Source organism: Acanthochromis polyacanthus, chromosome 3 (assembly GCF_021347895.1).
Source record: "Acanthochromis polyacanthus isolate Apoly-LR-REF ecotype Palm Island chromosome 3, KAUST_Apoly_ChrSc, whole genome shotgun sequence".
Lineage (NCBI taxonomy): Eukaryota > Metazoa > Chordata > Actinopteri > Pomacentridae > Acanthochromis > Acanthochromis polyacanthus.
In genome coordinates this window covers 16,560,278-16,632,366 of record NC_067115.1, presented here as the reverse complement: position 1 = coordinate 16,632,366, position 72,089 = coordinate 16,560,278, and the positions used below count along the sequence as shown (strand labels likewise).

Genomic DNA, 72,089 nt, shown 5'->3' with positions numbered 1-72,089 from the left:
ATGGCACCATAGGATGCGGCCATTTAATATGGATGTGCCCACAAACAAAATGACCTTGCACTGAGTGTGCTTGTGTGTATTGTGCATGTGTACGTTATGTACGGATACCGAATTGTATGACCTAAATATGTAGCAGGCGGAGGGAATTGATGGGACTCAGAAATACCCCCACAATTGAATCAGTTGTTCCTTGTATCATTTCTGACAGATAAGTCCTGATAAGTTCACCACAGTCAATTTGAAGTAGGATCGCAATCATGTGATCGTCAGCATGCAGCCGACGTAGCGTGCAGTTGTCATAGTTGCAGTGACACCGTGCCACTATCTCACAATGATACAGAAATCTTTAACAAATGCATGGATTCAGACTATAAGCTGCATCACTACCAAAATCTAATCACTTCGTCCTTGTGCCATTTCTGATCTACCCAGAAAATTTCAGCCACATCTGTCAGTCCATTTTGGACAGACAAACCAACTCCGCCGAGGCGCCACCTCCTTGGTGGAGCAAAAATGGATTAATGTGTGCAGATGCTTAAATACATCTTAAAACAAACATCGTAATGCAGTCAGAAGAGTGGCATTCATACTCCCGGTTTATAATGCAGAAAGGGGAGGACTACCATAGGTTTGCCAGGCATTTTATGGGAGTGAGAGGTTTCAACTCTCTTGCAGGTGAGAGCATTTTGTCAAAAAATAAACTCTGGATCCTGAGATCTATTGCAACCTATTCTGACTCACCGGTTGTAAGTTGCAAATAAAAGCTACCATTTATTTTAGTCTGCATTCTTGCCCCTTCTGCAGTCTCTGTGTGTTACCGTTTTCTTTGCTGGAAAGCAACAACAACCACCTACATGCAGCAACTGACCACACTGAAAATTTCAAGTTTTGTAGAGATTTGCTGTGCTGCATTACTAGGTACAAGGTAATGGAATACATCAGAAAAAAATCTGCATTGTTTCTCAGTTTCTGTGCTTTAACTGTACCATACTGTACTTTCCCTGTCAAATGAGGTGTTTCTGTTTTGCTGGTGAATTCCCCTGAAGAGGAAACAGGTGTATTGTCTGCGTAATGTTTTTAAAATGAACACAATGACTAAGACCAGTGCCTGATGAGCTTCATGAGCAAGAGAAGTATTAAACTCATTACGTTCTGTTGTGATTCATCTTTATTGCAGGTTAACTTTTGTAACTATTTAGAAACTAGCAACATCAGAGAACGGGACATCTACCAGTAGCAATGCTACAGCGTTTTCATAATCTTTTAATACAGAAATACTTTATTTTTGACTAGCAATCTGATTTGATTAAAATACTGAGTAAGCACTGCTACAAATTATGAATGAAAACTTCATCTTATAATAGAAATATATCACAAATAAAGCTCATAGTTGAAGCTGGCTGAGGTGACCCTGAACCATCTCTGCTGCTATAAGCCTAGACTGCTGAAGGACTTCCCATGATGCACTGGGCCCTTCTCTTCTACTTTCATCTTTTTGTCTCTCTATGGATTTATATACAATCATTATATGCCATTAAATTTGTCTTCTCTCTTCAGTAGCTTCCTTTTTTCTCTCTGCAGGTTTCTGATCTGCGTTTACTGGCCTTACCAATCTCTGAAGCGTTTATTGTTCTTTTATGTAGTGTTTGTCTGATTTATGTCTGCTGTCCTTCTCTTTCTCCAATTTACTCTCACCTCAACTTTGCAATGTCTCTCTGAGTAAACTCAAAATCAATTTGAAGCTGTATAATGACTTAGATGGATGTCCTGCCTTGTGTTCGTAAAATTAGCCAAAATAGGTTTTTAAATAAGCATGGTCAGCATTCCTCAGTGTGAGTTTGACTTTCCTGACAACCATTTTTTTTGTTTGTTTGGAGTGTCAAAACAACATTTGCATTTGTTTAAAAGTTGCTCATGGTTTTAAGAAAAGGGGTCGTGTAGAAAAGTTTGAGGTAGACACTAGAAGGCTTCTTGTCTTTGGAGAGATCAACTCAACAAAAAATAAATTTCCAGGATAGAAAGTCACTGAATTTTTTCATACAGGCTCATAGTGGATTGACGGGATCAACAAGTTCAGGATCTACCAGGTGTTAAACAAAACTGTGGATTCAGCACTAACACAGCATAGATTAGGAAGGTCGTCCAAACATTCCTGTGGACAATGCTTTACATGCCAAAGGGAACAGTTTCCTGCTGGCCAGTGTGCTCTTCCTGTCCTCACTGCAACTGACACTGAGCTTCCTTTACAGCAGGAAACCCATTTTTATCAGGAGGTTGAAGGCTGGATGGTGAAAAATGCAGATGTTTTTGGATCCTGGGAAGGGATTTGCACCTATTTTTCATTTTTTATTGCCAGATATTCTCACTTTGAAGTCGTCCAGTGGAAACACCAATCTGCTATTTACCCATTTCAAGCCATTCTTAGAAATTTAGGGCTACCCAGACAATTCCATGTTTTCCATGAAAACTCAGACTTTTATTCATGTGCTAACATAATTGCACAATGGTTTTCTAATCACCAATTAGCCTTTTAACACAATTAGCTAACACAATGTAGCATTAGAACACAGGAGTGATGGTTGCTGGAAATGTTCCTCTGTACCTATATGTCGATATTCCAGTAAAAATCAGCCATTTCCAGCACATTTCCAATGTCTCAACTGTATTTCTGATTAATTTAATGTTACCTTCATTGAAAAAAAAAATCTTTTTCTTTCAGAGCTAAGGACATTTCACAGTGATCCCAAACTTTTGAACTGTTGTGTATGTTTGAGTAAGCATGTGATGAAGTGTAAACTAACTCACAAATCAAGGCCAGAGTCTACTTGACCTTCAAATGTCAAAAAAGCTTCTGTTAGGAATTTCCAAAAAAAAAAAACACCAAGTCAACATTCGGAGGGCAGCAGCATTTATCTGTCGACAAAAAAATCCACAAGTAGTTCTTAGCAGTGAGAATTCCCCCAAGGAAAACCAGAGATACTGAGCTGTGCACCATCTTTTACACTGTGAGAGCTGGTCATTTTTCCACGCATATAGGGCGTATGGTAGGAGGGGTATGTTGGCACCACTATACTCTTCTAAATCTATTGCTCAGATCATAATGTCAGGTTATCATATTTCACCGCCAGAGCTTACTTCACAGTGGACATGTGCCATAGGTTATCATTAGGTTCTGTTTCCCAGAGAAAACGCCCAGACATGTTCAAACTTTGCCCTATTTTTTGAGACAGATTTCATGCATATTATACCTTTATGCCTTGTTATGTTTCTGATACACCTCTTTAAAAGTCACATTGCTTTAAGTTTACACCATTTCATACCTTTTCATATAATTTTCTACAAAGCACGTAATTTGTCTTCACACCAACAATGCATGTTTTACTTAATGATCTTCCAGCTGCATGTGTGTCCTCCACAGACACACACACACACACACACACACACACACACACACACAATCAAAACATCAGTGATTCCAAAAACCTTCATCGTTATGGAGCTCATACATGTCTTGGCTCTATTCTTCAGTTTTAATAGCATTTTCCATAATTAAATAATCTTTTACTTTTAGTATATTGCACCCAGAAAATATTACATTACACATGCCGTATTCAAGACCTCTCAGTGGTAAAGGGGTGTTTAACGGGAACTGATTTGCTCATATTTTGACCGAAACTGTGCAACAAAACTTCTGTCACTGACGTCACACGTGTGAGGTTTCTGTGTGTGCAGAGAAAAAAAACAATGTGTGAATAGGAAATTAAGTAAGCAATACGTGGGCTTGTTGCACCATGTACCCAGTGTTTGTATCATACTGGATTTCTTCTCAGGAATTTTGGTCACATTTACTTCTTTGGTAGTAGAAAGACAAACATGACAAACAGGAAGGACTGTATGGGTTTCATTGGAAGTGTCACTTTCTTGTCATAAACTCAGTCAAAGTAGACCATTGAAACAACTTCAGTATTCTAACAGCATGGGTCTGAGAGTGAGTGAGTGTGTGGGTTGTCTGTCTCTGTGTACCATACCATGCACCATTTTACATATTCATGTTTTTTTTTGGGGCAAATCTGAGTTGGTAGAGGCCAATGATGATTTGAGATGGATGACCATGATGTCCTGAACTATCTTTTTGTAGTTGTTTTGTTGCTAAATTGCACTTTTTTTTACCTTCTGAGTTGACTTACATGTCTGTGTTTGGTAATAGCCATAGATATTTTATTAATCATTTCCATAGTTAGATCACCAGCAGCTCTCTTTTTTTGGGCACCAATTCATCCTCTGCCTCATTTGTTGATTTACATAAAGTTCAGGTCATGTATTCCACCTGTGCAGCGAACAAGCAAAACTATCATTTTCTAATTAGCACCTCAAAAGCCCTCTGACGTCTCACAATAATAACAATAACAATAATAATAATACATTTCATTTGTATAGCGCTTTTCAGAACACTCAAAGAGATTTTGCTTCCCTCTGCCTCCAGGTTGTGTGCTAAGCTAACTGTCTCTCTGCTCTATGCAACTATTCATCTGTGTCAACATTCACTGGAATTGATTTTTGCAATTAACTCTTGGCAATGAAATAAATTAGGACGGTTCACAAAATGTCAGTATTCGGTTCTGTTTCATTTATATTGCACCAATTCAAACATAAGTCAGTTCAAAGCACTTCAAGCAGTGATGTAAAGATCTTATAATATATTATTAACGAGAAACCCATTTAAAAGAAAAGATTAAAGATTCCCATTAAAAACTGACCATTTGAGGAATTGGTAAAATAGTAAAAAAAAAAAGAAAGAAAAAAAAGAAAAGGACAGGAAATTCAGGCTTTGTTAAAGGTTAGACACCGTTTGACACAGCATCCATCATGGGCCTACTCTTTGACGTCAGTAAAGTGATTTTGATTCAAATGCTGGTCTTTGTATGTCGTTACATTTTGCCTGTGACCGTTGCCATGGGTGCTGAAACCTCAGCACCCCTGCACATACATGCCAATTCTGCCCATACTATATATATATATATAAAGCTTTATATATCAAATACTTTCTGAGATAACATTATAACATTTTCTTTTAAATTGCTCATCTGTGTTTTTCACATAGATGTTTTATGTTTGAATAATTACTAACATAGCCTCAAATTCCAATGTGCAAAAAACAGCTGAAACTGTGTCAAGGGGCATTTCAAAAATAACATACTCAGAAAGTTCTTAGTACACCAAACTAAAAATGTTACTAACTACAGAACATCCATCGTTTACATATGCATATAAAAAAAGTTTCAAGCAATTTTGATTTCGTAAGCAGAAGGCCTTTAATAATCTGAGATGGAACAACCCCTGTGATTTTTTTAAGCTATCCTTTTGTTGCATTTCTTTCAGCTACTGATTTAAGTCACATGTCTTATCACACGGTGAACACCCTCCCTGTCAAACTGTCTGGATCCTGGGGGGAAGGAAGCAGACATAGTGTGGGGTAACACTCTCGACTCCCTGTTTACCCACCAACATCCTGGACAAACAGGCCTGCCTCAGAGTCAGACAACAGTGAGTAATCTTGTCCAATCTGTTCCTCCGTTCCTCAGGCTTCTGCTTCCTTCCAGTAGGCCGCAACCCGGAGCCAAGAGCTCAACTCGCGTCATGCAGAGACAACGGACGGGAGGGCGGGGAGCCGTGTGCACACGCATCCCACCTGGCTGTTAAACTAGGTGTGATCTGTGAGGATGATGATGATGATAATGGGGACCCGTGTCAGTAAGCATGATATACAGCCGCAAATGGAAGCCATCTGGGGAAAAGTGTAGATGAGAGTTTACGCTGGCAGAGTCGGCTGAGGCTCTAGTTCGCCTCCAGTTTCACATGAATTTAATATATATATATTTATATATATATATATATATATATATATATATATATATATATATATATATATATATATATATATATAATTCATGCTGACACCTGAACTGTTTATACTGGATTTTAATCGCAGGCTGTAAATGAATGTGTACTGAGCGTAAGAGTGGCCGATAATAACACAGTGGTGATACTGTGGCAGCTAACAGGTGTGATCAGACTGTCATTTTCTCCTGAAAGGATGTTGATATTTTAAAATATAAATCTGTCTACTTTGGAAAGTGAGAGGAAAAACTGTACACAAAAAGGTAAAATCTGAGAAAACACAAGTTTGAAAGTGAAACATTCGGTGGAAAGCACCTGCTAACCCTTATTCCTCCATCCACTGACTCACTTTTCTGGTTTGGGTTGCTGTGGCAGAGGGAATGTTCAACTCACTGTTGAGCTTTGTTGGCTCAGCTGATGCAAAGAAAGAACTGTGACTGAGGTTTCCAGTAACTTAATAATTACCGCAACCTTAACGCTACAGTTCCCCATTTTGTGAAATAAGCATATGTGCACCGGATACAAAACAATGATCTCACTGTCATGTCGGTTGCTACATGTCAGGCTACAGCCAGCAGCTTGGTAGCTTGTCTTAGGCCATGTAAGCTTCATGAATATGGCAAGCTATATTTTTTAAAGCTTGCTACCAGGTGGGGATCGGTCGATAGTCTGTTTATACGAGTGTCCAAGACATACGATCACAGATCTGCAGAAACAGCCACATAGTCAATCAGCAATCAATGGCCTATGGTGCACTGATCCCCTCCAGGTTTCTCCATCATTGCCCACATGAATGCTGAAGCCTCCCAAGAGAACTATGGAGCCCCCAGGCTGAGTCCCTCTCAGAAGGCCACCAGAGGCTTCAAGAAGGCTGCTGAATTGCTGTTATGTGCCAAACAGTCACAGCCTTCCCTTTGGCAACCAGTAGTCGCAGAAATGTGACCCTCTCCTTCAGGAGCACTTCAACACAGTGCTGTTCATCCAGAGGCTTGTGAATGTTTCCACACCCGTCCAATAACTCTCACTGAGGTGGAGTCCAGTCCCTTTCGAGGTGATTTGTTCCAGAACCTTGCAATGCAACATCTGCCTGCTGCCCAGCTGGCATCGCACATGACGTCTGCAGCTATTCCTGTGGGTTGTAGGTCCACTATGTTTCCTCTGAAGGGTAGTTCAGCTTAGCCTTAGAGATGAGGTGAGGAGCTCAGGTATCCAGAGGGAGCTCAGAGTAGTTTCTCTTCCTTCACATGAAAGGAAGCGAGCTGAGGTGTCGTAGGTATCTGGTTAGGATGCCTCCTCTGTGCCTTCCTTTGAGATTTTCTGGCATATCCAACTAGGAGGAGACCCAGAAGTAGATCCTGAACTCGCTGGGAGAATTGCGAATCTAATCCAGCCAGAAGTCACCTTCCCCAGGAGGAACTGTAAAACATTCTTGAGGAGAGAAACATTTGGTACGGCCTGCTTACCTTGCTGCCACTGCAACCTGGCCCAAAGTCAGCAGAAGAAAAAGAATAGAAAAACAAAAAGAAAAACATTGTCAGACAATCCGTCCTTCTCATTCTCTTGAACACGTGGCCTCACGCAATACATTTTGGGCCATAACTCTAGAATTCATAATCTAATTATGACAAACTGTCGCTTAAATGTCTAATAGAACAAAATGATGAAGTGATGGCATTTTAAACCTACACTTTAAAGTAAAACATCTCTGCGACAACATAACATTTTGCAAAAACATCTTTCTGGCCATTAGTCAACACCATGACTTAAGAAGTTGTGTTTTGTGATAACACCTGACCTCGGCCATCGGCCTGGTAAATATATCTTGTTATGGGAACATTTTTAAGAGACACTCTGTCATCTCAGGAATTATTAACAGCTTAAAAACACTTTTCGAATGTTGCATTGAGCTTGTCCTTCTTTTGTTTGAGGATGATATCATGTATATTTCCAGAAAATATTCAGTGACCAAGAAGACACCCTCAGCACATTCTCTCCATGTTGCAGTCCAAACCGTATGTCTGAATGAAAGTGTGATCTTACAGGAACATTGTTAAAATGATTGAGCTAGTCTGAATTGACACTGCATAGAAAGCAATTAGGCAAACTTTTCTTTTAAAGAAGATAAAGTTATTCCACAGAATTATATCACTAAGCTGTTGTGGGACTTCAGGAAACAGTGAGAGAAAAGCAAACGTTTCCAGATAGAGATTGAAATATGTGCTCAGTTGAGTTTCACATGAGGTATTTACTTTCATACCTTGCAGGCAGGAACGATGATGCCTTCAAAACAAAACAGGGAGTGTTGTTCTGAGGCAAGGCTGAGATCTCTGACTCAGCTGGAACAACTCTACGCCATAAACGTGACTCCTAGAAATCACCCTTTTATTCCCTCCATGAGTTTCCCAGTGGCCTCTTTAGTGTGTTTCAGTTTCTGCTGACCTTTGGTCTCAGTTTGTCATACTCCTGCCATTTACAGTAGCGTAGTAAACATACTGATACTGTGCGTTTAGAACATGTATTCTTATGCAGTTTTAAGTGTACATTACAAGAAAAGATCTCCACCTTGTTGAAGTTTTAGTCTCTCAGATCAGTCTGAGTCAACACGTCTCTCACAGGAAGGTCTGATTCATGATGTAACATGTGACACAGCAGGGGAGCGTCTCTCCAACACCTGGTCACACCCCTTAAGTTGTGTACGTTCATACTTTTACTGTGAGTCACCTGTGTTTGTGTTTGTGTTTTTTTACGGTAAACTTGATTTGCCATGTGTCTGCACGAGCTTTTGTGGAAAGGATCATGTGACTCAGTTTCGACATTTAGGCTGAATTAAATGGGCTTTTTTTTCAAAGCGTGATGATTGTTTCATAGTATGTAGAGGCTCTCCAACTTGTAACTGCTATAAAATATGTTATTTTTTTCTGTCAATCAATCTGTCAGCAACTTGACATATATCACAGATTTTTAGTTTGATCTTTTCACTGTTTTTATCTCTTAATTCTTTACTTCTTCAGCTTGTTTCTTACTGACAAAGTTAACTCCCCATTAGCGTTACATGAAACGGGATATTTAATGCTGGTTAACGGTTCTGAACTGAAATTTCATACCAACAACGCTTTGAATGGATCCAATGATGTAAGTTGTCAACAAAGCCAGTGAGTTTAAAGTGCCCATTGTCGTATCATCTTTGTGTTTAAATAGTCAAGAACCTTTGTTGTTTCTGCCTGTTCTTGACTTAACTGTTCACATTCAGTTCAGTTTCTTTCGCTCTGAAGAACCCTTTATCAGAACCACATTCTATTTGTTTTAAAAATGCAACCCTTGATATTTTTCAACTACTTCCTAAACATGGCACAGTCACCAAAGAGGCTGCTTCATAGTACCCTGACTAAAATAGATGTCAGAAATTCTTGCGGTGTGTTTCTGTCGCATTGAATGTGGCAGAACTGCAGCGGAGAATTTTTAGAACATGTTCGACAGCATCAGTGTCACTGACTCATATTTCTAAGGCTGTAATTCACTCCCTGATTTACAAAATTATCCCAAGAGTCTCTCATTTTGGCCTTTCAATGTCGCAGATATGGCTGACTAAATATGGAGTTGTTTTTCCAGGTATGACTTTCAAAAAATAGCATATAGGTTAAAGGGTTTGGGCTAAATGATATGTAGTTTGAGGAAATTTTCAAAACTTTTTTTGGGTTCAGGTAACCCATTATCACAAATTAATAAAATGCCTGAATGGGATTTGCAATCTGTCCAGTCCTTTTGTTGTTGGATTCTTTTGCTTTACTTACGTTTCTTTACTTTTTAAATGGAAAAAAAAATGTACGAAACCAACAAAACCCCAGAAAGGACAACACATGAGGCAAAAACAGGGGAAATATAGATCCCAGGATGACAGATGCGTTTTTTTAGATCAACTTCTTCTCTCTAGATCCAGAATAACAAAGCTCTCATGTAGTGACGTCTATGATAACTCAGAAGCATGACTCTGTTCAAACAATAGCATCCGACCAAAGCACACAGTCACTGTGTGTCAGGTACACACCCTCGGATTCTGATGCCATTCTGGCTCAGCACTCCGAGGGACCAGCCTTCTCCCTCAGGCCCTCTGATGACTCAAGCCCACATACAGTTGTCTCCAGCTGGGGAGATGATTTTGCTATCTCAGCCTCCCCTTGGAGAAGCTAAGTTAAGGCCAGAGTCAACACCACCAGGGCTTTGCAACCTCCCACGAGCCTCTGGATGGCCTTTAAGGAAAATCTAGATCCCGTAGCTGCAGAGGAAGGGTGGGGTGTTATTTTGAGCTCCCTGCTTACGTATGGAGGTGTATCATTAAGTTGGCGGTGTGAGTTGGACAAAGACGTGGATAAGAGGCTGCTCTTAGAAACACATTTGCAGTGCTCTTTAAAGGGTGAATCATGTACCTCGAAATGTACCTGTGATTGATGGTCTGCATACATTTATGTGCATTAACGGGAATGTGAGTATCAGAGTGAAGCGTGCACGTGTGTCTCTACACATGCGGGCGTGATTTCTGCTTCCCTGTCAATAGAAAAATTGAACGAGTCTTCAAATGGATCTTGAATGACGCACATCACAACAGGTGCTGCTGGGTTCAGAAGGAGCCTCAGTGGCCTCGCAACATGTGATTGTTTACTAGTCAATATACTGGATTCTTCCACTCGTGCTTTTGACGGAACATAACAGAAAAACTTCTGTTGACGCAATACTAGTGAAAGCAAAATGAAAAAATAAAAGGAAAAAGTGCACAACTTTAAAAATGCACGTTTTAAAATGGAACTGTTTTATTTTCAATAGATAAAATTGCTACTTTCAGTGTGAATGTTACTGGTAAAGTTGGTTATATCATAATATGCTAACATGAAGCTAATTTATTATGCTTAAGTGAACGGTACTAATTTATATGTTAAGCCTAAAAAACAAATGAAAACTCCCTCAAAAAAACACAGACATCAAAAAGTTGTATTTTTACAAGTGACTATAAAGTTACAATATTTTTGTACTGAATTTAAACCCGCAAAAATATGATCAATTTTCCAGATATTTCCTGTTATCAAAAAAAAATAATGATAAAAATAAGAAAATGAAAATCATTACATTTTCCTCATTCTTGTTGAATTACATATAATATGTAGTAAAATGACTGAATGCAAGCCTTAATTTATATATTAACTGTAAAAAAAGAGTTTTTTCTTTATATACAGTATGTGCCCATAATATTGTACTGTTAAACTGTATTTAAATTAGCTAAAAAAATATTGTTAGTTTGCAGATAGATTACAGTTTTTGAACAATAAATTATACTTAGTTGTTTTTTCTGGTGCTCTTGTTGCCAGATTTAAAAAAAAAAAAAACGTTTTTATGTGACTTTTTAATGGCATTTGTGTAATTTCTCTTGCTATAGCAAACATAGACAAATGATTGCGGTTTGTGCTTGAAACCCTTATTAATGACTTAAAAAGAACTTTATGGAGTCACTGCAACCAAAATATGACTTGTAATTGTTCAAGTATTCCTGTTATGTAAAGTGCTGACATTCATTCATTGTGCAAGATGTGTCACACACAGAAACAAAAACACAATAGTTGCACAATTGCATACCATAGTAAATTGTTGCTAGAGTAACTTTGCAAGCATGTGTTGTAAACAAACAAACACCATGAAAGGTTTAAATCATCTCATGACACGACTTTACATACCTGAAAGCAAGCGATACGTGTAAAGAACAAAAGCTCTAAAACTGTCAATGACAACTCAATTTGAAACACAATGTATGAAATGTTACTGTGTACTTATAATTAGGTTTAAAATATGAGTTAAGTATTTAACTTTACTCTATGAGCTTGACTTCTATCTCTTACTATTGCTAATAAGTCGCACTCAAACCCCTCATTTTTGTGTCTCAAAGTTACATATTTAGATAGGAAACATGCTCAAATATTCAAGCCAAAAGTTGATGTTAAAGAAGAAAAACGTTAAAGAAAGCCACACCCAGCGAGTTGACAGGATTGGTTCTTTAGATTTGTGATGTATGAAACCCTGGAAATCTGATTGCATGTTTTTGAGACTGTCATTGCTGCAGTTTCAAGGTGAAAACACTCAACCGTAGATTTTTACTGGATTGGGACTCTACATATTAACCGATTTGTTGTCTTTTTTTCACTTTATCAGTTACTGAGTGACAAATTTGTCCCACTGATGCCATTTTTAGTTGGCACGGGAGCTGTTTCTAGGGGCAATTTATGTTTTTTGTTTATGTCACAGCTCTGGGCCTCTGTGCTCCTTTTCTCATTTTGGTGTAATTAACCTTGTCCTGGTTTTATATGTAAATTAGTATATGTCAGCTCCTCTCCTTGTGTGGTCTATTGTTTTGACTGCTCCTTCCCCGTCCTGTCTTCGGCCCTCCCTGGTTGGACCGGTGCTGCAGCTCCATTTAAACTGCACCGGCTCAGGACCTCAGCCAAACTGTCACTCAGGAGGCTGTGATTTAAAGCACAGCTCATCACTGTGTCTCCTCATTGCGTGTTTGGACCTCAGGTGGATTGGGCCAGCAAACCTTGACTGTCGTTGTGCTCTAACCTGTTTCGTTGTGTATGAGACAATAGTTTGTCACTGGAGGCGGGAACATGTTGTAAAGTTCTGTTATTGCTAAACAGACATTTCATCATGCTGCAGTTTCAACTACAAATGTTTAGTCACACTAGGTAAAAGGTAGATTATCCCAGCTGTCATTTTGGTTTTGGTCCATGAATATAATGTGAATTTTGAGTTGTTTTCTTGGCTAGACGGAACAGGGAACTCGTCTTAAAACTTCCAGCATCGTCACATGTGTACGTGGTTCACTTTCCTTTTCCCATAGTGAAGTGTGTTGTAGCGCGTAAAAACTTATGCCGGTCTACATGTTAAGGATTTCTGCAAATTGTGCAACAACAAGAGTGTAACGCTGTTGTTTCTTCAATCTCGTAGATGGTTTTTGTATGAACATAGAATAAGCAAGTTCTGGGAAACTGAAGTACAATCAGAAAGGAATGGACACAGTTTATATTAGATTTCAAAGGTTCAGACAAAAAAAAAGGCAAAAAGAAAGATTGCAGCAAGTGTATGTGATAAAAACAATTTTATTTTTCTTCCTTCTTCTTTTGAAGAATGAAGATCATTCACTCCACTGAGTTAATAGAGTTTATTACATTGAAAAAGAGCAGTGGTTGGAGTTGTTTTTTTGTTTTTTTTTGCACTTATGGCCATTAAAAGCTTCAAGGGGCATGTGCTGCTTTTTCTGACATCTTCAGGAATATTTCCAGGGCATGACAGCAGGACTGGTTGTGTTGCTGAATTAGAGAACGATGCAAGTAGCAGTTTAACAGCCAAACTGATTATCCTAATTAATCATTTCAAATTCTAAACAATTCCCACAGAGGATTTAGGGCAAACTAAATTCTTCCAGACAGTTTCTGCTTTACCCAAAAGAAACAAACAGCTGCAACAGTCAACTTAAGAAAGCATTCTCATAAAAAGGGCTGCAAATATTTTGACAGTGGAGAAAGTGCTAAGAGAAAGTTTTCTTGAAAGCGACAGTAAAAGTTCTTTGGAGTCTTTAAAGTCAACATGATGAATAGTTCAAAGATGTCAAACTGTGGTTGAAACCGCCAGTGGCTGCAGCCCTGCAGCCAAAAACACCGTCCAGCATCAGACATCATCCCCTCCTCTGTCTGCCTCACTTTGCTTGACTCAAAGTCATCAGTGACATCACTGTTGTGTACCTGACCGCCGGTCTGCATTTTATACTAACAAGCACAATGACAAGTCTAGTAAGGCATCAAAGCCCAGCCTCTGAATTTCATTCCAGAGGCATTTTGTCTGCGACTGTCTGCGCGTCAAAACATGTCATAGCTGAGTATCGACGTCAGGCAGCTCTGTGTGTTAGAGGACAGCCGGCTGTTGCAGTTTCACTCATACACTGTCTTCACAACACAGAGACATGAGCAACACTGAACTGAATAAAAGATTGATATCAAAAAATAAATTGTTTCTGTGCAGAACCACATTTGTATAGAATCCAGTGTCAGACACGATAGTGGACAATTATGCAGAATACAAGCCCAGCTCCTGAGGTTAAACATGTATTTACTTTTTCCAGTGAAAAGTAAAAAAGTGTTATATTATAGAAAATATCTGGGAAAATCACTGGGAAAAAAAGTGAAATTTTTAATATTGCCTGCTTGATTTCTATCAGCTAAAAATATCATTCTTTTACTAGCATTTCCCACTTCTTGAAAGAAAAATGATGTACATTAAGGTTTGAAAAATAGTTTATAAAATTCAACTGTTTTTCCCTGTTTTGTTAAATTACATATAATATCTAGAAAAATTACAGAAAAAAGTTTATATGTACCTGTTTGCTGTAAAAACAACAACCACCACAACGACAAAATTCCCTCTATATTGCCGACTTCAAAATTCTGTATTTTTGACAAATAGTTTGACTCTTTTTTTTTTACAGACATTTGCAGTTATTAACTCTGTATTTAACATATATTTTTCTGACATCTTACAGTGACTGACTGTCACAGGCAGAGTTTTTTTTTTAATGCCTTTTTCCCCAGCAAAGTACTGATAAATTTCATCCATCCGTTATCTATACACCACTAGAGTCGCGGGGGGCTGGAGTCTATCCCAGCTGACTTACAGTGAAGGTAGGGGACACCTGGACAGGTCACCAGTCTATCACAGGGCTACACAGAGAGACAAACAATCACACACACATTCACACCTACAGACACTTTAGAATCATCAGTTAACCTCAGCATGTTTTTGGACTGTGGGAGGAAGCCGGAGCACCAGGAGAAAACCCACATATGCAGGGAGAACATGCAAACTCCATGCAGAAACCACCGTTATCTTTTCTCACTGTTTCAAAGAGGATCAAATTTCTGCTTGTGCAAAAATCCCAACAGCAACCAACAATTTCCATGTAACGTACTTAGTTTCTCCTGTTCGTGGTGATGTTTAGTTGCCTACCGAACTACTGCTTTTCAGGTCAATTTGTTTCCATAAAATACACCAAAAATAAACACATCATCATGTGCCCCGATTCATTCATTCATATGTCAGGACACACTGAAACACACACAGCCCTGCAGGCAAACACACACATATGGAGAGAGACAGCAGCCTGTAGGCACAAACACACACATAGAAAGAAAACGAGAGAGCGAGACAGACGGAGGAAGGAAAAGAAAATGGAGAAACTGTGACAAGCCTGTAGGCATCAACACACATTCAGAAAGAGGGAGAAGGAGGCAGAAGAAGGGAGAAGCAACACGCACAAAGGAGGAGCTTTAATATATTATTAAGTGGTGACTCATGCTCTTTTGTCAAACCACTCACATGCATGTCCACCCGCACACAGGATGAAGGAGCAGGGTGACCCAGCACCCTAAATTGCCGTGATCTAACAGGATGTGACCCTCTCCACTGACACTGCACAGTCACTACTTGTATCAAAGAGGCAGTCCGCAGGGCTGTGAACCCTGTTTCACGTGTGCACTTCTTCTCTCTGAATAAGATGTTATGCGCTTTGCTTCTCTTTTTTTGTGATTTAAAGGGTTAATAGTGTTGACCTATCAGTGAGCTTCACTTCAGCCAGAGAGAACAAAATGTTGTTTCGCTCTGAGGTGTTGTTTGGATGGAGAAACATGCAGACAGACCCGCATCACCACTTCTTTCGTTAACATTATGTGTATAAGATTAATTTTAGAGGCATCATACGTGCATATAAGCTCAACGGAAACATACGAGTGGATGCACATTTGCTGAGGACGGTGTGAAATGATGTAAAGATGCATCTGCATAAGTTGAAAGTGTGAAATTTGAGTATAAATTTGTGCTTAGCCAGAAGCTTTACGAGTCTGCTTTATAACTATACAGAGATGGGAAGAAAAAAAGGAAAGGCACAGGTATAGAGGTACAGGGCCCTCATTTACAATACACCTGAATAAGAGGACAAAAGATGTAGGCACAGAAATAAGGAACACAGCTAACAATGAGCAACGCGTTCACAGTTGGTAGGTGGGTGTTTTTTGGCAGATTTTCAGATCAAACTGTCCAACTCCTGTGAACAATACAAGGTGGAAATTTGGTTGTCTTTTTATCTAAACACACCTCAAGAGCTCACCTTTGAAGGCAAATTCATGCTTTCTACATGTCCACAGGGATCCGTAAAGGCAAGTGTGATGTAAGTTTGATCAATAATTGAATTAATCACTGCTGAACTTTTGGAGGTGCTTTAATTCCACTGACGAAGCCCAAACACAGTGCTTGGTTGTAATTTCTCCAGATATCTTGTGTTATGACCACACACTTTGCTCAACACGCCTCGGAATTAGTCAGATTGACGCGGTGCTGAAGCCCAATCTGTAATTATCTGATATATCCAGTAAAATGCCACATCACGCCCTACACAAACGCTTACAGAAACCTTGTATGTATTTCTGTGTTTGACTGAGAGCCCATGAGATGTGCATGATTACTTTCGGGATCGGTTATGCGAAAACCATGAATTAGCCTTAACTGGTCACAACAAGAGCTGCACAGTGGCAGTACAGTCGCCTTGCAGCTAGAAGACCTCCGGCCTGGGCCTGGGATCTTTATGCATGTAGTTTACATGTTCTCCCTGTATGCGTGGGTTTTCTCCAGGTACCGCGGCTTCCTCCCACGGTCCAAAAACATGCGGAGGTTAACTGGTGATTCTTAAGTCCGTAGGTGTGAATGTGAGTGTGATGGCTTGTCTCTATGGACATACACCTGAGAGTAGATACAACATGATACCGTTCTGGGATTAGATTATCTCACAGTATTTTTGTTTTTGTGGTACAACTCGTCCTACCTGCTCAGTCAGTTCTAAAAGTTAAACAAACACATTTTTTCTTTATTTTTGTGACCAAATATTTCATATCAAAAAGTGTGCTGTACATTTTTTTGTATTATTGTGGCATGCAAATACTGACTTTTTATGACAGCTTAATTCATTATTTTTATTATTACTCTTTTATTTACACATTTGGACTCACCCATGATTACATATTCTGTTAATGCACTTGTCCAGGGTTGCAGGTTATACAAGAACGGCATGATGAGAAATAACAATGATAATTTCATGTTTTAAACTTTTAATATTCCTGAGATTTTGTCATCCAAACACAGCCTCAAATTTCAATGTGCAAGAAAACATGCTGAAAGTGAGTCTGTGCGCAATTTTTTGAAAAAAATATTTGCCGTATCAATCTGCAATTTCACAGACTACATTTTAAATATCCAAAATTTATGATAAAACTTTTCAGGCAAATCAAAGATGGCTGAACAGAAGGCCTCTGATGATTTAAGTTGAAATGAAATGAAAAAAAACCCTGTTCAAGCCCAGCGTTTGTGTGCCGCTACTATTAAATATTCTCTGAATTACAGCATACTCCTGTTAAATATGAGACTTCATCAGATTAAAGTCATCTAACATGCGGTAAGCTTTTACTGTATGATAATGATGGCAGATGGGCTGTCAGAATCTTCTGCAATTTACTCCTACGGTCTAGACAAAAGTAATATAAAAAGATGAGACAAAGGGAGGAGTGATAAGGAGAAGCCACTCCTGGAGGCTTCTTAGACACATCAAGTATTGTCACAAAGCCTTTATTAAGACTTGTGGTGATGACACTGCAGTGTTCCCAGAGTGATTCACCCCCTTCTCATTTCCTGTTGACCACAGTCAGGGAGCCACAAAGCGTCACATGGATCGGGGCGGCCGGAGAGCAGACCACCGCAGATCAGAGGCAGATGAAGGAGGCGAAAAACTTGACTCCTTCATCGTCATGAACGCAGTCTCCCCGGAGAGTTCTCATTAGCTGCGGCGTGTGATATGACAAGGTGTGAATGACGGAAAGTGTCAGGCGTCCCAGATCTGACACTGTCACAGTCTCACATCTAATTGGACTGGTGGCGGTTTTACTCATGTTATTGTTGTTGTTGTTGTTATTGTTGAGGGAGGCGAGGCTGGTTGGCGAACACTCAGAGACACAAGGAAGGATGAAACAACAAAGGAGTGTCTGTGATACTCTTTCACACAAATGCAAAACATCACCAGACGCACACAGTTATACTCGCGCACGTTTGAGCCCTCCAACGCACAATCTTTATAAGACATCCACGCTCAGCCCATTGTACAGCACCGCACACAAATAGTACAAAGGCACACAAACTCTGCAGTGCACAGATATGCCACACACTGGATTTGAATTCCACTCACACAGTTTCTCTCCCAAGCGGTGGTGGAGAGGGGGTGTAGCTGCTGATGACGTTGACGTAGAAATTATCCCTCTCGTGCTCCAGAATTATAGCCAATCCTAGAGGATTAAGGGCGCAGAAGAAAAAGAGTTAGTCATTATCCCTGCATGAGCGTCATCTCTATCATCATACCAGTCATCTGCTGTGCAGATATGTTAATTGAGGGGCTGGAGCTGTGACATAGGCAGACACCTTCACGATCAGCGGCTGTGGGAGATGACAAAGGCTGAAAACTTATAAAGTGCCACCACAGCAGGTGGAATTCCTGCAGCCTCCCGTGTCCTCCATGTGAAGCCAAATCCAGCACATGCAGTAAAAGCCCTGCAACAAACTGATGGCATGTAGAGATCCATGTGGGCAAAATTAAAGCATTTGTTCTGGAAAATTAGTTGCAATGAGAGGGACACTTAGGCTGCTTTCTGAAGACTTAACAGACAAAACTATGTGGACCCAGAGGTCAAGTGAGGAAATATCTCTGTATGTGACGTGGGTGAATTCACTCCCTCACATTTCAGTGCAGCAGAATGTGGTGCAGTTACAATGATTCATTACCACAAAGGGAAAGATCTCCTGCTCGACTTCGCTGCAGCTTGTACCTCAGTTTATTTGCATTTTCTCACAGCTGGAACACGACTACTGTGTACTGCATTTAAAGTCAAAGAGACTTCCATGCAAACAGCTCAAATGAAATGGGGGGGAAAAAAATCCACTTTTCATCAGACATCAGAAATTATTTGATCTTTTTCTGTGTTCTGGCATTAAATTGCAAATAATAGTATATTATCCACAACGTACAATTATCAAGGCGTGACTAACATTTAAATAATTTTCTGTTTGTGATGGAGCAGAAATGTGTGTCAAGAGAGTGAGCTGATGTTGATTAGTGGCAAAAAGGCTTATTTCTCCTGGAGAATAATGAAGGCTACTACTGAGCCTGTAATCTGTGCATAACCTCTTTCTCTCTGGAGAGAAGCTTTTGAAAGAAAACATGACCCAGATAAATTCATCAGGCCTTTTTCATTTTGAGCTTGGAGCTTTGACTTTATTAATCGGAAACCCTGCTTTAGAAATTAGACAGAGATGGACATTTACAAAGCAGAGAGGGTCAAATGAAACATGTCAAGTGTAGGATCCAGGAGTTCTGAAGCTTGTCTTATACTCAGGATATCTCAACCCTAAATCTCTATTTAAAAAAAACAAACTTTTTTTCTGTGCTATGGACAATGCATAAAAATCAACTTCAGCCATGATGACAGATCTAATCAATCACTGTAAGAATTGTAAATTTTACTGCAGAAACATGTTTTACTTTCATCAAAGTCCCCTTAAAACCTGAGCATATTCAAGACCTATAATTACAACCTCAACAATTACATTACTGAGCCTGAAATTGTGTGTTTTGAGATTAACCTTTATTAGATCATGCTTATATTAAATGCTTTATTTATCACATGGTCTGGGGTTCCGTGTTTTGCTAGATTTTGGTCCTGGGAGCCCAAAATAAGCAGCTGCAGTAAACACAAAGAAACACTGAGATACTGACAGTGAGACAAACTGATGGAGACGTGACTGGGCGGCTGGTGGGTCTTGTCATACATACCAACAACACTGGTGACTCATCATCCCCCTCTTCCTGGTTTATTCCCTCAGACACTACCACATTTTCCCAACTGTATTCCTTTTGTTTGAGAATTTGCACTTGGACCTGTTTCACAATTGCACACACATATAATTTGGTCTTTGCGTTGACTTATGTTAACCCAAAGCATACCTACTACTCATCTAACCCTACCTATTATCCTAATCCTAACCTTATCTAAACCTTACTGTCACCTCAAACCAAGTATCCACTCTAAAATCTAGTTATTACTGTGATGGAGACTTGGATTCGTGTTCCCATAACAGGAGTAATAGAAACTTGGATGCTGGCAGATGATGTCCTGACACTTTCCATGATGTGTTCCCATTTCAACACTGACATATTTGCTGGTGTAATCAGAGCACCGCGGACTCACTCAGTGTTCTGCAGATACAGAGCCACATTCACAAATGTGCTTTCATAAAGTAATACCAGGTGCACGACTGGTGAATCAGCCTTCTGCATAACCAGGTGTGAAGCGCCTACCTTTTTTTCCCCATAGAAAAAAAAGATTTTTCTGTTCAGTAGGTAAAGCTCTTTGGAGTTAAGTAAACAATACATGTAATTAAGGATCATTTCTAGCCCAAAGATGTAAAACATTCATGTAAAAATGTCAAGAAGAAGTCCAAAAGAGAGGCTTCATAGTACTGGACACAGTGTTTCTGACAAATGTGTACAACCTATCTAAATGATGGCAATTTCAGTTTGTGAAACAACACACATACATGCACATACATGCAGTATAATGTCTGTATCCATTCAGTGGGAAATAGAAATTATGTGACATGATAGGTCGTTTGCTTCCCAACAGGCTTGTGGTTGCACACATCACCTGCCAAGCCCTGAAAGTCTGAGTCAACAGCAGTAGTGTGGATGATTATCATCTGAGACATCCCCAGAGCAGCTGCTCCAACTGGCTCCATCCTCTCAGCCAGCCGTGCCCTTTCAGACAACAGGACTTTCGTCCACTTGTAAATCCTACCAGTATTAACAAGGAAACCACAAACACACGCACACACAGATAAAACCTTACATGTTTTTATTATGGGGTCATGAATCTTATGTGTTAGAGGATATCCCTACATTGAAAAGTGCAGACCTGGGCCAGACAGGACAGACATTTTGCATTTTTGCACTGACTTGATTCAAAACTAAAATGTCTCTGGTTAAAGAAATAAATGAAAGTTACATAAGTAATAAAAAAACACCAACACTCTCACTTGCATAAATAGGGGCTGCAGTCATCAGTAAAGGAGCTCATTAAAATGGTGGAACATCTACAAAATAGAATTCGCTTTTCTGTAAAGTTACCAGCATTGACAAATGATCATCATATAAAGCAGATACGCTAGTTTCTTATGCCTAACATCATTATTCACTTGAAACTTTGGAAGCCGAAACTTGATCTCTTTCAAGCTCTATTTTTGGTCTCCACCAATTCCTAAAGAGAAATATTTGTCTCTTTAGTTGTTCAATGATGTGCCGTGTTCACCAGCTAACACTGAAAACACTGAAAACTTTATCAATGACCCCATTCTGTTCCAGTGTTGCAGGTGTCTATGAAAGTGTGACCGTGAGTCAGGATTCACTATACCAGTAGCCTGAAACTGAAGCAACTAAATCAACCCTCAGTTTCTGGAATCGTTTTTGCTCTTGTAACATTTTTACTCACTGGGGACTAATTTTGCGCTGTGATCTAAATTTCTGCACCTCTATGGAAACGACACAACTGTGGTTAGAAGTAAAGAGAACTCAAAAATGTGTCTTTTCTTGCAGTATAAGAAAGTGATATTGCCATAAAACAAAAAATGGAATCAACATGTACAACATTTTTCTAAGGGTCCCCAAGTGTTACCAACACTGGGAAAAAAATATGTTGTTTTACTTACTAAACATATTTTACTTCATCTTACATTTGTCATTTATTTCCGTACTTATAGCCTATCTGCTCTGTGTAAACACAGCCTGCAGTTCAGTCCAGTTCAGCTGAATAGCATCTGAACTTTTGACATGTGACTGTTGGTTGCATCAGTAAAAGCTTTTTAGTTGGGCTAAGGAGGTCAGAATTGTTTTTTTTTTGTTTTTTTTTTTACACAATTTGCATATTTTTTCAACAAGACGTGGAATAATGTGATTTAATGAGATACCACAATTTTAAGCTGAGAGTTGGTTAATTTTCCCAAAAGAATGAGCATTCATACATACTGAGTTCAAGGACTATCTGAAAGTTGAAAATCCAACAAATTTTTTTTTTCAGTTTTTAGAGTTTCAGGCAAACGTGTGCTGTGATAAATAGTGTCATTTTGTCTCTTTTCTTTTCGTAGATTAAATGATTTTTGAACTCACCAGCAAGTTTTGTGGCTCACATGCAAGCAATTTGACTTGGTGTTTTAATGCAAAACACAAACCTTAACATACAGTTTCCAAAAAAACTTGCCAGTCATAGGCAGTAGGTGTTGCCTGTATTAGAAACCTGCCATGTCAACTCACCTAAAGACGACAACGATCAACCCCTGTCACGTTTACTCTAACTGTAACCTACACCTGTTAAACTGTTGCCTGGTCTTCTCATATGAAATATTCTTCCCCCAGCTCTGCTCACTGCCATGCTTCACTGTCACCAATTCATTTAGAGTGAAGGAAGAGTAATGTAGCAATGAGAGGAGAAGAGACACATTCAAGGAGAAGTGAAGCAAGGAGGATGGATCCCTGCGGCCTTCCTCCGAAAGCTGTCACCCCTCCAGAGGCTACAAACAGTGACAAGTCACACTGCATGACACAGAGCCAGAGACACTGAGAAGTGAAAGAGCAGGAAATCACACCAGAGTGACGGAGGGAAAAGAGGAAAGAAGGGACGAGGAGGAGGAGGAGAGCGAAATAAACTCCAAAACGCAAAGAGAAGTAGACAGTCAGTCGTTACATAATTGTAACATAAGCGACAAAAATACTCCCACCTAACCTTGAGTGTTCAACAAGGGCAGCCTGTCGGTGTGACATCGTGACCGAGTCAGGGTGTGTGTGTGTGTGTGTTTGAGTCACCTACATGTGTCAGTGGTGTTTTTTCTGTGTGGCAGTGAAAGTGTTTGTGCAGAGCAGCACAGTGGAAATGACACGTCAGTCCATCAGCAAAGTGCTACTTTGCAACAATCGCCACCACAGAGATGGTGCTCAGCAAAAAACAGAGAGAGCACTGGGGGAGTTTAGAGGAGGCAGACAAAGACCTGCCTGCTTTACCACACAGGGACGGGATTCATCACTGCTGCCCATCTGTCACACTGCGAGACAGACAGCGAGGTAAGGAGCGATAATTGTTAGTCACATGTAAACCTCCTGATTGTCTCTGTCAACATGCTGCTGCGTTTACATTTCTTTGCATTGAACATGATTCATGGAACGCACATGCACATCGGTGCAAATGTCACAGGAAGCAGCAGCAGCAGCAGGCTTTGACGTGATGGTTTACAATAATAAAGCTAAGACAGCGCTGTGAGTATATGACAAATACTGTACACGGAGTACCTGCAACTTTCCACCTCCTCCACACGATGTGTCACTTTCCTTACCTAAGCATCTATTCTGAAGCTGAGGCACCTCACAGTGAATTTATTGTCATTTCTAGTGAAATTTTCCGTCCACCAGCCTCAATTTAAAGCCAAACATTAACCATCATCACAGAGTCTGGCCAGAAAATGTGTTGTTCTAGAGAGTAACACATTTTGTAATTTAATTTGGAGGACTACACATTATCTCTGAGTGCAGGTGTTGACCGAGGGCCTCAATAATTTCAGAATTTATACTTTGATTTAGTGGTTTTTCGACAGTATTACACACTGAGTTTATATTTGCCTAATGTTTAAAAGCAACCTATTTTCCATATACTTTTAATAAACTGCTCCTAAAACTTGCACTTTCTTTGATACAGCAAACATTTCCAAAATAAAAGTTTCTAAAATTTGGTTGTCGACCCACTTTCAATAGGTTCTATTGTGCATTGCAATTTGGGGTGATGTTAGGACAACACTATCTCAGGAACAATAACCACACAAAAATAACTTTAAAGAACTTCTCACCAAGTATTTTATATTAAAAAGTATTTAGCTTTGCATTATCATGTCACACAACTACGTATGGTTCAGGAAATACCACTAGTTGAGTTTTGCATCATCACATTGTTAATGTGTGCTCAAAGATTGCAAATTTATGACTTCAATTTATTTTTTCGAAATTTCAACTCATACAAAATCAGACACGATTTGATCTACTTGTCGAATATTGTAGATCTGAATCAATGGCATAAGGGGCAGTGGTTGTGCAATGGGCAATTTTCTGGACTACTGATCAGAAGGTCAGACGTTCAAACCTTGATGTGAACACTGTCGGGCCCTTGAGCAAAGCCCCTAACCCATTGTCATTCAAGCACAGCCTCAAATTTGCAAAAAATGTGTGAAAAGAAAGTGTTGAAAGTGGATCGATATGCAATTTTTAAAGGAAGCTTGCAATGTATCAATCTAAAATTTCACAGACACCATTTAAAATAATGTTTCAAACAAATTAAGGATTGGCAGCTGTACATGCAGAACACCTTCAGTCTTCTGTGCAGAAATCCCATTAGGGTTATTCTCTATTTCAGACGAGAATAAGAGGGTTACAGCTATTCAGGTACAAGTCTTGGTGTTAATAAAGAAAGACCTGATGTCAGGAAGTGATGTATGATCATATCTGCTGGGTTATTAAATTGGTGACTGATCTGATTATCTCCGGCAGGCACAATCCCAGTTTAAATAAGGTTCAGAGAGTTTTTCAGTGATAACATGGAAGCAGCTGTCACATCTGGTTTTCCATGTACGCTCACAAGATCTGACAGTTTTTGAATTACCGGCTGAAATGTTGAAAAGGGGCTTCAGTGTATTGTTCCTTAAGACTGGCATAAAGTAAGGCTGGATCCAGTTTTTTTTTAAAAAGGCAGACTGGTTTATTTTCCAACAAAGGAGAAAATTAATCTATGGTTCTTTACTAATGGTGTAAAGTGGAAGTCTATCTTCTTTAGGGAGACAGGAAAGATTCTCATTTTGATTTATATACCCTAGAATAGTCGCCAGCCTTCCTTCAAAATGCAACAACAGCTTGTCTTACAAACACTCCACCTGTCTCTGCAGGCTTCTCCACCTGCTAAGCAGGAAATATATTTATGGGAGTGTAAATGTGTTACAGGGACCAGTTGTTGTGTTATTAAGCTGCTCCGCACGTACGCAAATCACTTTAATGGGCGCTCAAATTGCAAAAATATCACATTTCACTTTCAATACAGGATGTAGAGAAAAGGAGGAACAAAACAACTGCAGCATCACGTTAATGATACATTGTTAACATCCATCAGTCCCACATTGGCTAATAGGCTAGGCAAATGACAGTCACAATAAAAGCACATAGAGTCGAAACTTCTGTGATTTATGTTCGAATACAGTATCTTTATATGCCATTACACATGTACAATGAAAGGGTATGAAAACCTATTTCAAAGTGCAAAAAACAGCAAAATTAGTCAGAGGTATGGAATAACATAGATTAATTGATTAAATAAAATGCTTTTAAATTAAAAACCACAAATTAAAGGAGAAAAAAAAAGGAGTCCTACAGAATAAATGATCTGACTGGACTCTTGCGCTGCTGTTCAAACAGCCTCTTCATGTGTCAGAGCTCCCTATCCTCCTACCAAATTAGCTGCTTGGTTGCAACTGGCAAACAAGCCGCTAACGAGAAGCCCTCTGTGAAGCCTCTCAGATGCTTCCGTTTGTCTGTCTGACTCACAGGTCAAAACGTGCACATTTTCCATCCACATTTGTTTTTCGCCAAGAACTGAAAACAGGCCCACTGTTTGGAGGTGAGGGAGGGACCGGTGTGGCGGCTGGGTCTCCTCATCTCGACAGCATGACTAAACCCACAGCAGAGGAAGAGAAAAGGGCCTTCGCTGTGATTGGGCGCCCTGAGGCCTGGCCAGGGCGTGACGTCGACCAGCCTCCCAACCAGCCCTTCTCCCTGCAACTACAATTACCCTCAGTGTCTGTCACACTGCTATCACAGACACTCTGACACTCTCTCACACACCTGCCTCCTTATTTCAGCATTACAACACACCTCAGGTCTTCACTACTGGCCAGCAGCCTCCTCAGAGACGTGATGCATCATTTGTTGTGCTGTGAGCCCTCCCCTCCCTCATCCATCGGCAGTGAAGGACATTTGTGGGGAATTGCTTTCCTCCTCTGATAAGGCCGCTGTGATGTCAGAAGCTGGGTCGCCGCGGGGATGGTGACTCATGCTCATCACTGGAGGAGCCCCACACCCAGCCCCACCACCACCACCACCACCACCACGCTCAGCCCCACCGGCCTGCTTAGTCTTACCTCCTTCATGATCCCCCCGTGAACTCCCACTGCTGCTCTGTCGGTGCGGTAATTGGTTGCATGGGTTTGCTTCTCTGTGAGGGGGGGGACGGAGGGGGCTTGAGCAGCAACTACAACATGGAGATGAGGTCTAGAGTATGAGTCATGAAGGGAGTGAAAGTGGAACAGAGCTCCTCCTTTTCTGACGGCCTCTTCCTCTCTCTTATCCACAGGACTCGAGGTCTTGTGATGTTAAAGGAGAATGACGTGACCTTGACTCTTGTGTGAGCCAGTGGGTAGGGGGGTGGGGGGGGCATGTACTCTAAAAATAACACCTCTGTTTTTACTGGCAAATGAATGGTGCAGACTTTAGGCAGATCAGTGTTAGCTGATATTAGATGACAAAAAATGTAAAAATACCAGCATCTACATCTGGAAAATTTGCATCATGTTTACAGACTCACTCCACACCTGAATAAAGGAGCCTCATCCTTGATCTATCAGCAGCAGCAGCTCACCGATTTCACCTGGTGACTCACGTGTAATCAGTTCCTGACTGATGGCGAGTTTCCACCACAAAGTGCCACTAAAACAGCCATGTATGTCAGATGACGAAGTCGGTGAAAGCTGAAGTACCATTTGGATTTAAGTGCAGCAAAAACTGACTGAATCGTGATGCTTTTTTCCATCAAAGGGAGTTTAGTCTGAAAAGTTTTTTTTAAATCCTACAGTGAAATCAGACACAAACACATTCATCTACTGTATAGTCCTGCAGCACTCAGTTCAGAGGGCGTTTCTAGGATGGCAAAATCACAAATCCATGATTAATAGTCACCTGTAGCTATAAGCAGGCACTTTATTACAGTACAAGTGTGTTGATTGTTCTCCTAGAAAGATGATCTGTTTTTAAGTTGCTCTTAATTTTCCAGTACATCTCATTTAGTTAATTAGCAGTGGGCTCTCAGTTTCTGAGGAAGCAAGCATCAGTGTGACAGTGGTGATCATTGTGTTCTTGGAAAGGTTTGTGTGGGTTTTCTTTCTCTAATGAAAGATGAAATTCAGATTGGGATCACTGGGATTCCTCTGATGTTCAGAACAGTAGGTAAATTGCATAACAAAAAAGGCTTCATTGTTGTCATTTAGTCTGTACTGGCTTTCTTTTTTGTGTGTGCAAATTTATCTCCCAAAAATAGATACACGTGAATCCTAGTGATCAGAGTGTTTGTGGACTGAATGTTTTCATTGCAACTCTGATTGGAAAATCCAGACATACAGCCATGTTTGTCATAAAAAATATTTGAAGCCCTGATGTTTTGTCAGACTACCATTGACGGAGGCTCTGATGTGGTTGTCAGTTTTCTCAGGATGTTCAGTCATAAGATTTGCAGTGCTTTTGTGCAGCCTAGTGGTGCAACATAACATAGCTAAAGACAACTCCTCATATTGCTCAGGTAGAGGAGTCCGTCCTCAAGGCTTTTTATTTAGTCCTTGCCTGCTGTTACAGCTTGACTCGAAGGCCGCAACAAAACAGGGAGACGAACACACTGTGGTGACTAAAACTAATTTATTGTAACCAAAAAATCCCAAAATGTACACAACAAACACAAACCCCCAAAACCTGCAGCTGAAAGCACTGACAGGCAGCAGTTCCTGACTGAGAAAGCTGCAGCAGCAGTGAGGAAGGTTATATAGAGTTGAGCCACGTGAGCCCAGGTGTGGCTCATCAGCTGATGACCCTCAGCTCCAGAAAGACAGAAACACCTGTCCAGGTCACACTGTCGTTATGACAATTAACTCATCTTTTAAAATTCAGATTCATAAACTGCTATATATATTTATATTAAATTAGTGCCACTACATTAAATAGCTCAAAAGCACAGGACTAAGGGCCAGCTGGTAAAAACCAAGAGTAAGCACTTCTTCAAAAGGATGGTTACAAAAACAGTCAGACAAAGCAAGCACAGGGAGCACAAGCAAAGACCACAAGACAAATATCCAAAGAATGAGCTAGTGAGAAACAACAGAATGATTGAAAGCAGCGCTGTGAAGACACACGTCCGATATGCAATGGTGTTCCACCAGTGCACCAAGAAAAAAAGTGTATACATTAGCTTTAATTAAGAATGAATATTTAGCATGAGCCAGAGAAGAGAAAACAAATAAACATTACATACATATACAAACTGATGGATTAGAATACTACAGGATGGACTCGTGAAACAATAATTAGAGGAGACAAAACTTGAAAATGTGAGAATTAACTGGGGTTATAACTCCTAGCATTAAAACTGAAATTGAAATTTCATGCATTTTTTTTGAAGACTCTTAGTTTTTGAGCCTTTAGTCGCAACAACCAAAGAATGTTTGTGATAAATGAAATCAGTGTCTTTGAAGGCTTTAGAAATCCACGTTATCTCAGCGAAGTTCAGGTTCAGACTTTGACAAGATAACTTCAGTTTATTTCTTTTTGAGCTCTTCTGATATGGATATTTTTGCTACTGCATTCCTGTTCCCCCAGAACATAATGCTGCCACCTCCGTGCTTGACTGTGGGTATATTCTTCTATATATATATAATCCTGTGATTTGTTTCATCCACATCTAACAGGAACCCAGTCTTCCAAAAACAGTTTAACTTTTAACTCAAAAGTCTATAGAACTTTCTACTTAAAGGGTTGAGGATCATCAAGGTGTGTTGTGGCAGCATATCGATGATCCTTCATGAGTTAACAATGGATTTCACCTGCAGAAAAGCAACAATTCCTGTAATGTCTTCTGTGGGTGTTTTAAGACCCTCTTGGCCTATTTTTAGATGTTGGGCAACTTCTGTAAAGGTTCAGTATTGTTGCATGTAGCCGAAATTTGTCGATCATATCGCACACTGTGGATCTGTAAGACCGTTAGAAGTAGCTTTATATCTCGTCCCGGACTGACGTATTTCAGTCTCATTTTTCCTCATCTCTTTTGCCACAGTGTGCTTCTGATGAGACCTTTTCACCAACCTCAAGTGTCTATTTAAGGGATGATTTGATTGAACAGGGCTATAAGTAATCAGAGCTGTTCCAGCTGCAACCAGTTATCAATGCAGTTTGGTAGCTTTTTTTCAATTTAGTCACTAAGGGGGTGAATATTTGTTGCCCAGTGGGTATTAAATAGCATTTTTGCTACAATACAATACATGCAAGTATCCTCTGAAATGTGTATTTTCAGTTCATTTACTTTGCATTTGTCGTTCGTTAGATTTTGTCTCAAGCTCTGACCAGCTTTGTTTGAGATGCACTCATATAAAGAAGAAACCAGAAGGTGGTTGAACGCTTTTTCACAGCATCTCCAGGAAAACCGAGGTGACAACGACTGAAGTAATTACAGCACCTTTTATTAATAGCTGAGTTGTATGATGAATGAAAGTGGATACAACACTCAGTATCCAGTATCGTCATCAGTGTGCTAAAGCAGCAAAAGCTTCCCTGTCTGGACAGTAGGTTACTGCGGTGCAAGTAGCAGAAAATCTTAATGAGGCGGGAATGCGTCACAGTCATCACAGTGTTCTGGCTTAACGTTATGGTCAAAATGATGTGTCACCTTGACAAATCATATGTAGGTCACTACATTTGAAATGAACACAAATCAGGACTTGCAATGCCAGATTTATTTATCTGTAATTCAAAATCGACAGAAAAACATCAGACTGAAGCCACTGTCATCTGCCAAAGACTTCCAGCAAAGTAAAATGATACTAAATCCTCAGTAAAATTTGTGTAAAAATGCATCGACAGTTGAGCATCACTCCCAAATATGCTTATAATGATCGAGTTTGTAAAAATGATGGGACAAACTGCAAAGCTAAGGATGAATTTCAGTGAAATACAGCTCAACACACGAGCACCGCTATAATGAAGCAGCGGATGTGATATTTGTGTTAGTGGTGATGTAAGGACAGATGAAGCTGCAGAACGTCAGCATGCAGCTGATTTCCAGGGCTCTTGTGCCATCTAGGGGTTGGAAGTGTGCTGCATTACAATGGCTTGGTTTAGAAGAAATGATGTCACCCTGAGAGGTCTTGATTTAGTAAACTGCAGCAGCTGATTAGCAAACACCAGTCTGGGGTTTAATACATTTAAACAGAACGGCTTCAGATATTGCTGCTTTTTCTCTAATAAGATAAATATTAAGTCCTCTGAACATGAAGATGATTGTCTAGTCAGACATCATTTCCTTTTCCATCATATTTCCTTTCTGTGTAATAGATTAAATTGTCTAATTTAAGATGAATGCTGTAAATTCATTTCAGTGCATGAATTAGACAATAAATTCTAATTCTAGAAAACTGCTGTATTTTATGAGATGGTTATTTTTCATTATTTGAAATATATTAATTTTATTTATTGGTTCATTTAATTTTTTAAAAAACATTTCTTACAGTGTATTTGATTATACATCGTGCCTTTTGTCAGTGTGTCATCGGCGCTCATCCACTCTCACTTACACACAGCACAATGGCACATGCTGTTCCTTCTTTTTTATTTATTTATTTTTGGTTAAAGTAAAGGAAGGGGAAGAATATAAGAGTCATCTGAGGACAGGCTGATCAGCAGAAACTCCTGTTTTTATCCTCTAAGTGGCAGCATTTCACTGATTATCATGCTGGCAAAGGGCCTGCAGTTGCTGCGCTGACAACAACATGGCTTTTTTATAATGTTCAGCAGCTTTGGGGAGGACAGAAAGGACATTCTGTCCTTCAAAAACAGGACATGAACACAAGCCTTGTGCCTGACCTTTCTCTTTGTCCCACAATCAAGGCCAGCAGAGATCTTGGCTTTGCGATAGCAGCTCCAGAGCTCTGGAACAGCCTTCCTCTTTCAGTCAAATGTTCCTCCTCCACAGACAATTTCAAGAGATATCTGGTGATATGTGCGTTTTCAGTGGTCTTTAGTTGCCGTTAGTGGCCTAATTTTATTTTACGGTTCAATCTTACGAATTGTTCTTCTATTTGTCTTGTTTTTTTGTGCTACATATTTATTATTTATACAAATTTTGGCCCGTTTTCTGTTTTCAGGTTGTTTTCAAAGGTGCTACACAAACAAACTTGATTTAATTTTCATTAATGTATATGTACCGACTACTGCAACGAAAACCATGTGGTTGTGTGAGAAAAATGATATATACAGGCTCTCCTTGTGCTTTTGAGATTTACTGTGAAATGAGTTCATCTGAATGGCTGATACTGCTTGTAGATTTTACCATTCAGTTCCTTAAACCAATAAAAATGAACAGAGGCTGCAATTAAAGAAACCTAATTCACTATTAATGATAAGACGTCAGCCTCTCCTTTATTTTTTGTGTACACACATCAAAACTGTGTACCTCTTTCAGTATTTCCTTGTTTCAAATAAGTTTTTGGACTTCAGAAATGATTCAAAACACAGAGTTCAAATCAAACCCACATTATCCGTAGTTAGTGAGTTCTTCCTGACAGAGAGAGCGACATTTTCATTATCACGCTTCTCACTGCAACGTGACATTTCGTATGTTTTGTACATCTTGTCGAGCCTCTCAAGCATTTTTCCCGAGCTGTGATTTCTTAAGAATAATAATATATAAACTAAATGCTGATGATGTGGTTTGTTAAAGTGGAAAAAAAAAAATCTGCATCTTTCCCACAAGAGACTGATGATCACACATCATGTGGTCTAAACAGATTTACAGCAGGAGTAAACCATACACAAGGTAATGACTGCTGGGCATAGTGTGGCCTGTCGCGTGCACAATTCTGAAAAAATATGACTCCTGACAGTAGTAGCTGTCACAGTTTTCCAAATTCAGTTTTTCTGGATAATAATGATTGTAGCTACATTCATTTTTCTTTTGAAAATGACAACTGTGAACATTTATGAATTAAACTCCTGTTGGTGTTACTGAAAAAAAGCAAAAAATGTTTCCAAATGGTGCACATTTCACAGAAGGAATCTAACTTAAATATTGTCTAACACCAACACATTCAGTGTCACACTGGCTTTGGTAGCTACTCCTCAACATTTGTGGGTTCCTGATCCTCCTAGACTGAGGTATTCAGTTAAGTTCCATAAACAAAAGTAGATTGAAAATGATTTTTTAAGCTTAAAATGAGTGAAATTCAATATTTCATTTTAATTTAGTATTTCCCTCTCAAAGGTGGAAAAAGTAACAGAAATCTCAGCTGCCAGCCATCAAAAACAACTGAAAGAACAAAATCAGTTGACAGCTGAGCAAACTGCATCCACTGATGGAAACTGAACACAGGTATGATTTTTCTAAGTGCATGTGTTCTTTTGAGGACATTTTTTTTTAGGCAAGAATGAAATTTCAAACTAGGAATATAGATATTTATGAAACAGTCCAGTCAGTCATAATGCAGACTGTATCTGCTCCACAGTAAAATAATTTGCTTTTGGTTTTTGACCTGTTAAAATGTACAAATATTTATTCGATTCCTTTTTTTTTTTAGATTTCATGTTTGTCCATAAGCTGTGGACGGTTTAAGGAGAGTTATTTTTCCTTCTCATGTTGCTTTATTTGATTAATATTTAGCGTTACAGAAAATGATCTTGTTTTTTCTCATCTCCTGACTCCTCTGATTTTTCTTGTGACCCATCGGAGGGGTCCAGACCTCAAGCCTTGATGTATTATGTTTTGATGAGAAGATTCTTGTACTATGAATAAAATATATAAATTATGCAAAGACACTGCCGCGCTGACCTGTTTTTTTTTTTTTTTCCCTTTCTATTTTTGGACAGCTGGAATTATGTGAACAGGTGAGTCGTATAAAAGTGTAGCTTCAGTGTATTTTCAAACATACTTTAGTAGGATTTGTAGCAGCAACCACTGTTATCCCATCAGCGTGAGCCGTTGCTTTACAGCACATTGAAAGTGAAGGCATTTGATGATATGAACAGCCGAGTTCAGTCCTTCAGGTTTGAAAATCTTGGTGTTTTTATTGTAAGTATTGCATCTTCAACTTACACGGCTAGAATCATCATCATCAGAGTGCATGTTTTACAAAGGATGGCCACAGGTTCAGAACATCAGGAGGGCTCCCTACTGCATGTGGGACTGCTCGTTTTGGTTGGGCTTAACTTCACTTCATGGACCCGATTGTTCAAATCGTCCTCCTGAGAGACTAATGCCACAATGGAGCGCGGTTTACAAAAAAAAAAAGACTCTGGAGCTCCCGCTTCACCAGGCTGCTCCACTTCTGGCCGAGCTGCAAAAGTGTAAGTCGACCTTTACCACAGTCTAAACCTTAAACACGGAGGTAAAAATATAGCTTCGTGAACACCAGCTTATGAGGATATGCTAAATGAATTTGCAGCAGAGCCAGAAATGGTTCACAAGACCTCTAAATTAACTGATCCAGGGCCAGTCTGCAGTGAATTTACAGCTTTCGGTGCAACATTGCAGCTTCTTTTTTAGCATCAGCGCATCAACTCCTTATCGCACACTGGACAGACTTTTTTTTTGAGAAACATCCTCCAGAAGCCTGATATTTACTGAATAGCTGAGATCTGTGCAGACTAGTCCTGGACCTTTTTAAAGCTCTGCCTTAGTGAGAACATGGACAAAACACACACACTGTACACTCACAAGAGAGAGGAGAGACCTGGCTTCAGTAAAATCACTTCTTATAGTTGGTTTTAACCCATCCTGGTATACAAAATGTTGTACTGTTAGCAGATTAAAACACTACAAAGGTCTGATCCAGGTCTTAGCAAGGAGTGAAATTCATTTGTCATCAAACATGGGACTTTTCTCCTTTCCTGTCAGCAGTGCAGGTTCATAAAACCAACATATGAAGAAGAAAACAAAAAAAAAAAGGATAAGATGAAGGTTAATAACTTAAACGGGGGCAGAATAAATGTAAACTGTCCCTCAGTAAGTGAGAGAGCGATAAAGAGAGAGGACACTGAGGTGTTCTGAGGTGGTTTTGGCATTTTCCTTTTTTTTTTTAAATGTATTTTTTTATTTTTAAATAATCAAGCACCAAAAGCGGTGACTTTCTGATTCAGTGCCAAGTCCAACAACCTCTACAGAGCTCCATCAAGAAGCTCACATGTCAAACTCTACACCTTAATGACGTCCTTCAGAGGAAACCAAAGGATTTGTTCTTTTGTTCTTATTCTTTAAATCCTCAGTCGGAGGCCTTGTAAATGTAAGACACATTTTGTCCACTAAAACACAAGTCTAATAGAGACTACAATCCTCCTAATAGAGGAAAGTGGAGTTTTAGACCCCTTTTATTGTGTAGTAGCTGGCTCAATATTTGCCAGTAAAGTCTTGGCTATCAGTGAGTCTTGTGCAGGATTAACTCCCCTCAGCGCAGAACTGAAAACGAGATGGAGAAACTCGTAACAGCAGAATGGGCGCAAAGGTTTGGCGATTGTTTCCAGCCCATCTGGCGGTTTTAGATCCGAGTTAAGCGTTGTTGGGGAGTCGGCTCCGGACAAGGCTGGCGACTCTAAACAGGCGAGGCTCAGCACTAGGAGCAGCTTAGGGGCCAATTACATTTCAAGTGTCCATTGAATAAAACATCAGAAAAATGAAAACAAAAAAAATGGCTACATTTTCTTAACCCCGCCCTCCCGCCCCCCCAGTCCTCCCGCCCCCCCAGTCCTCCCCGACGAAAAATAATAAACCTTAAAATATACAATTCTTAAAATAAGGAATGAGGAATAAGCATCAAAAATAGAAGAGTAAAATAACAGAAGAAAATAAGTTAGCTTTTCCCCCCCCATTTGCTTGTGTTCCTTGAAGGATTAAGAAATAAATATTGAAAATGGCTGTTGTTTTTTTCCTCTTCTTTCAAGGATAGCTCAACATGACAGCGGAAAAGAAAAGAAAGAAAATAACAACGAGAACTGTGGTTTGAAGTGCAATTTCTTAATGCCAGTGGAGTTGGGATGGAGAACATTGACATCATACGACCCGTTTTCTTCTCTCCGCACTTCAAACTTTTTCCTCCGCGAATCACCTGACCATCAGTGGAATGCCATATGCAGCTTTTAAAACCTCCCATTCACGAGTAACAGAAACAGGAGGATAAAAATAAAAGTCTAATAAATAAACACAGAGCCAAACAAAATTCGCATTCTCCACCAAAAATCCTACTGGATCGCTATTTTTTTCCGTAAATGTAATGTGAAGCTGTTGTACTGTTTTTTATGTAGCTTAACTTTTGTCTTCCTTGGGCAACTTTTCAATGTTTCAGCCAGCACAGTAACGGTGCATTCACTGCCACTCTGAAGAAGATTAAAAAAATTTGAATTTGCACAATAAGCACAGGTCAAAACAGCAACAGAGGCAACAGTTCTATCCATGAGCTCTACCTTTTTTTAAACTCATTTTTAAAGTTTCATTTATTAAGCTATCTGTATGCACAAAAAAAATAAGAATTTGGACGGTCACACATGAGTCTTTAGGGGGAGGTGAAATAAAAATAAAAAAAACGGGAAGGAGTTCAAACTGACGAGACAAAAACAACTACAAGAGTTATTGCTTGTTACTGCTGGAAAGAGGATGGGCGTCTATTCCAAAGTTTGCTGCTGTTTGGACTTTTTCCTTGTTGCTGTAGTTTGTTTTGTGTGTTACTGTTTTCCTCTTGGTTTGTGCCATTTCTACGGACAGCTCTAAAGTAGGCAAGTGCAGGATAGCTTGTAGTAGCTGCTTGTTGAGGGCAAAGAAACCGAAACGAAACACACACACACACACACACACACACACACACGCACGCACGCACGCACACACAAAGTTACAATTTCCACTCTTTGAAAATGCACTGAGCACCCACATTCGACAGGAATGTTATTTTTTTTTGTCTGTTTTGTTTTTTTCCTCCATTTATGTGGCTGTTTTCCTCCGTGCTTGGTTGGAAACAATCACGGCAGACACGCTTTGTTTGCTTTAAAAGCTTAGTGGTGGTGGATCTGATCTGCTTCCCCCCGTTGGTTGGTATGTTTCACAATAGCACCAATTCAAGTGTCCGAGCTTCTCTGGTGTCGAGCAGAGGTAATGAAAAGAAAAAAGAAAGTGGATTAAATTCAGGGCTTGAGGGACGCTTTTTTGTTTTTTCAGGGCCAAGCTGTGTTGATACGGCAAAGTTGACCCACAGTGTTCATTAAAGTCCAGATTAGATGTGCTCCCGGTTTATCCAGGCCCGACAGCACAATGTCAACGGACACACAGGATCAGCTCAACACACACCCGCAGGAGGGAGAACCAAAGACTAACGCTCAATCGTTTCAATAATATATGAAATTAAGTGCATTCTGAGTTAAATTAGGGGGAGTGGAGAGGGGTTGTGTTTCTTAAAAAAAAAAAAAAAAAAAAAAAAACTCAGTGGTTTAAGGAAACACCAGAAGTAAAATCAACCACTAATTTTGTGTTATGGGTTTAAAAATCAAGATGTGGATTTCTTTAATATCAACCAAATCTCTGATCTCCCTTTAAAATAAGATTAAAATCAATTTGCAGTCTCACATCACTGTGCCTGGGTCCCTGGTGCCAGCGTTGGTCAGGGTGGCTCAAAGTTTAGAGGGAAAGGAGTGTGCTCACTGGAGCTCCTCCGATGGGGGGGTTCAGCAGCGTGGAGGGAAACTAAAAGCCGGGGAGCAGAGAGGGGGCGCTGCTGAGAAGCAACTAGGACGCCGTTAGCTGGGGGGCGTGCCCGTCGTCAAGTGGCTGGGTGTATGTTTACGGAGGCATGGCTGGATGGATAAACAGATGGGAGGGCAGGCCGGTTTGGCAGGGAGGTGGCGGTCACGGTGGTGTGGGGTCTTCTAGGAGGAGAAGGCAAGTTTGACACTGCAGGAGGAGTAGCCCTCATCGCTGGCCATGCTCTGCAGGCTGCTGTGGTCGTCCAGGTCGCTGGTGCTGGCCGTGCTCACACTGTCCAGCTCTCCATGGGAGAACTCCGTGCTTTCCACGTCCACCTCAATCTCTTCTGCAGGGACAGAAGAGAAGAGAAATGAAGCTTTTTGTCCCCAACAGGAACTTCTTCCATCATGCTTACTAAAAAAAAGATTCTGTCCAGGACACTGTATTTCTGGACATTTTTTAAACTGCTGTCCTCCTTCATTTGCTGCAGTCATGTCCTCTGTAGTGTAGTGATACTGGGATTCTGTGTTACAGTACATTGTCAGCATTTTTATAACAATATGCTATATTATAAGATGCAGCATGTGCTGTCTTGTAGCCAAATCACTAAAGTGCAGCAGTCCTTGTACGTACACTAAAATGTATGACATAGATGAGATACGGTCACTTCTACTTACCATGGCTAAATGTGACACCTAAAGACGAGGCTGATGTGATAAAAATAATGATACCTTTATTATTTGTCTATTAAATTACAGTCACTTTAATGTCAGATTACTCTAAATGTTCTCTTGCAATACAAAGGAAACATACAAACTCACACAATTATACATTACATCTTGGTGTTGCGTCAAAACAATCCATATTTTCTTTAAATCCCTTCTGGAAATGTTTGCATTTCAAAATGCAATCCAGGAAACCTTTCTTAACCACTTTCCGCAGCGCCTCACTCTACATACAGTCTCAGATGTGCTCTGACTGGTTCAACCTCAGCGTCATAAAATCAGCCTGAGAGCAGCTGGAGGCTTTAACGGCCTTGTCGTTGCTAAATTAAAATCCTGTTCAGAGTCTAGAGCCTAACTCACCTTGGTCAGAGTCAGAGCGGTCGGAGCAGAGGGTGGAGCCCACGCTGTCCATGCGTATCCTCTCTCCCTCCCCTGGGCTGCTCTGGGCTGCAGCTCCACTGCCTCCCCTCAGCAGCTCCAGCTGACGCTGGAGGTGCCTCTGCTCACGTTCCAGAGACTCCAGCTGGTACTGGCTCTTCCTTTCCACCTCTTCAAGTTTCTGGTCGGAACAAATAGAAAAGAGATGGAGGAAAGGTTAACTGTGGGTACCTGAAACCAGACCGAGACTGAAATCAGAGCTTCTGCAACCCTCTAAATCACAAGCAGCTTCCTTCCTCATTTTCATTCTAATTTAAAGTCCTGCGCCTCAAATGAAACGGCACAGCCATGGCTACAAGTAGAAAGAATTCAAACATGTACTTTGTGACAGAGTTTTGTTGCCACAAATCATTAAAACAGAAGTTGAATTTGTTTGATTTTTCATTTTACACAATATTAAAAAAACCTGAAATCACCATGTACAACATTTTTCCAAGTGCCCACATATGCTACCAATACTGGAAAATATAGTGTCTCTACACACTTTAGATGCTTTACTGCTATGTTACAATTTTACCATTGGTCACAAATGTCTTCACTGCTGTGCCAAGGGGTGCAGATTTTTATTTATACAGTTTCTTTTACAAAACCTAGTGAGAGCAAACAATATAATTTTGGTACATTTCTAATTGAGACATATAGAATGTAATGATTTCGATTAAACATCACAATTATAACCTCAGATATGGATAATTTTTCCAACAGAATTGAGTTTGAGAACTATCAGAAAGCTAGAAATCTGATTGTTACTCCTGTATTGACAATTTCCTACTATGACAAATAACATAATTTTGTAAATTTAAAAAACAAACATGTCTTTTAAACCTGCTGTCTTGCTTGGGGGTTCAGAGGATTAAGACTTAGATGACATTTTTAATACAACATACAATGTCTTATAAGCCTAATATTTTTAAATCTGTATTTAATAATAGCTAAATTTTCAGTTTAGAAGTGTAGAATACCTTGTGACAACTGCAATCACATCTAAAAGAATATCAACAGGAGAGAAGAAGCATTCAAGATCTTTGCAAATGAAATTTAGGACATATTCACACCTTCAAAGGCCTTTTTACGTTGAGACTGAATTCTCTGCATTTGAAGACTTTACAAGATCTACAGATTCACTGTAGAATAGAAAGATAAATGGCGCAAAGGGAGAGGACAGCGAGAGAAAAATGAGATCAGACGAAAGAATAGGAGGGTGGTCTGGAGACTGAGAATGAGACAGTGAAGAAAGAGAAGAGCGAGAGAATGAAGCTGGGAGAGCAAGTTAAAGATCAGCGCTGAGATACTAAAGACAGATGTTGAAAAGTTTGTAAGGAGATTCCTTCCATATGAGAAACGACAAACACACCAAACAAACACTCCTTCAGTACCTGTCTTAGCTTTCAACCAGCACAGATGTTGTGTCTCTTTGGATCTTATCAACCTCCATGCCCCTTAATGATTCCCCCCCACCTGCCTCGCTTGCACCGTGTCGACTTACTTAACTTGCAGCCTCTGCTTACGTCTCGTGCCGTTACGAAATTAGCAAAAGGCCACGTCAGGGCCCGATGCAGGCACGCTGTGCTCTAACCTTGTAGCGTTGTGTCACGGTCGCCGACACTGACGAGCGTGACTGCCAGCGACGGACCAAAACAATAGGCCATCAATAAGCGATGGAGAGACTCAAGTTGACAGCAGCAGAAGTGTAGAGCGGTGGTGGTGGGGGGTCACGACAACAACATCGGCTTTATACTTCCCCTCTTCGTTACGAGAAAGCACACTACACTAGGCTTTTCACACAGAGACTGCTCAATCTCAGGCAGTCACATGCCTGCTTTTTAAAGTGGATGAGAAAGCGTGAAGGCTTAGTGTGTGATACGGGCTTCAAACCTGGATTATCAGGCAGGGGAGTTATCACCAGTCACCAAGTACTTGTTTTTCCACAAGCCATTTCTTTCATATCTTTGTGGTAAAAGGAATATATATATATATATATATATATATATATAAAGTGATGTATTTGACAGCCTACTGGACCAACAGCACAGGAGAAACATCTACAGCCAAACTGTTCCACTGTAAATGCAGCACTGTGCAAGTGTTTCCTTCAGTGAATTTCAAACCAAAATGATTCTTAATGGTATTGTGATGAAAACAGCCAGTCAATCAAAACAGCAAGAAAAAAAAATAATTGCACACTGCAGTAAAAAAAACCACATGGATCTCCGCCTCTGCAGCAACGCAAATAAATTACATCTTAAGAATGATCCCAGCAGTAGGTAGTTGAATCTGGCAGCAAAGGTCAAAATGAATGAAATTCAAGCAGGGACTGATTTTTCACCATTTTTCTCCATGTTTTTGCATTTGTATCAGCGTGCTATTACCATCACTTATTATTTAAGCTGCACACTGTTACCCAATTCTACTCACTCTGTTTCAGTGCTGCAGAATATTTTGTGTCTTTGTGGTGGTTCATCAAGGTTAATCGTATTCCCAACTCCTTCTCTTGTCTTTTTCGCTGGCTTAGATTTTGCTTATTCTTTTTTGCTGCGTGCTAAGATCAGCTTTAGCCAAGAGCTGGGAGTTCTATGTACCTTTATGTGTGCTTTGGCTTTGTTGAGCAGGCCCAGGGTGGTGTGGCGGTTACAGTCGGGTCCCAGAGGTATGAGGGCCTTCAACCGCTCCAGACACAGCCTCAGGTGAGCTCGTCTACGAAACAGAAGAAACACAGAGAGGAAAAACAGGATAGTTAGATTAAAAAAATGCTATGTAGAACACGGCAAGGCTTTGATATGGACTGTAAAATGTGAAATGCGTCCTAGTAGTTGGCAATTGAGAAGTCATTCAGGCGGTCAGAGGTGACTAATCGACATTTTCTGACTAAACCAGCTCATGTAAGTCCATTAAAGCTATATAGTAAAAGGTGTGAAGGTCTGTAACACAGACATCAAACTATTTATGACTTTTCACCCAACCTCCATTGTTGGTGAGAGCAATCACTTTTGGATGTTTTCCCATTAAGACTCAGTAATGTTTCATCTTTTAATCTCAATATAACGTATTCTTACTTTGTGAGAATCCACTAGCTACAGACGTGACTCATGGATTATAAATCTGCAGTCAACAAGATAGCAGGTCGCATTTGATTCATATCTAACAAAAGCCTCAAGCAGACACATTATCCTCTGCAGGTATTTCTAGCACCCAGCTTCTGTTACTCTCCTCGCCTACATTGCAAACAACTTTCACCTGGCGGGTGAAGAGGAGGGGGGGTTGATGCTAGTGGTGGTGGTGTAATGGCATTTCCTGGACCTTGCTGGGCCTGCGTGCTCCATCATTCTGACAGTACCTTACTCTGTGACTGGAGACAGGCTCCAGGTACTATCTATCCTGCTAATGGACCCAAGTTGAGAGGTAAAGAGAGATAATTGTGGCTATAACACAATCAGCGCTCCATTAGTAGGGGCTGCCCTTTCAGCCAGCCTGAAGGGAAGGGTGGGGGAGAGATTAGGAGTCAGTAGATTCAGCGGAGTGACCCAGACTCCGAAACGATCTCTGGGGGAGGCCCAAAGGAGACAAGCCCAGGAGACCAGAGGAGGAATTCACTGCTCCAAGTTGCTATGCCGGGCTAGACAGCTCTCTGCTATGCTCTGCTGCTTTAAGACTGGCGGATACATGTGAGTGCTAGCTAGGGTATATCTGTCGGTGCGCGTTTGAGTGTGCGAGGGGGAAGGGGGGGGGGGGGGGGGGTTAAGCTATGCATGGATGGTGCTGATAAGAACATGAGAGCGAGCCATTACAGCCATTACACCAGGACTGCGTGAGTGTGTGCTTAAACCATGTGAACAAGTGCTGCATGTCTGGGGAGGCAACGAAGAGGTGCCCTGATTCAGTCTGTAGTGCTAAAAGTTTAGGAGTCACAAGACACACACACCCTTTTATTCTGGGAGTTTGCACGATGACTATCAGTCTGGCTCAGGTCATCTGTCTGTTTAATCAAGTCTATTCATGGGACTTAGCAGAGGCCACTTTTTCCCCCTCTTTATCAGTGAAATGTCTGTCTGCGAGTCTCATCGAGCCCCTCATCTGCACGTACACAGATATCAGCTACCACTTGTTCACATTCTACTCTTTCACAGCAGCCCGGGGCGACACACACTGATAAACCTGGGATACGGCGAGGACACATTACAGAGAGGTCGACAAGACTGAATATTTCTTCAGCGTGTTTCCAATTCTGCTCCTTTTCTTCAACACTACAATCAGGATTACTGTGCAATTATGTGGAACCAACGCATTAAGTATATTTTACTGCAGTCTGCCATATTTGCGATGTGACCATTTTGAATTGAAGTGGGCCATGCACAGGGAACGTTTTAACATTGCTGATACGCCAGTAAATTATTTATCGTGCTGCTGTAGCTGAAGAGCTGACACACATATAATTTCACAACATAAACAAGAACAACCACATACTTGTCCAGGAATGTCACAAGATTCATCTCTCATCCATGTGCACATTTTATGGACATCTCAGTCAGTTCTAGTTTTCCATTCATTCCAAACACAAACAAACATTTCATCACAGATGGTCATGGGCCTCCTGATAAAGAAGGCTGTGAGGGCAGAGCAGGACACAGTGGTCATGTATGGATGTATGGGCCTGTCTGGCCTGTCAGGCATCGAGTTAAACTCCAGACACCAGAGAGATTAAAACGACCATCTGCGTAGACAACTCCAGATGACTCCTACTTACAGCCTCTCTGGTCCTTCCTGGTCCATCCTGCCTTCACCCTGACCTTCTGACATGACAAATGAACCGGAGTATCATCACATTTCTAGGCCTGGCAATATCTGAAATAACCTATTATGTTTCTTAGCACTTAGACCACTACTAGTAATTGTGGTATGAGGCAGCACTTGTCAGGGTGCTGAGTCACCACTTTTTGTTGAACCGATGTTAAACCACAAACACCCTTCCACTCCCAGATGATGAGGAGTCTGACACTTCTTTCAGCTCTATAGTGTCTTGGTTCTGCCCTTTTTGCAGCTATGTGAGTTATTGTGTGTGCTCCTCCTATGGAAACAAAAGCTATTTGTTGAGAGCATTCAGACACGGTAACTGTATGTCCTACTGACACGCACACATGTGAGACACCTGCCTGGCATTTGCTGTAATGGCTGGGTGTGTAGACACACTCCACTATGTAGTACTCTGATAACTACAGATGGCAAAGAAGCCACAAAAAGCATAAGAGGCAGTATTTGAGGAACAGTGTGTGACTGTAAAGACAAAAGACAGAAGTGAGCTATCCCAGTGGGCAGCCTAATATCAGACAGTAGTGGCACATGATGCAACACAGGCCTACTCACTGTGTCCATTTTAGAGTTTAAAGCTTTTTAAATGTTGACGTCACAAATATATTTTCGATTTCTGACGGCAATGCCAGGTCATCAGGCCCTGGCTGACAGGACGATCCTGAAGGACAATCAGTTGATGCAGACTGACTCAAAGAAACAGACCCCCGCTCATCACTGTGTCAGTCTGAATGAGGTAGAGCTGCATGGAAAGGTCATAAGCTCGTGGCTACTGGTAATGTCCCCCAAGACAGGTCTCTAATCCCTGAAAACGCTTGTTTATCATGTCGACCCACAGCCAAAGAGCTTAAGCAATTTGCAGCTTATAATATGTGTGGTGGCTTGTGAACATAAATACCTGCGTGCTGCAGGCAAAATCTCTCTTTGCCTCCACCCTCTCGTAGCCACATAACCAGCAACAGAGCCTTCTGTTTCCAGAGTTCTTGGAAAAGACTGGTGCTAGTTAGATAAACAGCTATGGATTACTGGGCAGCCTCATAACTTCACGTCCTCCGCTAATAAGGCTAAGCATTGGCGAAGTAAACTTAGTCAAAGGATGTGACATCACAGGATCACAGGCACTTCTAGCAGGTCGCTGTTAATGTGGCTGATGTGGAGTCACTTTCAGCAGAGGTTAAAGTGCTCTCCTGAGAGCAGTAATCACTAGCAGAGGCCAGTTTTTTGCAGAGAGGACTTATGGAAATATAATATGATCCAAAAAGTTTTACAATATAGTTCTGAGATACAAATTTAAAAAAAAAAAAAAAAAAAGATACATGCAAAGAATTGAAAAGGTCAAAATGAGATGTGAAGGATAGTGATCTTTCCACACCTATATTCAGATAGGTGCACAATAAAGTCTGAGTGACAAATATCAGCTTATTTGTGCTACATTGGCTTGTTAAGCTGAGTTAGGATTCTATTCAGTAAAGAAATATAACTTTGATTAACAAATACAAAACAACAATATCACAGATAACTAGAAGGATGAACAAGATCTGCTGTATATGGCAGCAGACAAGGCGGAAACCATATCAATGAGCAAAATGACTCACAGAGCAACAAAGTATTCCTACATTAACAGGACTATCTGCTTTGGACTTCCAGTGTCTAATGAATGGCACACCAAGCTGCAGGTTGCCTGAATGAGGAACTCTCCATCTGTGGCGGATTACATAACACGTGGCCAGTTGCTACCAGGACCTGTGCTCCAAACTGTCACGCACAGCAGGGATATCAAATCCCTCAATGACAATAAGACAACAGAGGCAAAACAGCCCCCGTTTGTCCTTGTATTCAGCAGAGGGAAATTCCTGGGAATGCAAGCAAATATAACAGCATGTTCGCTTTGTTGTGGTTTTATTTTCTCTGCCTTGTGGGTATACCTTAGCAAACAGCTGCTTTTGAAAGCCCACGCTCTCTCTTTGGCAGTGAGGCTCTGAGCTTCTGAGGACTCGAGTCTTAATACAGATCGATTTATAATGGAACTGGCTATTCAAAGAAAACCACATCTAAAGCTGCTGCTGCTGCTGCTGATCTCCCACAAGTTCATGGAAGTTACTTGGAACTCACAAAATAAATGTTGACAGCGTTTATAAAAAGGTCTAGATGGTCAGATTATTTTCATGCTTTTCTTGCGCAGGAACAGTCACTAAAATCAGAAATCGCCTTGAAAAGTCATGGAAGTGTTTGGACTATCTTGAAATGTGTGCTGCAAGATTGCTAAATATATAGCAACTGTTCTATCACGCAACTTCTTGCAGTGCATCACGATTACTGCCCCAAGTGAGGACAGTGGATGTGACTGGTGAAGGCAAATATTGAGATTCTTTCTGGTGCTTTCTAAGGAAACAATAAAACATGCGGTTTGCTCATGATAATTTTGATTACAACACATTTATTGGATTTTGCATGCTCAAATCGTTCAAAAACAACAACAACACAAAACAGCTGATATCTTAACCTCCTACTAATGTATAAGAAGTGAATTCAGGTGGATAAAACCCTCCGGCACACTCGTATATGTACTCCCCTGCTGGCTCACCACTGACACAGCCAGTCTTCCCTTTCCTCCTGAGACAATGGGGCACTTCCACTCCACTCGGTCCACTCCGGTGTACGTATTCATGCGTGTGTGTCTGTCATGCTTGGGAGTGTGCATGTGTGTGTGCTCCCGTGGCTTGTGTTCCCGATGGGCCCCAGATGGGTTCGCAGGCAGGCTGCTCTGCCTTTTGGCTTCGACATGTGAGCGAGCAGCCAGCCGGCCCCGGGTCACTGCACCACACCTTTCCTCCGCATCTACCCTCCTCTATAAACCCAACTCCCCGTGAATCACGTGCGCACCCTCTCTTTTTCTCCTAAATCCCACAACTTTCAGTCTTGTTTACTTGCTTCAGTTGAGATTAATTCAAACGCGGACCTGTGCCTCATTTGCGAGGCCAAATAACACTTCAGATGTGATTGCAGTACAGCCTGTAATCACTTTTGCAACAAAGAGAAGTGCTTAACCAATCAAAACTATGATTAGCAAAAGGAGAGTATTTATACTAAAACAAATCTGGTGTCATCTCTGCAGTGCTTTCCGTCTCCATGTAGCTCTTTCACTTGTTGTTGAAATGCGTCAAACTGCCTCCAGTGTGATTGAAGCCGAGTCCTTTTTAAAGAAGCACTTTGAAGCTCTCCCTGTTGGTATAGAAGAGCTGCCCACCATAGCTCTTACAGAACCTACGCACATCCTATGTACGACAGCTCAGCACTCTCCTCCCTTCTTCTTGTACCATCCGTGCGCACACGCGTGCAGAGTGCACGTGCCTTTGGAAGGGTACTGAAGGACAAACACATTGCAGTATTCACATTCATTCCCACATATTCTGACATATGATATCTTTGTACTAAAATGCTAGCGTCAGACACACACTGACAGACACTCCTTAAAATTTTCACCGGTTTGATGTGAAACAAGTGGAATGACGGCAACAAGCTGTAATTCCCACATCATCGAGATGACAATTGCAATCAGAAGCAATCAGAGCTGTAGTGTCTTGAAAATATTCCAATGACTCTGGCTGAATAATGTACAAAAGAAGTGTAAGAATATCACGAATAAGAATCTAAGAGTACGGAACAGCTGTGCACAAAAGCAGCTTTTTATTCACATTTGAACAGAGCCTCAGTCTTGTTAAAATACCAACACAGAGAAGATCTTTTTTTTGAGGTGTTGTATCAGGCCTTTTAAACAAACCCAGGGGTCATTTTAAGAAACTTGGGACTTCACCTGTGCTGTTTAGCAATGGATGCCTTCCTGCCAAAAAAAGGTATACAGTTTTGTAAAGACCAGGGTAAATTACTGTTGAACTAATCATTTCTGACTGGTTAAAAAAAAATAAAAATTTAACAACCTTTCCATAGCATTCATTCATGACTAAGTGACTGCTATTCATATCAAATTTTAATAGAAGGACTTGGTCTGTGAATTACTTTCAGTAGTTTTGGGGACTAAATGTAGCCACCTTCTTGATTAAATCAAAAGGTGAGAGAACTTTTTTAAAAATTCTGTCTCAAACTACACGGTATGTTTTGAATTCTTTATCTGTAACTTGTAAAATGCATTCAGACCACCATAAAACAAAAGGACTTTATAGTCCCTAATATGTGATGCTAGCAGCATTTAATCTTCCACTGTTGTGTCTATTCTTCCCTCTTCTTAACAGGACACAGCTCATCTAAAATTTCTCTCATTTTAAAAATACATTAAGACAACTTTTTTCACTATTACTTGAGAAAATGCAGATAATTTATATTTTTCAGATGCTTTCTATTAATTCATACATATAAGGAGCCCTCCAGAACCTACTGCTCAAGTAGTGGTTTACCTACCAACACGAAGGTGAGAATACTTTCTTTACTGTCTGTCTTTATAGCTAAGCATCATCAACATTATTTGTGTACTTTCCCGTCACCTTCAGGGTAAATTGTCAGACCAGGTGTTGGCCTTTAAAGAACCAGGTAAAACATACAAGAGGCTATAAAATGAGAAAAAAAGCTCAACTTGGTGACAACTGAAGGACAAGTCATTTCATATTTAAGACAGATCGTGTGTATTGATGTGATTTCGCATGAATTTAAACATCAACTCAAAATGTAGGACATTTGTAGACTACAAATGGGAGTTTTTACACCAGATCCTTGACAGGTTGTATTTCGAGAAAAAGGAAAACTCATGTAAATGCAAGAGTTCTTTGTGTTGAATAAAATAAATAGCAACAAAAGAACACCTGAATGCAAAAAGTGATGGACAGTTTTCGAAAAAGCAATCTGCATTTCTGTTTATTTTTCATTTAAGGGCCTCTGGAACCAACACAGTTAGTCAAAGTGTGAGCCACGGAGAAAAAAAAAAAATAGCTGCCCTAGATTCCATACTTGTGAATACGTAAATAATGGATAACTTCTCAGGCCATCCAAGATGTCTGAAATAATTATTGGACATGCTTTGAAAGGGGAGAGTCGGATTTCTAGCCCAGATACCAGTCAATATACTTCTCTTTGGAAAATCCCCCACTCTCGCAAACCCATTTAACACACGCACACACTTCCAATTTGACCTACTTCTAATACATGTGGAAGGGAGACGAAATGTGACCCTTCACCCAGTTATTGCACTAATTACACATCGCCAATTACTGTCTCAGTGGTAAATCTCTTAAACTGACATAAGAAAGGAAATTAAGACATCGCTACAGAGGCCCTATTAGGGAAGGGAAAAAAACTTGACTTTATGAGGAAATACTATTGTTCCTCCTCTGCCTTACTTCATCTGCAGTGTCGAGGCTCATTTGAAGCAGGCGCAAATCACGATTCACAGGGATGTCAAAGAATATTGGAGTGATTAGAACATTTTGCAATGCAAAGCCTCATTTAAAGCAGACTAAGCCGTGTCCACTGCGCACTGCATCACATCAGCGGCAAATTATTTCAATATGCGGAGGAAGGCAATTAAATGAAACAGCAAATGTGTCTGTGCCCCCCCCCCCCTTCTGTGCTTTGTGAATTACTTTCCAAAACATTCAAAATCCATTACCTCATAGTTAAATGTAGAAAATGTGAGAGGCTTATTGCTAAAATGGTTCAAAAGGTCACAAATGCAAATCACATGCAAGGACCCCTCTCCCAGATCATACATAGTGGAACAACATGTGAACATGTGGCACACTGATCCACACTCTGCAGATGGTGACATGCAATATACATGGAAAGGGGCAGGGCTCAAACCACGACAGCTTGTATGTTTGTCCCCATGATGCTTTGCTGTGACTACAGGAACTGTCGATGGCAGGTGATCACACTCCCACTTGTTCAGCAGCTCAGCAGAACTAAATTCAAGTTCCACTGATTGATGTCATTTCTTTCTACTGACAAATGAATATTAAAAAAAAAATGGAATTTGGTTTCATTTTCACTTAAATGAAAGCAAATAAACCTGAAGTGCACATAAACGGCTGTGCCCTATGCATTGTAGCTCATTCACGAGAGCATTTGTATTGTTACACAAGCATGCACACACAACTCCACTTAACACAACAGCTCTCTGTGTTTGCTAACCACCTTTGTTTACTGGCTCGCTGGATTAACACAAAGTGCAGGGTTGTTGGTTTTTCTGCTAAAGATGCCCCTTCTAGGATTCTCTTTTTTTTTTTTACAACTCCCTTGTCTTTATCTCATTCTTTGTCGAGGTGGGGTCATACTTTCCGTCCCACCCACGCTCTCTCACATGACTGCTGTCAGGCTGCAGCCAAGGGTCACATGTTTACCCGTACAGAAAATGGCACCTGACTGAACAGATTTGTTTTTTTCAAAGGGGAAACTACTACTCACTAGGTTAACTGCTGGAACAGTCATCAAAGAGGCACCAGCCTGGCTGCAAAACTGGAGCCCGCCGTATGTGCTTTAGCCAATTATAGCTTTATTGTCTGAGCTATAAAAAGGCAAGTTAAGGAAATTACATGTACAGCCGGAGCCACAGTATATGTTGAAAACATCTCAATCTGGATGGAAAAATTATTATTGTAGATTTTTTCCTTCTTGTGGGAAACTTTGTGGTGATGATTTATGATTTGACAGATGGTTCAGGCATTAGCCCACAGCTGGCACGTGATGTGGAACCTGTATTTAATGTCATTAATACCCACTGGACAATGCACTGGACTCTGCCACAAACATCCATCCATCCATCCTCTATACACCGCTTTATCCTCACTAGGGTCGCGGGGAGTGCTGGAGCCTATCCCAGCTGACTCAGGCGAAGGCAGGGGACACCCTGGACAGGTCACCAGTCTGTCACAGGGCTACATATACAGACAAACAATCACACTCACATTCACACCTACGGGCAATTTAGAGTGATCAATTAACCTCAGCATATTTTTGGACTGTGGGAGGAAGCCGGAGTACCCGGAGAAAACCCACGCATGCACAGGGAGAACATGCAAACTCCATGCAGAAAGATCCCAGGCCCAGGACGGAATTTGAACCGGAGATCTTCTCGCTGCAAGGCCACAAACATATGAGGCTTTAAGATTCGAAAATGCAGCGACCCTTGTTACTGAGGCAACGATAAACAAACACAAAAGCTCCACATTGAGACTAGCCTGGTGAAAGTTCTCTCTCATCCACCTTTGATGCATCGACTCATCCAGCGTTTCTACACGCACATGCAAATACAAGATTAGAGCAATCTTTGCCCTACAGCAACTGTTGGCTCCTTTTTTTTCCCCCTGACAGACTGATGCATCCCTCATCTCCTCTATGAAACACGGACAGATGGGATGGACGTAGAGTGAGTCGGAGGGAGATGGAGAGGGTGAGTGATATAGGGAGTGGGGGAGGAAGGGAAGTATTCCGTCTGTGTAATCTGCCCAGAAACGAGCCATGGGCACAAGCCAGAGCCAGTCTATCAGGAATTCCACCGGGTTTAGCGATGGCGAATGACTGAAATCTACTCGGTTTCCTGCAAGTTTTCATCACAGGTTTGAACATCAAAGTGACATGTTTTTCCAAATGCTATGAACTACTAGAAAACATAAAAAGCACAGGCGTGTGTTGCGTTGCGAGTGAGCGAATACATTTTATGCATGGGTGACATCAGTAGAAATTTAACCCCTAGCCCCGAAAGATTAAGAGTCGTGCACTTCTGGTGGAGCTACAACGGAGAGAAAACTAAGTGAACTAAGCCAGTAATGGTGTGTTATTTGACCATTTTGACAGTGATAGCATGTGAGTGTTCACAAGGCAACTCCAAGTTTGAATGGTAGAAGCTTCTTTCATCTGGCAAGGAATGCAAAAAATCTTCATGAAACAAGGAAGCAGAACTTCGACTCTATAGATAGAAACAGATTTCATCACCTTTGCTTTGACTTTTATTACTCTTTGGGGAAAAAAGCAAAAGTTTCTTGTGTTATTTTACATCACAGTTAGTTCAGTCATCCACAGTTTTACTGTGCTGTCCAAACTGACAGACAATAGTCAAATTTGACAGACAGGGCCAAGAAATGACAAGAATGTTCATCTCTCTTGCACATACGGCAACATTTTCCTCATCTAAGGAGCAAAACAATTATTTACAAGTCTTGGCATTCCACAGGAACTGTTAGTCGAGGACCGAAGCTCTGGTCTGATGGCAGGGAACGAAAAAGAAATGCAGAGCGGGTGAAAATGCATTGCTGCATGCGGCTGGGTGGGTGGAAACAAGACTTCTGAGCCTTCATGCAGTTGTGACCTCAATCCCAAAAAAAGAGATTCAGCGCGTGGAAGAGAGCGAGCGCATTTTCGATTGGCAACTGCACTGGAAACTGACACTAGTAACATGCAAATGAGAGTTCAAAAATCAATGGGCTTGCAGGAACCCGACCCACCAATCCCAAGGCTGGTAAATAAAGTCAAATGCAGTTGATTACCATGCCCAGACCAATGGTGCTGCTACGCTAAGCCCGATGAGGCACATGGCAACAGTGCAAAGGAGGGATGGAGGATGAAGTGGAAACAGAGGAGATAAACATGATTCAAAAAACAAGTGACTTTGAGAGAAAGGGGATGAAAGAACAGTTCAGCAATTTACCCTCTTCAAGCAGTCACCACAAACACGTGCTCACACACACACACACACATATACACACGTGCAGAGTTGGTCAGAGTATAGGAGGGGAGGGGGGGCATGCGCTTGCTGTGTGGCTGGACCAAGAGACCGGGGCTGAAGCCCATCACTAACACACGGATTAGTTCACACGTGCACACTGCCTTTTAATCTGCTCCACTGACAAAGGTTGGAAGGGAGAGGAAAAAGAACGAAGGCGAGAGACAAAGAGACGCAGCGAACGAACGGGTTGGCTTCAGAAACCGAGCCAGAGAAGAGGGGAGGAGGGGGAGGGAAGGGGATGGAGTTAGTGGGACAGAGAGGACGGGGGATAGGAGAGGACATGCCTTTAGGTGCACTGAACAAGAATCACACCACCTACAAGTGCACAAGCAGTGTTATAAATACACTTGTCTTTGACAACTGACCTGAAATGCACTCACATACACACCATGTGACTGGATTTGTACTCTACAAAAAATACACACATTCCCTCTATTTGTCCGACCGCTTTCCGAGGCTTTTTGGCTTCATTTTTGATAGCGGACAACAACTGACTCGAATTGAGGAAGTAGCGGCTACATGGTCAGCATCTCTAACCCCGCATGTCATCAGAATGCCTCATCGCTGCTACTCTTTTCCCAACTGTGCAACTGTTCTCTCCCCTGAATTGTAACCCACAGACAATACCCGCTCACCCGCAACCCTCACTTTCCCCTTTAGTCCTCTGTGACCGGAGGGGAGAGGGCAGAGGCTTTGGATTAAAACTCCAATATGGCCTGGCTCCAAAAATGTGCCTAGTGTAAATCCACTGAGATCCAGCCAGATGTTGGCTCTAGGGGCAGGATGGGGGCGGGGAGGTGTGTGCATGTTAGGAGGTTGTCCTGTCTGATCACAACCCTCTTACAGTTGTTTGTGTGTTTTAATACATCCAATAGAGGACAGGGCAATCCAAGCATTCTGCAGCAACCGTTCATACGCAAAACACACTCGTTTTGCAACACAAGCGCACGTTCACTTTCTCTCTCACCCCAGTTGAACTCGTCTTACTGAGTCACTTAATGTGGTTGGTGGCAGGCTGATCCGCTGGGTGTTAGACTTTAGTTCTCCTTGTGGAAACTGCAAATAATGACATTCAGTGTGGGCTTTGATTATAAGAGTATCTGAGGTAGCTGTTGTGGGAGTAAGGGGTGGAGTTTTCTCTGGCTGCTTCTTCATCTCACTGCTCTCATTGGCGAAAAGATAGCCTCTATGATTGGTCAGAAAGCAGTGGTGTTTCCCCCTTTTTCCCCAGCCGTGCGCCTTAAAATAGAAACCATAGTGAGGTTTAGCCTAATTGAGTCTGTCTTGCACCTTCAGAAAGCATCCTATTTCCTCCCTCTTTCCATCTTTCTGCTTCTCTACCTAAGGTTAAGTTGCTGCTATAGGAACCTGCTGCTCTAGGAACGAGAAATTGGAGTATTTTTTTCCTGGAACAATATGTAACCACATCCATTTAGCCCAAAGTGCACTTATCAACAAGACTGAACCAATGCAGTTAATGGCACAGGTTGAGCAACACACTGTGTGGGAGGAACTGAACACTTTGCACCATATTACCGTACAGCCTGAACATACAGTCCCTACTTACGTTGATTAGCTTGAACACCTACAGCTGAAGTGGTATCAGTGACAATTTTCCATTTTCCATTAGTGAAGATTAAAACAAGCTTTGAGTCACAGACTGGCTGGTTTAACGGCTCAAACCTGCTGACTAAGCCCGTATGCCTGTCCCGTTTTGCTCCATTTGGCAACACCGTCCTTCCATAGAATGCGTCTACATATGCACTTTTGCAGGATAAGGGCACAACAAGAAGGCGCCAAGATAAAACAAGTCAAGGGTCAGAAGAGCAAGACAAGATGTGAGTGATGGGCGAGCCTTCAAGTGCCTGCATCCAGTCCCCTGGCTGGGGCCTTTCTTCACACCTGTCTACAGAACATCTGTGTGGGGATGGACTCTGAAGCAAAACAACGTTGACCTCTGATTTCACACTGTCTTCCACCATCTGACAGCAGGCCAGTGGGGATACCAAGATATGTCCACAGAACTGTATAGGTCGGCACTCATTTCATCACAGCTTTCACAAGGCAGATGATATCAATCTTAAATTACAACATTTGATACTAAAAATATAGAAAACAAAAACAGATGTATCTATACTACTCCATATAATATGTTAAAGAAGCAAAAATCAGCAAGAGTGATTGTTGAACCCATTATCAGCAGCATGTCAACGATTAAAAAGCTTTGCTTATTCTCGATTTTATCATCCTTCAACAATACTTTGTCCTCTTGTCACTTGGTGCCTTTTGCCCAATTTGGCTGATTAGAAAGTTAGAAAATTAGGTCCATTTGTTTTACACTGTCTGTAGGCCTATAGATTTTCCAATTTCTTGATGGTAAAGGCAGGTGCTTCTCTTAAAAACGCATGTGACTAGGCCCGCTGAGAATGCCAATCTACAAAAAGGTTCTCCTGTCAGGAACCTGGCAACCCAGCAGGCAGGTGCGATTGAAACGTAAATCAATAAAGGGTAATTTAATCCTCCTCCACCTCAACTCAGAACAACTCATTCATGCCACCAACAAGGAGCGAGTGAAAAAGCAGGGATCCTGTTTTGGCTAGTCTTATAGTTGACTTGGCTGAAGGTAATGTGTGCATTCCTGAGAAAACAGCTTAAATAAGATACTTTCACCATCGTATGAGTCAACTAAGGCTTTAAAAACAGACTGAGACCTCCCCATTACAGCTGGGCACCTGCCACACTAGTTGGTCGAGGAGGCAGACGTCTACCCACAGCCACCATCTACAGTAAATGTTTGTGGTGCCTGGTGCGAATATCCCACCCTGATACAGCCGCATGTCTCACCACGTTAATTACAGGGCAGAAGTGCTTGCTGTACACACACTTGGAATGTAGATCAGGTTTGCGTGCTGCTTAAGGCTTCCCTTAGTCAGGTGTGTTTGACCGATCCCTCTACTCATCCCGTTAGCCTGTCAATTACTTCCTTGTCCTCTGACACCATCATTAGCTAAGCCAAAGCCAAGCTAGGCTATTAAGAACGGGGACTGGGTGGCCTGAGAGAAAGGGGAGGCGACATGGCCCAGCACGTGTGCGTGCTCTAGCTGGGCTCACCAGACCAAAGATCAACTCCCTTAAGCTGCTTTTCTGAGCCAAGAAAAGCTTACAAGTCGTCACGTTGGTCAGAACAAATGGTCCCAGTTTTAGGCCCTGCAGCAGAGCCTGAGAATAGGCTGCACTCACTGGGAAGACAACAGAAAGACTGGTGAAGCAGTTCTGCTTTCTTCAAGGAGCATCAGCACAGCTAGAAAATGTAACCCCAGCTTATTCATGTTTGACTGCTCATCCAACCCCAAGGCTGGAACAACAGCGCCGAGTTTATAGCCCACTGGTTAGACAGAACAGAAATGCTCGAAAGCCTTCAATCTCAGCAAAGATATGTAAAATTTGAAAAACTTGACACCCATCTAGTGAAAGTCAGGGTCAGTTCAGCAACACACAAGCTCTTCCCATACAAATTTCTTTCATAAAACGGAAGCAGAAACTTTTCACAAGAACAGTTTGAGGGGGTGATGCAAAAGGAAAAGCAAAAATGCCATTGAATTGAAATAGTTATTTGAAACTTAGTGTCAAAAAGGAAAAATGTAAATCACTTTACCTTAGATTGGTCAAAAATTTCAATATCCCCTTCACCTTAAAGTTCAGGAAAATTGTTGTTTTCAAATATAAAAGAAAATAAGCCAGAAAGTCTATAAAAGTGTAGCCCATGCTCAATTAATCGGAATTAGTACCTTGCATACTCTAATGTTTCTCTCTCTCTGATGATGCAAACTTAGCAGCAGGATACTTTTACTTTAAGCAGAGCAACAAGCTTTAAAATCTAATCATAAATTCTAACTATTCCATATGCCATGCAGGAAGAGAAACACACACACACACACAAAAACAAGCAAATGAGGCGATACTGCTGAGGCAAAACAAATTTGGACCTCACCAATGCTCCTTACATGTCACCCAAGGACGGTTCTAATGGCCAAGAGTGAGCCTTTTTAATATTCCACAGGCACATGCTGAAAGGTGTTTGACACACTCTGTTTGCCCAGCTCCCCTCGTAAAGAATCAAGTGGAAAAGCTAATATTGCTTCCACTGCCTGGGCACTGGAGAAAATAATTTGCCGTGTGTATTATAAGCCAGGCTTCTATAAAAAATATTAAAATGACCAAGTCGCAGTAGAGGAGGAACTCAGATGATAAGCAATAACCCTCGGGGATTTATTATAGCAAGTAAAAGCCTTCTGTATTGATCATTCATAAACAGAGTCATCATCCATCAGGTAGGTAAAAAAAAAAAAAAAAACAACCAACAGAACACCTACAGATTAAACTCTGAGCTGTGGAAAACCTTGGTTATTTTGTGTAGTACACATCCCCTACATGACACACAATAATCAACCACCAACTAACCCCAGGTAGGGAATTCATTATCAATGTGTTTGAAAGAAAATGACTAATACGCAGAGGTCTGTGAGATCAAAGCGGTGCGCTTGCAACACGCAGGCATACAAGCCTTTTACTGTTAAATCCCACTAAGGCAGTGTAATTTCATACCGACACGTGGAAGTGAAATCAGGCTATAAGAGGTACATGATCAAAGCAGCAGAGCTACCATGTTATCTGGTCCCACCACAGAGGTTGAGTATATGGAATGTAAGGCTTTTTTTCTCCTCTTTCGGTGCCTCTTATCTGCCTCTTGAGGTCTCTGCTGTCACAATGAGTCTACGTGCGCAGAGGTTATCAAGACCTGTGGTAGCCATGCAAGGCAAATCGTCTCGCCGGCTGTAGATACACGGGCTTGATAAGTGTTGAAAAAAGCCACAGTCTGGCTGGACCATAAAGGAGGTGCCTCCAATTTACAGGACTTGGAAATCTGCTGAGATGGAACGAAAGCTGCTGCTGCTGCTGTTGTAGAATCATGGTATAAGCCTGACACACTTGGGTGAACAACTATGCCTGATACATATAACTTACAGTGGGACGTGCTTAAAGGGAATTGGATTAGCTGCTGGCAAAAAAGAGGGGGGAGGATTATAAATGATTCTGACTTTAAGTGCGCCTCTGAAAAGATGGATTACCATTTCAATTTTTACCCCCTTTCTTCGCTAATGGAAATTTAAATTAGTCTTGTACTCATCAACTACTAAGCAACAACACCATGATCACTGTTTCGAGCCGAAAACAAAGAAAAGAGTGAAGAAAAACAGGGTGTCAGTATCTGGATTTGGTACAGTGGTGTGGTACAGGACAGTCTGTTCCCAGCCTGCATCTGCTGTGCTGCAGTTCTCTGAGTGAGTCTGCAAAGTGGAGCCAGGAAAAAAAAGGAGGCAAAAGGAGGCACAAGATGCAAGTTTCAGTGGATGTTGTACACATCATGAAAATGGAAAAAAAAACACTGAGGCAAAACTCTTGCTGTCAAATGTCACTTTGACATCTGTAAATCAAATGTATTACATACAGAGTATTATCTCACTAGTTATTGAAATGACAGTAATCTTAATGTAGAGGTATGCCAGCACTGAGAACAAAGTCAGCTCTGATGCCTTCTGTTGTACCCTGCACAGGCTTTACACTAGTCTGTAGGCACTGGTAGAGATGGCTGTACTCCATAAATGGCCATACTACAAAGATCAACTACAAGAATGTGGAAAGAGTGACGAAAACAGCCTTCACACTGCGTTATAGGAACAAACAACCGAGCTGGCACCTTTTTTCAAATACATTTGTGTGGGTGGAACGCTGAAAAAATGCAATCCCGCATGGGTGCCACAATCTGCCGAGGCAAGTCAGCCGACCGGCTGGCCTTGTGTGGCTTCGCATATGAGCACCAAGATGACACATCAACTCTTGTCTATATTTAACTCATTGGACGGCTCTCCTTCCAATGTTCCCATCCTTTCAGAAGAGGCTGCCAGTGAGAATGGTGAGAAAAAACAAGCTGAGGTGATATGTAATTACACTGAATGGATCCAGCCTCCCACATCCTTTCATTGTACCCACACGCTCTGAGATAATGAAATGGAAGGCAAGCTTTTTTTTCTATTTACCATAAATCCTAAAAGTCTAGCCACTCTTATTTATGGTGTCAAAGAAAACCCTTTACTGCTTGACTCTTGGAGCCTGCAAATTCACAGAGCATAAACACCAGCAAGCACCCTATGTGGGTGGTGAACTCAATCTGATAAGGGTTTCTAAGAAACCGGCTCTTGCGCTCATCAGAGGACGATGCGGTAAACCACCACAAACCAAGGTCTCGCTGAATTCCCCACTTTTCACACAGCAGATACCACCTTGAAAGGAATGATAGCTCAGAATAGAATCATGCTCGGGTTAGAAAGGCACTGAAAGGACATGTTTGTTGCCAATACTACATATCAATCAAAAAAATATATTTGTATCAAAACCAGCAGCACTTTCCTTTATTCCAAGCTGTCCATGCATGTAGTCTTGCCTAAAGATACAACTCAAAAACCCTTAAGCAGTTATCATATTCGAAGTCACACGCGGACATGCACGCATTTTTATCAATTCCAAAAGTGGTGAGATGTGTACGTAGACACATTCCACACACGCTCACTAGAAAACATGATGGCGATCACCTGACAGCAATGAGAAAAGCGCCATTGTTTGTTGAATTTGGCTGAACATCAAGGAAAATGCAAAAAAAGGGAAAGAAATTGCTGTGTGAGACAGCTTAATGAGAATAGGCCTAAGGATGTGAAATACAATACATACATTCAGTGAAAGAAATGAGTCCAGTTTACTTTTCCAGCTCATGCACAGGCGGTGCACTCATAGTGGGGACAGCTGGTGAAGTCGCTAATTTTGAGCTGCATGGAGACACTCAGATGATGAAATCTGCGTCACATGGACCCACACAGCCACATGGAGGCAAAAAACAAGAAATTTAGCAACCAAACTGTTGCATAACTCTCTAAGTCTTTGCACAAAAGGGTGCAAAGAAAGTGTCCATGAGAGGGAGAGAAAACAGAGGAAACGTTAAAAAAAAGGGACGAATTTCTTGAACACAACTGAGCAACTCCATACTTTTCATTTTGTAAACTGGTTGAAGAGGAAGTGCCAAAACCCTTGCAGAGCAAAATGAAAGCAGGACATGACTAGTTCACATGGCAGGGCAGGTTGTGTATGTGTCTGCAGGATGTGTTGTTATTTAAATGTGAATTGTTTGAAAAAAAAAAAAAAAAACGTAATGTCCACTCACCTATTCTTTTCCAGCTCATTATGTGTCGACCTGTAAAACAGAGAGAAGCCATTAAACCAAGAGAAACTGTGTACTTTTGCATACCGAGCAAGCAAAACACAAGCCGAGTGTATCTTTGCCGTAAAAGGCAATGCACTCCACATGGGGAAATTAGGCGCAATATTAAGATAAGGATATCGGCTAAACAAACATGGGCTGAGTGGCGCATGGCAAATTGGTTTGTCAGATGTGATTTATGAATTTATTAATTAATCCCCAAACAAAAGCAGCTCAATGTCCGGCACACTGAAGCCTAAATACCAACAAATGTCAGCACGACATCCAGGCATGCACTGTGGCATTATACAGCCTCTTCCTCAATAATGCACAGCATAACTCTGGGAGGATGTGTGCGACACTGCACACACATTCACCCGGTGCATTAGCGTGTATGTGTGTGCAGGTGCAAGTACTGTTGGGCACGTATGAGCACGCACAAGCAGCTAGGGTTCAGAGCTCTGTTAATAATGTAAAGTGAATCAGCTGGTCCCTAAGAGTGTCTTTGTGTGGCAACATACTGAAGGGAGACAAGGCCTCCTTCTGATGCTTAAATGGCCGTCCACATGCACACAAACTCCACTCGACCTCGTCTCAGTGGGCGCAGGATTTGAAGTTGTGGGGGTGCTGATGAATGGAACCTGTCCTTGGTCAAACACTGCTGTACACTGTATGTTTCAATACCTCAATAGGCTTTCCTTTTTTCCTTAAATATTGAGCTCAGTTGACAAAACTGCCATTTTGTTCATATAGGTGTAGTAAAACACAGGAAACAAGAGATGAATCTAGAATAGAGAGAATGCTGGCCGTCCAAGGCTGTGGTTCAGTCCGTAAAATTTGTCCCAGCCTCAGAGGAAATGATTTTCCCCAAGTTTAATTATTCACACCGATGAAAACACCATACATTACTGTTTGTGTAGGTGGCTAAACACGCCTGGATGTTCAGTCAACCGTGGCAGTATTTTGATTTAACATGACAAGGTCTACGGCCAGGTTGAGCAGCTGCTATCACAGCAAAACACAGAGCTCACATGTACGTCGGCGAAGGCCACTCCCTGAAAACCTGTGAGTGTCTAAGTGTTCTCACGCACGCACTTGACAGCTTTCAACTTACATATTCTGCAGCCCTGTAATAGTCATGCAAGGCTATGCTCTGCATCAGGCCAACCAGACACAAATGCTCAACTCACATAACTGATACAAACATGTGTGTGCGTGTTCCTCACGTACACACATCAGTCTTACATTTCCATAGGCTATTATCATGACAAGCCCCTTTTGCTGCCTCCAGAATCAGATCTCTGCATGTGTGGAGCATGACAACAATGCAATATGGATAATAAACTGGCTCAAGGCCACACATCACACAACAGCAGTAAGCTTCCTACTGTAGGCCTGCATGTGGATGTGTATCTGTGTGCATGTGTATGCACACACAGAGTGGGTCAATGAGATAAAGCAGCCCTGCTATAAACGGTAGACAAGAGAGGACAGGTCAGATAAGCCCATCACTTTAAGCCTCAAGATGCTACCGAGACGACTGCTATAGCTGGAGCAAGCTAGGAGCTGATAGTAAAATGTGTTCAACTGAAATGTAATAGTAATATAAATATTATGATGAATACATTATCACATCCTCTAAGAACTCGGCATAGCATTACATTTGGAAGGCCCTCAGAGTTTTTATGCATGAATAAGTGTATGTTTCTGTGGTGTAAGTATAGAATGATGCTGTCATCAGGACACCATCACTAGTCAATCATGAAATCAGTCTGTTTTTTTCATTAAAAATGCACATATATATATATATATATATAAGATGAGAGAAGAGTTATGGCTGATATGCTCAGACCTCTGTGGCTAAAACTTGATGTCCATATTTCCGTGGACGTAGCCATCTGAACTTGTGAGGTGATTAAAAACTGCTCACAACTTTGACTAATTAGCAAGACTTCTCACATATGTTGGCAGGTCATACATGGGACGCAGACGTGTGCCCCATCAGTAGCCCTTGGACACTGGCAATATCCAAATAATGCCGTTTTGTTGGTTTGCAAGGTGTGCAGTTCCAGCGGGAACAAAATAGGCCACATCACAATAAGAGGCTGTGAAACGATGTCAGATATGAAATGTGTTAACTCACTGGCTGAGTTGTGAACGTGTCTCTGCGGAGAACAAGACCAACACCAAACACTATTCTTGCGCAGTGTAATCTGTCATGCTTCTCAGTGATATTAAGCATTTCAAAAAGAAATCTTTTCTCTGCGCCTCTTGCTGCCATTTTTTGTCCTGAATATGAAATCATTCCGCTGCTGAATCTTAAAGTTGCCCTTATTTTGAGGCCGCTTTAAGGACAAACATGCTTGGTGTGAGCTTATTGCTCTTGTGACATTTAATTTTACATTAAACAGCAAATTCTTCCAAAAGATGATGCATTCCTACATTAGAGCCAAGTGTTATGAGGCGTTATGAACAGGGCCTGAGACTTATCATACATCTGATGTTGACTGTTGCCATGCAGAACGAGGCAGCGTTCTGCGCTCATGATGAGTAATGCGCAGTTCCTGTTTGTGGCCCTCTCTTGCATTAATATTAAAAGGCTCTGGGAGAGAGAGTGTGTGGGGCTTGCGTTTGATGTATGACTGTCAATGGACAGATTAATGTAAGCAGCCTAGCATCAAGAGAAAACAATACAAGTGGGTCTTAACTTTGGAGATCCTCCCTGCTTCTACTACCAAAGACAAGTTGTAGTCATCAGTGAAAGCACTGAACTCGTCAAGGACCTTAATCTGTGTGGCTGCTAATGATGTGATTATCAGAGAGTGTTACAACAAGCTGTACGCTAATAGATTGCTAAACATATGTTCCACAATACTCATCAATACCTTAGAAATAATGTACATGAAAAGTGCATCCATGCAGTTCTCTAGAAAATATAGAAGTATATAATGGGAAAGTAGCAAATTACTGATCACACTAAGCATCATTAGTCTTGAAATAAGCTCTACATATTCACCTTTAGATGTCTGCAAACAACACCAGCCATAAATAGCAGCATTTCCTCTTTAGGGCAAAAGACAAAATATCGCTCTCTCCCACAGTGTAGAATATATCTGAGATAGGGGGGGAAAAGCGTATGTCTACCGTCAAAATCTAACGAAATGCGTCAAGTTGAACCACTGCAAAATCGCTCAAGTGTATTTAACTGTAAACGAAAGAATGGCACAGTACTACGAATGATGTTTTTCGTTTTGAGGCTGTCACTTTCACCGCGATCCCTAACCTCGGCCACTGCAGTCCGTTTGACAATCAGCTGATGAAAAGCCAGCAGAGCCGTTGGTGCTACCCCCTCCCCCAAGCCAGCAAAACGGCGGCGTGGACGGTCAAACGTGCACCTAATGGGTGTCATAATGTCTCTAAAGGTTTGACACATGTTTAATAAATCAATGCAAACTTTTCTTCACGTAGAAATCAGTTTTATGAACGGTGTAAATCCTGCCAGCAACTGTATTACTACACCAACTGCAGAAATTCACGTTTAAAAGACTTTCCAGAGCATCTATCATGAACAGCAAATGCACATATATAAAATAAATATGAAAAAACTCCCAATTTTCAGTGAAAAAAACGTGTTTCTTACCTATTGTGGTTACTGCTGAACTTCTTATTTCGGAATTTTCTTTGCCTCTGGTAGTTTGTGTTCTGATTTGACGGAAATGTCGAAGCATATCCGTGTTCACATTCTGTTGAAAGAAAAAAAGCCATCACGGATGAGTTTAGACACTTTTTTCTTGTAGCACAACTGGTGATGCTGACGAGAACACAGTATAGGCAGGTGAAAAAAATCTCCTCCGGTAGCTGTTTCCATTTGGAGCTTTTACCCTTCGCCTTTTAGTTCTGCAGCTAAAATACATAAAGCGTCATTTAAATATATAATCACCTCTTTCTCTCCTTTCTAGATATTCCGCTGCTTCCAATAACCGTTGGATATTTATTAACTGAACAGCCGTCATTCTTTCCTGAGGCTGGCTGCCGTTAACGTTAGCAAAGCTCTCTTCGGCGTTTAAACGTTAGCTTTGGCAGCAGCAACGACCGGTCGCTTTTAAATACAGGGAAGACAGTACATCGGTTATTACTACACTGGTAAGCTTTGTTTAAAAACAACAAAAAAGCCCCGGCGTATTATTATCTTGTTCAGTGTCTTTGCTGGCTCATCAGCAGCTTTTGTCGAGATGGAAAAAAAGAAAAAAAAAAATCCAGTGTAAGCTAGCAAGCTATAGCCAATCCTTGCCAGGTTTCGTTGTTAGAAAATGTCAAAACCAGTGTATCAAAGTATTAAAAGTTTCTATGAAACGCGATATCAAATTACTATTATTATTTTTACAAAAACGGGTATAAACAATATAAAATTTCCCCCGAGGGAGCCCAGAGCCAGCAAAGTGCCTGCTGCAGCTCGTTTCCTCTCCTCTCCTGTTTGTTTACCTAGCTGCTCAGCTGGGAGGCGGGGACCGAGCGGAGAAGAGGCCGGGCCAAACGTGATGCATTCTGGGAAAGAGAGTACCATTGAATTTCACAGCTCTCCATTTACTGGGACTTATCCAGCAGAACACCTTCTGTAAATGCTTTATGATACAAATAAATGCAACGAAGGTCAGTTTAGTTATTGGATAAAGACACATCTGTGGAGCCATGCAGAATGTGACTATATAAAAATATCTTCTTTTATATTTTCAATGCTCTTTTTTCATTATTCTTTTTGGAATTAGTGCAAAAAAATATTTAAGAATATGAACTTTATGGTTCTGCTTCCTTATTAATTATTGCATTTAGTCTCTCGATGTTTTCCTCCCATTTCAAAATTGGCATCAAATTGGTCATTCAGACTGCCCTGTGTCTCAACAATTTTAGCTGGAATTATTTACAGATAATGTTTAACAGAAATTTGACAAGGTCATTGTTACTTCTGATCAAAGTTACTAAAAAAGTGGAAATACATAATGGCAGCCAAACACTGAAGATTGCTGTTACATATGGTTACTTTTGGTAAACACAAATCAGTCAATAATTAATTGATTGAGTCTGTTGTTTCATGAGACTTCATGTGATACTGAATAAAGATTAATACTTGTGTTCTTGAGCAGTTTAATGGGGTCGCTGATGCTTCCGATCAAAATGAAAGTTCAAATACATAATATTACTGAAAAATTGGTGATTACTTTCAGATCACTCACTGCCCAATAATTTTTCATTAGAGTTACTTAAGGATTTGGATAATAGTGAAGAAAAGATTAATTATATTTTTTTCTGTGTTTTTATCAACACAAATACCAATAACTTATCATTACGTCTCTTGCTCGTCTACAAAAAAGAAAAAGCCTCCAACTCCCGTGGTGCACCGAGCCTGTGGGCTTGTACTTGCCGGCTGAAGCCAGGCCCAGCAACACGTGACGTCACCACCAAGCGGGCTTCTAATTGGCGGAGCTCTTTGACAGGCGTCGAGGGTTGAGCTCGCAGCGGACCAATCGCACAGGAGGTTTGCGCCATGTGGAAAGCAACGCGGCACGCCCACAAATAGCAGGAAGCAAACAATCGGGAAGAGAGCTGTGGACTGCGATCTGCAGAGAATTCCCACGTTACATTATAATAGACCATACATGGAGAGTAAAATATAAGGACTATCGCAACGTGGATCGGCCCATGTGATCGATCCTTTTTTTGACGAAAGCCAGGCAATGAGACAAAAGAGACGATAAAAGCAGCCTATTCTGCAGCCTATTCTGCAGCCTCGTTAAATCATGACTTTTTAGAATGAATCGACGATGTGTTTTTAATATTGCATTTCTTAAATGACCTGCTATTAAATTATATATAGGCCACAATCAATTAGCACTTCCAGATTATGTCATCTACTATTAGCCTTTTAACTGATAGTGGCACAATTCCTCAAAATTTATGGAAATAAAACATCAAACAGCCAAATCAGACATTTCTGTGTTTTCTTAAGTCAACATTCATCTGCGTTTTTGTTTGCGTTTTTTGGTATGAGTGTGTTTTATCTATAAAGTTTTTTCCGATCGAATCTGCGGGTTCACAATGACATCATCCTACACTGAGTTGGAGGGCGCTGCAATGTGGTCAGATTTATTATAACGGAACGGTCGCCAAAATTCACACCCACACACCTCATCATTATGTCATGTTGCTTTATCTACGCTGCAGGGATAATGAAAAAAATAAATCCTGGGTTGAGATATCGTGGAGGTGCAAAGCGACAGTGCCCAACGATAATGCAGATAAAACATAGTCCAAGAGAATAATGAACGCTTATATGTTTATCCTCCTTCTATAAGTGCAAAGAGTAAATCACTCGTATTAGTGCCCCGTCATAGGCTGTGCTTATTGCAGGCTGTGGTGCTTAGTTGAATGAACTCAGCCCTTTGTTGTCTGAGGCTGTTGACAATGAAGTCTTTTTTTCTTTCTTTCTGAAATTCAGATGCAAATTTAAAAGGATCAAACGCAGCACAAAATAAACTCACTTCCGTCCTTCCTCTCGGCGCTCTCAAGAAACCGAGCAGCCTCCAGCAAAACTTGTACGTTTTTCAGAAAAGTGTTGATCTGCTCCATGTGGGAGTCTTTGGAGTTGAAGACGTCATTGAAAGGGCAACTAGACATCTCGAAATCTTGCTGATCCAAGACAGACGCGTCGGAATCAAAGAAGAACTCCTCACTCTTCAAACTTCTTCTTTGCCTCTCACTTTTGGCCATTTTTCCTCTCCTCTGAGTTTCAGTGCTTTCTGCTGAGCGCAATAAACAGTGAGGCAGCTACCAGTGGACGCTGCGCTTGTCAGACGGTTCCTCGTTTCTTTTTTCCTTTTTTTTTTATGAATGCAGGCTGGTTAATGTGGAGCAGTGGCCAATGTCAGTGGATGGTGGTGCATGGGAAAACCAGAGCCCGGCCCCTCTGTTGCTGAGGAGTCCTCATGGTCCCTGTGCCCGCCGCAGAAGAGGAGCACCTACACTGGATATAACACAAAGGAGGTATAATCATAACGTGTCAAAAATCATGAGAACTTCACAATTTATATATTTTGTACACAATGTAAATTTAGCACAACCTAATAGTAATTGTATGAAACCACATTAGTACCAGCAAAAAAATAGTGGTACACTGGAAAAAAAACATTACTAAATAAAATGTTTTAAAAATTACAGTTTGTAAACTTTGTCATTACTTAATAATTTTTCTTGTTTTGTTAATTTACAGATGTTCATGAAATTAACAACAGATGCACTAGAGGGGTAACAATGAGACAACCCCCAAAACAAGAATGAGTTTACAGGTGAAGGCCACTGACATTTTTTTCCATCCTAATGTTTTCTGACTGTTTTTCACTAGTTTTGCATTTAGCTAGGGTAAGTGTCACTTCCGGTAGCATGAGGCGATACCTGGACCCTACAGAGGTTCCACAGGCAGTCCAACTCCTCCAGGATGGCACATCAATGTGTGCCATTGCCGGAAGGTTTGCTGTCTCCCAGCACATTCTCAAGCGCATGGAGGAGATTCCAGGAGACAGGCAGTTAGTCTGGGAGAGTTGGACAGGACCGTAGAAGGTCTTCAACCCATCAGCAGGACAGGTATCTGCTCCTTTGTGCAAGGAGGAACAGGATGAGCACTGCAGTAGCTCTACAAAATGACCTCCAGCAGACCACTGGTGTGAATGTCTCTGACCAAACAATCAGAAAGAGATGTAATGAGAGTGGTCTGAGGGTCCAGCGTCCTCTAGTGCCCGCTGTGCTCGCTGACTGGCACCGTGGAGCTCTGCTGGCATTTGCCATAGAACACAGGAATTTGCAAGTCCACCACTGGTGCCCTGTGCTTTTCACAGATGAGAACAGGTTCAGCCTGAGCGCATGTGACAGACATGAAAGGGTCTGGAGAAGCCGTGGAGAACGTTATGTTGCCTGTAACATTGTTCAGCGTGACCGGTTTGGTGGTGGGTCAGTGATGGTGTGGGGAGGCATATCCATGGAGGGACGCACAGACCTCTACAGGCTGGACAATGGCATTCTGACTGCCATTAGGTATCAGGATGAAATCCTTTGACCCGTTGTCAGACCCTACATTGGTGCAGTGGTCCTGGATTCCTTCTGGTGCACAACAATGCCCAGTCTTATGTGGTAAGAGAACTCATGCAGTTCCTGGAGGATGAAGGAACTGATACCATTAGCTGGTCCCCATGCTCACCTGACCTGAATCCAATAGAACACCTTTGGAACATTACGTTTTGTTCCATCCAACACCATCAGGTTGCTCCTCAGACTGTCCAGGAGCTCAGCAATGCCCTGGTCCAGTTCTGGGAGGAGATACCTAAGGACACCATCTGTCGTCTCATTCAGAGCTTGTCCCGGCATCGTCAGTCATGCATACAAGCACATGGAGGCCATACAAACTACTGAATACCATTTTGAGTTGCTGTCAAGGAATTTCAGCAAGATGGACCAGCCTGCCACATCAGTTTTTCACTTTGGTTTTGGGGTGTCTTGTATTTAGCCCGCCTGGGGGGTTGATAATTTTCATTTGCATCAAACAATGTGGCACTTTTCATTCCTAACACATTATCCAGTCCATATCAATGCTAATATCCAGTTTGTTTTTCCCCGCATTGAAATATGATGTATTTTCAAAGTGTTCCTTTAATTGTTTCTGAGCAGTGCATATATATGTATGTGTGTGTGTGTGTGTGTGTGTGTGTGTGTGTGTGTGTGTGTGTGTGTGTGTGTGTGTGTGTGTGTGTGTGTGTGTGTGTGTGTATAATGTATTTATTTTTTTCTACAGAAATCACAGATAAAAATAGAAATTTTCATGTTGGCTTTAAAAAAACAAAAACAAAAGTGAAATCAAACAAAAGAAGAAAAGTCTATTCATGTTTACAAATGGTAATTTGTGCTTTTAACGTGGTTGACCATAAAATTACACAATTTTAAATCTTGTTAAATCATGAAGATGTTGTTATTTTTCAGATATTTGCACGAGATATAATAAACAGATCTTGTGAAATCCCGGACAAAAGTATCAATTTTAATTTTTTATTGATTTTTTTTTTTGCTTTAAAGTATAAAAAAGAAATATAAAATATAACAATATGTAAATATAAGCACGTTACTTAAAAATGTATGTATTACAATACTCAAGAGCATTCTTCACATACTGTTCAGTAGTGACAAAGCAAGAGAAAATGAAATTAAAGAACAAAGTGAGGGATCTCTGTGATCCCAGAAAGAAGAGTGAACAGATTGAAGTGGAAAAACTACAAATTTAATTTAGTCGTGAAGCCACAACACTCCTAATTGCTGACAGACTGAGCATTTACTGCAAGGAGTACTGCAGATTTCCTGTTTTTGGTGGTTATGAAGCATGCCACTTAATTAAAAAAATTCATCTTCGCCCCTGACATTTATCGTTGCTGTAGTGGCTGCAGGAGTAGTTGTGTTAGGCGAGTGTTTGCTTTTTTGACATTTTGTCTTGTAAAACAAACAACAGACCAAAGATGACTTTTGTAAATCAGAGACTTAAAGAGAAGTGCAGTGAGGAGCTCAGTGAACTATGTGCATCATAACACTACAGTACATCCAGAGACCCTGCTGTAGAGTACAGAAAAAGATAACCGGGAGATAAGTTCTTAGCCTTGATCTCGTGCCATTTTCAGCAGACCTTTAGCTGAGCTGTTTTTACACTGCGGCACAGTCCGTTTTTGAACCACAACATGTCGAGGCAGAAGCTTGTATTCAGCCCCGATACCCCCCTTGCCTCTGCCACTTCAAAGAGCCAGCGGCAGCCCATGATCGTTTGATGTAAAGTTCACAGAAACAGAAACTTTCAAGTCCAACGCACAGGGGAATCTCTGAAGGTCCCTCCTTCCCCTGCTCCCACCACCCCTCCGCCCTCAGTGAGGGGTCGCTCTAGGGGAAGGAAACCCATTTCAGAGGGGTCCTGTTAGGATTTTTGGAGGTGCCATGACAAGTGGGTGGATTCTGAAAAGCACTTGGCCACATCCTCTTTAGGAATTTAGCCCAGATTCCTCATTTTAGGTTACTGAGTTCAGTTAGGCTGCCTTTGCCTCCTACAGTGTATTGCTTAAGGGCATCTTTTTCCTCAGTGCAAGGACACTAGATTAGATTAAAAGTACAGCATGAGAAGCGGTTCAGACTTGATCATAATATTTTCCTCCTCAGAAAGGGTTACTAGTCGTCGAGGGTCAGTCAGGTCAGGGAGGGAGAAAAGAGGAATGCAGGAGGGAGTCATGTGTCCGAATAGGCAACACTGCTAAGAGGGTAAAGATTTAAACAATACTATAGCTCAGGGGTATGGATAGTAAAGACACATTGTTTGTAGCTCCCCCTACACAGACAGGTCAAACCATTCCTCTTCACATTATCACTCTGATTAAAGACCACCCCATGATCTTCTACTTTAAAGGCAACACCCATGCCAAAACTAGTCGCAGTGAACTGGACATCAAGCAGAGATGAAGGGACAGGGGTCAAGCATTTCCAAGGAGACAAGCTCATTTTTCCAAGCCTAAGGCGGAAGCCACAACAACCAGCTCATAAGTTAAAGGAGAGACTCCAGGCAAATGGCAAAACCAATGTTAATGTCTCCGAAATGGAAATGAAATGGCATGCTGCAAAAAAGGATTGTTCAAAGCCCATTAACCGTCATGGTCTCTGATCATCAGTAACAATTAGGCTGCAAATAATTAAATTTTTGTTAAGCCATCTTTGTTGATTAGTTGTTTAATATATAACATGTGAAAAACGTTTGCCCAAAAATACCCACCAACCCAGAGTTAATATCATCAAACTGTCCTGGAAAACCTAAGATTTAAAATGAATCAGTTAATCCTCACATTAGAAAAGCTGGAACAAGGATTATTGGGCATTTCAAAGTATTCTAGCAGAAAAGCTTAGTGATGGCGTTGTCGTTCTGTAGTGTGGTTCACCACTTCAGCCCAGACTGAAATATCTCAGCTGTTGAATGGATTGCAATGTTCATAGTGCCCAGATGATTAATCCTAATGACTGTGGTGATCCCTTGACCTTTCATTTGCCACCATGAGGAAGACATCTGAGGTTTTTACTGAAATGTCTGGACATTGTGGTATCTGATCTGTTACATGTATTACTTAATAAGTTAGTAGAATGGAATCTGTTTTGTTTGTTCTGGTATCTGATATGAGGATGACATCTGAGGTTTTTATTGAAATGTCTGGACATCTCTATAATTCTACAGTTTCATTTAGCCGAGACTTTTATCTAAAGTGACATACATCTGAGAGCAGATGCAACACAAGCAAGGATCTAGTCACAGCCTGGACAAGTGCCATAAAACAAGTTCACGTGTGATAATACGACGGTGGTTTTTGTTACAGTCTGTCAGTTGCAAAGGTATTCATTGAAGAGCTGGGTTTTTAGTTTTTTCTTTAAGACTGAGAGGGAATCTGCAGCTTTAACAGCATTTGGTAACTCGTTCCATCACCGGGGAATCTCTTGTACCATCATCCAGTCCAAATGCACATTTGTGAAACACTTTGTTTTATGAGCTAATACCTCAGAGATCTGTTGTATTTTGTCATTTTTTAGCTTTAAGTTTAGCTCCTAAATGAAATTTTTAATGTCATATTTTTTGGGTCATTTTAACTGGTGGATTCAGAAAATATTTACAGATCCAATCCTAAAATGGACGACAGAACGACATCAATTTCACACCTTAATATTCAACAAAGGTCAGTCACAGAAACTTGACAGACTAAACATACAGATGCAATGGAATAATTTTAATAGAAGTGCCTCACATGGACAGTAAAACAGAACAGGCGGGTCAGAAAATCATCGGGATTTAAAATGCTAATACGCTAAATCAAGATGGTGAACACAATTAACATTATATCCAATAAGCATCAACTTCTAAGCATTATGATTATGAGTATCTATGAATATGGTAAGTCTTTCTTACTACCTGATAAATTACTTTTATTCCCCATTTAACAGTAGTACTGAAAAGCAGAATGCAAATGCTCTTCTTTTCTGACACAAGTTTAAACCCTCATTTCTATTGTTATGGTTGGAAAAGGGTTCAGTTTAGACAGTCGCACACAAAAAGTTGTTGAGCTGTTCAATTGGTGACAAATTCTCAACCTTTGAGGTAATCCACACCCAAGTCAGGTGTGACTTGAAAGGACAATGATCACACAGTGACCAGCTCACAGACGCTCCTTTGACCAGAGACAATAAAAGGCCACTTAAAAAAAAAAAGCTTTATTCAAATGACATGACGCCACAAATTACAAGGGAAAGACGGCAACAGACTGATGGTCTGCTGGATGCAAGACGTCACTTTGGGTTGTAGTCAGACACTTGAATGTCCACAACTTCACCATTTTGCATGTAAGAAACTGAACACCTCAACAGATAATCTGCCACATTATGTTCATCAGCTTCACTGAGCCCTGCAGAAACAGTGGGACAACATTCCACAAGTCAGCATCAACAGCCTCAGTAACACTCTGCATCACAGATGTGTGACTCATTGCTGACTTGTGATTTGTGATCAACGACCCTGCTCTTGATCCACCGATTATCATGTCCAAATGGTGTGTACTCAGTTTTTTTCACAACCTCTATTCTCCTTTAGAGATGTTCTATGTTAAAAAATAGATCGAATTTATTAAAATACGACATGCTGTTTATAGATTTTGGTCCGGTGTAACATAATGAAGGTAAAGTAAATGCAACATGACAGTGATGGCAATGCATTCCCAAAATTGGTCACAAACAACTATGTTCTCACCGGATATTAAACACTTTCATGCATCCTGAACACTAATCCAACTGTATTTTACCAGGGGGCAAATTTCACAGTTTGTTTTGCAGCAGTCTTTTGCATCATGCCTGAGTCAACATTATTTATTAAGTCTCTGTAGATTGAGACCATATTAGTAGCTAGCAAATTAAACTCTCAAATCTTTTGAAGGCAGCAACAGAGGGATGGTAGACACATTGTCGCAATAAAAACGCTCAGACATAATGGGTCTCTCTCACCCTTTATTGTTTCCCCTGAAAACTCACTGGCATTTTCAGAAATGTCACCGATTTACATCATTCTTCGAGGACCACTTCAGCTCCGGTGTTGC

At 41.0% G+C, this 72,089-nt stretch overlaps 1 protein-coding gene across 2 annotated transcripts; it reads right to left on the bottom strand.

Moving 5' to 3' along the window:
* Positions 1-35,086: 35,086 nt before the first annotated feature.
* mxi1 (max interactor 1, dimerization protein) lies at positions 35,087-65,806 on the bottom strand. 2 transcript variants are annotated; one of them, XM_022189464.2, is made up of 6 exons: positions 65,436-65,806; positions 62,540-62,642; positions 58,864-58,893; positions 40,639-40,753; positions 37,982-38,180; positions 35,087-37,242 (listed from the first exon to the last, which is right to left on the bottom strand). In XM_022189464.2, exons 1-6 carry the CDS (start codon positions 65,662-65,664, stop codon positions 37,079-37,081), a joined length of 840 nt encoding a protein of 279 aa, XP_022045156.1. In that variant the 5' UTR covers positions 65,665-65,806; the 3' UTR covers positions 35,087-37,078. The 2 variants fall into 2 exon arrangements, with proteins under 2 accessions (XP_022045156.1, XP_022045157.1); XM_022189465.2 differs by lacking the exon at positions 65,436-65,806 and adding an exon at positions 62,840-63,391.
* Positions 65,807-72,089: the final 6,283 nt, after the last annotated feature.

What these genes read in the sequence shown, in the direction of transcription:
- mxi1 (XM_022189464.2), bottom strand. Translation starts at nt 65,664, where the DNA reads ATGGCCAAAAGTGAGAGGCAAAGAAGAAGTTTGAAGAGTGAGGAGTTC. An exon ending in CGCCGAGAGGAAGGACGGAA is followed by an intron (nt 62,643 to 65,435) that starts GTGAGTTTATTT and finishes TTCTTTCAACAG; the next exon opens with AATGTGAACACGGATATGCT. An exon ending in CCGCTCTGACTCTGACCAAG is followed by an intron (nt 37,243 to 37,981) that starts GTGAGTTAGGCT and finishes CTGTCCCTGCAG; the next exon opens with AAGAGATTGAGGTGGACGTG.